The 54,869-nt window shown below is 38.6% G+C and overlaps 2 protein-coding genes across 2 annotated transcripts; both read right to left on the reverse strand.

Moving 5' to 3' along the window:
• Positions 1-14,163: 14,163 nt before the first annotated feature.
• On the reverse strand, positions 14,164-34,992 carry lmo4a (LIM domain only 4a). The gene is made up of 5 exons (XM_052104328.1): positions 34,666-34,992; positions 27,756-28,001; positions 21,054-21,150; positions 18,971-19,129; positions 14,164-15,682 (listed from the first exon to the last, which is right to left on the reverse strand). Exons 2-5 carry the CDS (start codon positions 27,992-27,994, stop codon positions 15,674-15,676), a joined length of 504 nt encoding a protein of 167 aa, XP_051960288.1. The 5' UTR covers positions 27,995-28,001; positions 34,666-34,992; the 3' UTR covers positions 14,164-15,673.
• A 7,370-nt stretch (positions 34,993-42,362) lies between these two features.
• On the reverse strand, positions 42,363-47,042 carry ccn1l1 (cellular communication network factor 1, like 1). Its single transcript, XM_052110560.1, has 5 exons — positions 46,687-47,042; positions 45,917-46,130; positions 44,561-44,908; positions 43,225-43,427; positions 42,363-43,020 (listed from the first exon to the last, which is right to left on the reverse strand). The coding sequence occupies exons 1-5, from the start codon at positions 46,759-46,761 to the stop codon at positions 42,787-42,789; spliced, it is 1,074 nt and encodes a 357-aa protein (XP_051966520.1). The 5' UTR covers positions 46,762-47,042; the 3' UTR covers positions 42,363-42,786.
• Positions 47,043-54,869: the final 7,827 nt, after the last annotated feature.

Genomic DNA, 54,869 nt, shown 5'->3' on the forward strand with positions numbered 1-54,869 from the left:
CGTTAGTAGCACTTAAATTGTACTTACTACAGCGTTTCCCAAAAACACCATTATCTAGCATCGTTTAGAAGCACGTAATAATGCTCGTAAATTAACTAGAGCTAGCTATATGAACTGCTCCATAAATTACCACACGTATTGCTCTCGCATCTTTCACAGATTATCAGATACAAAGGGACATTTGATAAATTATATTAATAAAGTTTGATGATTGGAAAGCCATTGTACACTGTTTCAGAGAAGAAAAAGGGTTGATAAAATCGCATTGAAATCAACAGGCAGTCTCCGCAGTCTGTGCATGCGACGTGAAAGGTGTAAATTAGGTCTATAGATAGATCTACATTTTCATGACACATAATACAGTATTACGTTTTATTGGGCTTCTTTGATCAGCATAATTGTAATGGCAACAGAAAGATATGTTCTTATTGAAACTATTTGCTTCGGAGACACATGTGAGTAATGTGACCCTGCAGTTTAAAACTTAAATAGGCCAAAATAAATCATTAAAATATTGTTAACAAAGGAGCCTTAACCTGCAGTTCGTTCACCCTCCGCCTATGGTGATGCATATGTATCTGCTTTAGAGACATAAACAGACTGAGAAATGGAAAGAATAAGCATGAAAAACCTGACATGATGTATAAAAATCATGCTAAATGTCTTTGAACTAAAAGTCTAAAAGGAAACAGAAAGCTTGGGGACAGAAAATGATTTGGTAGGCAGAGAGGAGAAGCAGAAAACATGGAGGGAGGAAGAGAGAGGAGTGCTGCTTGGTGTGGGGCCCCGTGCTGTAAATTGCATCTGTTCCTAATTAGGGAGTGCTAATGAAGGCCCGTGTTCGTCCTGGTCCCACTGAGAGACGGGCTGGCTCACAGCCTTCATCACACAGAGACTGACTAGAGATAGAGACTGAGTTTAATAGCATTAGTTGCTTAACACATTACCAACTTTATTCCAAATAAAAGACTGAATCTGACTGTTGCTGTAACTACAAACTAGTGATTAATATTCAGCTATTAGAAGTTATCAGAATTCCATGTAGCTACACAGGTTACTATATCTTGTGTCTTTTGTAGTGCAGGCTTGCAATGTAAGGCTTACACTTGGCTTTACTGTGTAAGTGTGTGTGTGCCCGTTTGTAAGCAGCAGGCATAATTAGCAGGGATTTCTCAGATAACACGTTTTTCCTCCAGCAGCAGGGGACATGGTAAGGTCAGGCTGAGTTGGACATTCCCACACCCTGCAGTGAATACAGGTGGCCTTCCTTTCCACCACACCCTCCACAGTGCATACATACTCATGCCCAGACTTAGGCTACTCATTATTGTTGACCACAAGCTCTTCACTTATATAAATTCAATGTACTGCACATTATATGAAATGTTCTCCCCTTTTAGGGTCTGAAATTAGTATCTCTGTGATTAGTTCTCTGTGAAACACAAAAAAGAGATGTTAAGCAAAATGACCACTTACCACTTACACTTGTATGTAAAAGAGATGCAATGGAATTAATTGTGATAGGCTAAAATTTCACCTAACTTCTCCTTTTTTTGGAAAACATTAGATGAGTAAATTATGGCAGAATTATAATATTTGGGTCAACTATCCCTTTAAGGTGCGATATTTGCTCTTTGGAATTGATTTTCAGGGCATTGTTTACAACGCATCTTTATTAAGGCTTTTTTCTTTTTTCCTATACAGTACAGTACACATTGCGATTCAACGTAAAAAACTTCAATTTAATTAATTGAAATGGTCACTACAGTGCCTGCACTCATAAGCCTTAAGTAGATTATTATGTGTATCAAATGTTAGATTACATTTGCCCTGGTTCCTTTCTGACTCTGCCATCTAAGTCTTTTAGGTCTTTCAAAAAAAAAGGTGAAAAGTACAAGAAATTGTCTTGTGTTGATGAAGACTTGAAAGGTCACTTCTTCATGACTGTAAACACCATTTCACTAGAGAATGGAATGTAACAATGTATGAAGCTATTGGTGGGGCTCACTCACAGTCTGGAGTAAAGATATTCAGCTCATACAAAAGGAACAGCCTGTGCTCCTCCTCTCCCAATTACTGACCCTGACAGGGGTAAACATAGCTCCCCCCCAGTCTTGCCTACATCTCCCACCACCCAGGCCAAGCTATGGCCCTTTGATCAGCCTGGAGCTCATTAATGCTCTTATCAGCTTTAATTAGCTCCCAGGGTCACAGCGGCCCCTCTAAAGCCGACCCCAGACCAGCTGTTCAAGAACTCAGATCAGCACGCCATGGAGGGCATATCTAGGTGGGGGTGCTCTCCAAAAACTGATTCAGGAGCAGTTTTACTGACTAACATTATTAAGATGAGATGGGTCCCTCATTACATACTGTATGCATACTGTATATGAATGTGAAATGTCGCAATGCCAAATATGGCGGCTGTACTAATGGAAGTTTTTTGATAGAGATATCACCTGTCAGTTTGCTCGAGGTTGTGCATGCAAGCAGAACCAGATAGCGATTTTTGTGTGATTTGAGCTAAAGAAGCAAAATTAATGATACAATTATTGTCAGATTTTATTGCTTTATTGAAAAATAAGTTATTTGACACCCATTTAAGTAGACCTTTCCTTGCTGACTGAAAATAGCTGCCTGGAGGTTCTACCAATATGGCCACAGATTGACTTGACTTGCCTTCAAGGATTAGTAAATACAAAAAAGAAAATGCTGTAATTATGTACTCACTGTCATGTTGTTCCAAACCCGCCCCCAGCAAGATGCCGCCCCGGGCAGCTGCTCATGTTGCCCGTGCCTAAATGAACCCCTGGTATCCTTCAGTGATGGCTAGAGTAAATAATCTTTGTCCTTTGATAATGATTTACGTCAAATTTAAAGAAAAACTATGCATAATAAGCTCCATAGCACTGTAGAATTTTAAGTAGCCTCCTGAAGACAGTGAGCGGCAGTGGTGGTGTGTGTGTTTACCTTTGTAGAAAATAATTATTTAGAATTTTAGAACACACCATGCCGTCTGCCAGACAAGTGCGGTGTGCGACCCACTTAATTTACCTTGCCGCTCACACTTTACCAAAGTTTGAGAAATATGTTGAAGAGACAAAGACTATTGTGCAACGAGCAGCCCTATTTAGATGAACTGCCAAAAGCTTCCAACCCGAGCATCTTCAATTGTGCTCCACAGAAAAAAATAATACAATTTTGGAACAACATGGGGGTAAGTCATGATGACAGAATTTGCCTTTGATTTTAACTGCAGAAGTGAAACAGGCTCTCAGTAAAGTGGCTTGGCTGTCAGTGTAGCACAATCTGTGTTTTTTTTTACTAGTCTATGCTATAGATCTCTCTGACAGGGTCAAAAATGATTCCATAGACTCCATTTATCCTTTTAAGATGACTGTTCTAGTGAAATGGATGACAAAATACTCACCGAAGCCGAATACCCTATTCAGAAAGGTATACGAATAATGACTTCAAAATGAATAATGGATTCATCCGAATTATAAAAAATATATTTGTATGACTGATTATCCAAAAAGTACAAGGATAAAGTGGCATTTTAAATAAACATATCCAAAATTACAATGAATTTATAAATCTGTGCAGCCAATATTTCTAAAGCGTAAATCTTATGAATGACAAAGCACACATTGTGATTTCAGATCGGATGGGCGCAGTCTCGACTCCGTTTGTGGTGACTGTTAATTGTGCATGTCTGAAGCTTATCAAGTGTATAATTAAGATATGACATCATATAAACTTTCCACTTCTTGAAATGTCTATGTTGATGTATCACACAAATCACATGTGATTCTCAAGTTTTTATTTATAGCCTAAACCTGAGCACGATGTTAAATTGTGATTTAACAATTGTGCCCTGAAGTGATTTCCATTTTTCCATCTCTTAAAGTTGACCACATTTATATCCACATCAGTGATTAAGGTAACTAACTGGTTAAGTCTTTATTCTGAAAAAAAGTTAAAATACTCTTAAATAAATGCTCCATATAGTATTCATCTATTAGGAATATTCCTCCTTATGTAAAATTAAGGATTCATTACTTTTTTCTTCTTCTTTAAACCGTGCAAAATTTGAAATATGTTAAATATGTGTTCTTGAACTCTGGTGCTATATAAATTGAACATTAATATTATTATTATTATTATTTATTTAACTATATAATGGTGTCCTATTATAAACTGTTTTGTAGGCTATATTGATTTTATTTTTATTTATTTTAAAGTTTGAAATTGTATTTATTATTCACTGCAAATGTGTGCTTGACATTTCACATTTTGCTTGACTCCTGCCTCCAGAATAATGTTGTTATACATGCACAGACAAAGGAAAATTCTGTTTCATGCTGATATTAATATCTGAAATACCAGGAGAAACCACAACATATTCCACAGTCAATGTAGCCTACAAATTCAGCTTCTTTTAAAATAATTGTATAACAATACTACTATTAGAATATTATTATAAAAAAAAAAAAAAAAAAAAATTATAAAAATTATATTTTATTAATAGAAGCTATAAATGCAAGTGTAATACTTAAAAATGAGCGTTTCATTTAGTTTTGACGCATTTCAGGTGCAAGCCCCGCCCATACCTGGTTCTATCCGAATACAGAGACAGCTACAGATAATTGTGTCATATGAACATTTACAGATACAAATACAAATAATGGCTCTGCTGCACACACCTACTATCAAGTTACATAAGATATCTTAAAATCAGGTCCATTGGCTATAAAAGTTTAAAAGGTTAATCAAGCATTCAGCTGCGCACATTTGTGTTACTCTTAATGTTGTGTTCATCCATACATGTATACAAGCAGTTGTCTGTCCATTGTTGTAAACTAGCACACATCATCTCCCCACTGTACTCACAAGAGAGGGGAATAGTGTATCAAAACCAAAGCAATTAATCCACAGCATGGTATCCTGCTGCTATGTAGGACAAACTGCCTTTGAGGTAATTGAAGGCTAGCCCACACAATTAACAAGAGGGATCAGGTTTGTACAGGGCCCCTAGATGCAATGACACAGGGAACTGGGAAGACACTACATGGACTGTTCTGGAAGTTTCTAAAATAATTAAACATTGAATTGAAGCAAACCCTTTACTACATGCTACAAAGTCATGTCACCTATATGCTTCAGCATGAATCCGCAGTTTACTGGATCCCTGGTACTACTCGACCTCAGTGCTGCATTTGACACTGTCGATCACAACATACTTCTTGACAGGCTGGAAAACTGGGTGGGGCTTTCTGGGATGGTCCTAAAATGGTTCAAGTCATACTTAGAAGGGAGAGGTTATTATGTGAGTATAGGAGACCATAAGTCTGAGTGGACGTCCATGACATGCGGAGTCCCTCAAGGCTCAATTCTTGCGCCACTCCTGTTCAACCTGTATATGCTCCCAATGAGCCAAATAATGAGAAAGAACCAAATTGCTTACCACAGCTATGCAGAAGACACACAGATCTACTGAGCCCAGATCTAACAGTTGGATGTGCCAAAACTTTCTTCAGTTAAACAAAGACAAAACTGAAGTCATTGTGTTTGGAAAAAAAGATGAAGTTCTCAAGGTGAATGCATACCTTGACGATAGGGGTCAAACAACTAAAAATCAAGTCAGGAATCTTGGTGTGTCTCTACAGTCAGACCTTAGTTTCAGTAGTCATGTCAAAACAATAACTAAATCAGCATACTATCATCTGAAAAATATTGCAAGAATCAGATGCTTTGTTTCCAGTCAAGACCTAGAGAAACTTGTGCATGCTTTCATCACCAGCAGGGTGGATTATTGTAATGGACTCCTCACTGGCCTTCCCAAAAAGACCATAAGACAGTTGCAGCTCATACAGAACGCTGCTGCCAGGATTCTGAGCAGAACCAGAAAATATGAACATATCACACCAGTCCTCAGGTCTTTACACTGGCTCCCAGTTACATTTTGGATTGATTTTAAAGTATTATTACTGGTATATAAATCACTCAATGGGCTAGGACCTCAATATATTGCAGATATGCTCACTGAATATAAACCCAACAGATCACCCAGATCATTAGGATCACATCAGCTAGAAATACCAAGGGTTAACTCTAAGCAAGGAGAGTCTGCTTTTAGCTATTATGCCAGCCGCAGCTGGAACCAGCTTCCAGAAGAGATCAGATGTGCTCCTACAGTAGTCACATTCAAATCCAGACTTAAAACACATCTGTTTAGCTGTGCATTTACTGAATGAGCACTGTGCCACTGTGTGTCCGACTGTTTGTACTGTATTTTATTTTATATTCTAAACTGTTTCAATTATTCTTATTTTTTTATTCTTATTTTAATCTCTTCTATGTAAAGCACTTTGAATTACCATTGTGTATGAAATGTGCTATATAAATAAACTTGCCTTGCCTTGCCTTGGAATTTACAAGTTGTGTCTGCTTAAAGGAATAGTTCACCCAAAAATGAAAATGTTGTCAGCATTTATTCACACTCATGTTGTTCCAAACCTGTATGACTTTCTTTCTTAGGTGGGACACATGTTAGTCTCAGTCACCTTTCACTTGAATTGTATAGTTTTGCATACAATGAAACTGACTTAGGGTAACGTTCTGCCTAACATCATATTTTGTGTTTGATGGAAGTGAGAACATCATAAAGATTTGCATAAAGTTTTGGGGAGTAACTGAGAAAAAGTAACGACACTAATAACTTCACTACATTTTTAGGAGTGTGATGATCACAACAGTGTAACTTTTCCAGTAACAAGCTAAATTTTTCAACAAGTAGTGCTGTAGCATCAAAAACGCTACATTTGTCAGTTTATATTGCAAATGCAGCAATTGAGCTGAGTCAGTGCAAGTCTAAGAAATGATTCCATAAGATTCATGATTGTTATGAAACATACAATAAGGTTTGGTGAGAGAGAAAAAAAACAAAACCAAAAAGGAGAAGCTATCTACAGGAGTCTGCAGCTGCTTGTGTGTTTTGATAAAAAAAAAAATCATTTTGTTTTATAGTATTCATCGCTAGACTGGTGCTGTTTGTTTACTGTGTTCAGTTGCGGCTTTAACACAAACCACGCAACTGCGTCGGGCCCCAGACGTCGGGGGGGCAAAAAAATGCTTGAGGGGTGAAATTATGTTCTGGGTACATGCACAAATAGCGCTCTTAGAGAGCGCTCTTAGAGAGGTTCATGTTAGAAGCTGCCGGGGTTGGGACATGTGAGTTTTTAATGTAGGGTTGGGGTTTGTAATTTATGAAGAAAAAAATGTATAAATAAATATATATATATATATATATATATATATATATATATATATATATATATATATATATATATATATATATAAGTCTGTATACAATAATGTATATTTTACATTAAATATATTGGTGAATTAAAGTTTCCTTCCAAAAAAGCTAAACATGTACATTATTCCAAACGTATTTGGCCTTGTTTTAATCGTGAGCATTTGCGTTAAGTAATCACGTGTAACAGTTTTTCATATTCTGTTTATGTTTCCTGAAAATAACATGACAAATAAGCCACATTTGTTCATTACATAACTCTATGCTGTATTCTAATAACAGTTTTCAATCTGTGAGTTAAACAGAATGCCAGTTATATTCAATTCTATTCATTCATTAACGTTGGCAACTGTCTAGCAATTTCTGATATTAGCAACCCTCTTTGATCTGCACTGAATATCCGGTTCACTGAATGAACGTTTTTACTAGTAGTGTGATGAAATACCATTTTTATTTAAACTGAATAAAAAATGCTTCTACCACTTCTCTCTATGACTGTTTGTCCGTTTGTCTGTATGTGTTTTAGTGTGCAGTTTGTATGACCGGCTGACATTAATTATGTATACATTTTAATAATGTAAATAATAATGTAAATATGTTGGTTCGGACAATAAGTCGCAAGAACTTTCAGATGATTAAAAAAACAACTTATATATGGTACTTTAAGTTATGTGTAGACTGTATCTTGGGAAAGTACAGTTTCAAAAGTAGCTTCCCTAACACTGTATGCAAAAACGTGAGGGTGAGTAATGATAACATCATTTTCATTTTGGGGTGAACTGTCCCTTTAACATTTCATAATGCTCTTTAGTCTCTTTCCACCTCTTTTGTGTAGATAACTACAATTATTGCTCTGAAATTCACATAGGCTATAATCTACCATTTCAGATACATGGTAAAGTAAGAATAGTGAAAGAAGTAAAAACTGGCAAGAAAGAGAGAGGAATAATCACACAAATGTACTAATATGCACACGCAAGCATACGCTACCACTGAGGTGAGTCTACACATTGCTTGCTGTATCTGTAATCACCTGTCACAACTTTGTGACAGTGTATCAATAATGAGTAATCTCATTAACAGCAGACAGGTACTTGAATGTGTACATGTAGCATGTGCAGAGAGTTATTCGGGAAGTGAAGGTGGGAGCTGGGTTGTTAAAAAAAAAAATTAAGCGAAGACCCACAATGTTTCTAATTCATTTACAGATTTAATTGGATGGAGCCCCTTGCAGTTATTAAAACAGAGGGGAGAAAATGTTGCCAGCACCACAGCACTTTTTAATTATGACTCCAGATCCCTGCTTGCTGACGTCTGGGAACTGCTTAATTAAAATCCTCATTATTTTACTTTTAATTAGTTCCCCCCTCTTTTGTTTTCTCTCACCATATGGCCATGTTCCATGGTCAGATCAACTTAATTGAGCTAATTAAGCTGATCAGTTTAATTATTCAAAGTCCTCTGATTGGTTGGACCCCCACCCCCCATCAACCCCTCATAAATAAAGGATTTTTTTTTTCATCCTCTTCTCTTTTACAATTGGCTTCACTCTCTGTCAGCTATACTATATGCTCATATATTCATCAGTGACGTACACGCTTTGTCCTGTGACCTCACACATCCATGCTGCTGGGATGACGGACCCCACATAGCATATTTTTGTTTCAGTGTCCCTGAGGTGCAATACTGCCGTATAAATCCCTAGGTACTAAGCTTCAAAACTACAAAAAGACTACAAAAAATTATCTCTGATCCTCAGTAAATTAGACCCTCACAATATTTATCTGTGAATGGAAACAGACACTTGCCATATGATGAGCGTGTTTGCTGACTCAAACTTAAATGCAGGATGGCCTGTATGAGTAAGGTGGTTACCCATGGTCATTATAATCTAGAACTGTTCTGCTAAATCTATTAATGAGAGCCACTAATGAGGACTGCCTGATGTCTCGTTTTTGCCAGTAGCACCTCAACCCTTTCCCTTTTTTCAGTTTTTTTATTTTGTTCTTTAAATATAGAAAGGACAATAGATTATTTCTGGATCAGTTGCTGTGTGGTGATTTCCATGTAATACCAAGGAGACACTGGCCATGTACACACTGCAAAGTTCTGGGAATGACACCCACATTTAAAGGAATAGTTCACCCAAAAATTTTAAATTTCTAATAATTTACTCACCTTTATTTCATCTGAACTCCTATGACTTGTGTGAAACACAAGCAAAGATTCTGTATGTTGATTGAGATATAATGTGTTTATTTCCATATAATGCAAGTCAATGGTGTCCAACACTTACAAGCTTCAAAAAGGACATAAAGACAGCATAAAGTTAACCATACAACTCGAATGGTTTAATCTATGTCTTCTGAAGCAATATAATTGGTTTTAGCTGAGAAGCAGACTAAAATATAACTCCTTTCACAATAAATCTTGACATATGTGGTCTCCTTGGTACGATCATAATTTGAACCTTGATTACACTTCCTCGTGCTTAACGCATGCGCAGAGCGCATATACAGAGTAAATATGCATTTTGGTCTGTATCTCACCCAAAGTGATCGTATTGCTTCAGAAGAGGTGAAATAAACCACTCGAGTTGTATAGATTACCACACTATACCCCATTGATTTTTATTGTATGGCTATAAACACCTCATATTGCCCACACTTGTCACAGCCAACGAGCCAGCACACACGCCTGCCATGGCCAACGAGCCAGCACCCACATCTGCCATAGCCAATGAGCCAGTACCCATGCCTGCCATGGCCGATGAGCCAGTGCCCATGCCTGCCACAATCAACGAGCCAGTGGCCACACTTGTCTTGGCCAAGCGCCCATGCCCGCCACAGCTAATGAGCCAGTGCCCATGCCTGCCACAACCAACGAGCCAGTGGCCACACTTGTCATGGCTAAGCGTCCATGCCTGCCATGGTCAATGAGCCAGCGCCCACACCTGCCATGGCCAATGAGCCAGCGCCCATGCCTGTCATAGCCAACGAGCCAGTAGCCATGCCTGCCACGGTCAACAAGCCAGTTCCTGAAGCCTCCCAGAGCTGGAGTCTGAAGCCTTGTCCTTCCCAGGGCTTGCGTCTGAAGCCTCGGCCATACTAAAGCTAGTGCCTGAAGCCTCGGCTGTCTCAGTGCCAGTGCTCCAGGCCACCAGCTGCCATCGCTCCCGGCCACTGAGATTGTTCCCCTGTCCCTGCCAGTGATCACGACCAAGGAAGTCGTTCCCCTGTCATTGCCAGTGCCTATGGAGGCCGTTCCATAGTCGCTGCCAGTGCTCCCAGCCACTGAGATTATTCCCCTATCCCTGCCAGTGATCACGACCAAGGATAACTGCCAGTGCCCACGACCACGGAGGCCGTTCCCCTGTCACTGCCAGTGCCCATGGAGGTCGTTTCCCTGTCACTGCCTGTGCTCACAGCCACAAAGGCTGTTCCCCTGTCACTGCCAGTGCCCCTGGCCATGGATGCCGGTCCCCTGTCACTGCATGTGCTCACAGCCATGAAAGCTGTTCCCCTGCCACTACCAGTGCCCAAGACCACTGAGGTAATTACCCTGTCACTGCCTGTGCTCACAGCCACTGAGACTGTTCCCCTGTCCCTTCCAGTGCTCACGACCTAGGAGGTCATTCCCGTGTTACTGCCAGTGCTCACAACCAAGGAGACAGTTCCCCAGTCTCTGCTGGTTTTCACAGCAGAAGAGTTAGCGAAGAGTTAACATTTTTCTCAGAAGGAGAGTGTGACTCCGATGAACGTTTGTATTTTGAAGAGAGATTTGATCCAGCCGAGGAAACAATTTTGGATGAGTAAGTCATTTAGTTTTACTTACATATTAGTTGACATGCTATTTTAAATAAACATATTTTACTAGTGGGACTGTTTACAGACTTGCCAGCCAGGATTCAGAGTATTGAAATTTGAAATATGTCCTATGACATTTAAATGCTGTTTCGGCTAAAGCAGGCATTTAAATTGTATGCTGTATGATATATATATGATATGTGATATGATATAAAAATAATATGAATGTTTAGATTATATTTTAACTAGTGTTTATGCTGCCTCATTATCATTAACAAAGCTTGTGCTTGCAAATATGTGTTCAGGTTACATGAGTAAAATGCACTTTAAACATGCCCATATTAGAAAATCTGCATATTATATTGATTTCTGAATGATCATGTAACACTGAAGACTGCAGTAATGATGCTAAAAATTCAGATTTGATCACAAATTGCATTTTACAATATATTCAAATAGAAAACTGTTCTTTTCAATTGTAAAAAGAGTTCACAATATCACAGTTTTTACTGTATTTTTGGATCAAATAAATGCAGCCATGGTGAGCAGAAGAGACTTCTTTTAAACGGTAGTGTAGGTCTAAAATTAAGTAGTCTTTATGTAAAGAAAATGTATAGTCAGATTACTTTTAACTTAAAACTTGATTTTGATCATTAAGTCTCCTCACATTCATTCTCTCTGTCACATTCCTCATTGATAGGCCCAGGGGAGGGGTCTTTTGTCTCCTCAGGAGTGAATTTCAATCAATATTCATGATAATTCACGCCTCCTCGCATATGACTTTTCTAACACTAAAAGTGTCTTACAAAAGTTAAATTAATATGTTGTTTTGTATGAAAGAGTGATCAGGATGGTTTTCACATCATTTTGTAGTCTACAAGATTCTCAGAAAGTATTGTGGACAACTGTTTATTATGTGTTATATTGCCTTATTTCAATTACTTAAAATTTGAGTTTTTTCAAAAACCATACATAAACGTTATTTTCTCAAAAATACAAACATGTACACACATGTTGCTCACATATTATTGTATCCCAGTTTGTACTGAATACAGTTTTTAGCCATTAATATGTTTTTAAGCAACTGAAAAAAGCACAAATGTCAAGGCATGTCAAAACTTCTCCAGGGCTCAAAACACCCTCAGACCCCAGAGGGTTAAGTTCTCTCCCTGGTTTCCCTCCCTTCTATCCCTTTCTGTTGTGTTTTCAGTTAGTGCTTGTTTTGTCTGTCCTGTGTATTGTTTGATGTTCCCATAATGGGATGCCTGGAGGCTTCTCTTTGGGGGGAGGGCTGTCACGGTCCTGTCACACTGTCAGTCTTTTGTCTGACAGGACTGTGGCATTATAGTCGCATGTCTGTCTTGTGTTTTCAGTGTATCGTCGCATGTCTTTCTGTCTTACGTCATACCCTGCCTCCTTGTTTACCTACAATTATTTAATTTACCTTACCTGCCCCGTTAAACTGTGTGATTTCCTCGTGTGTGCTGTCCAGTGCCATTTCTTCTTGTTTCCAGTTGGTCTTGTCTGTATGTTGGTTGTGTTTATTCAGTCCTGTTTCATCCCTGTTCCTGTTCTCAATCCGGGTCCCTGTTTCGTACTGGCCCAGCCCCTTTTCTGTTAACTCTGCCATGGACTTAGTGTTTTTTCCCCTACTGTACAATTTATTTATTTGTTTTGTAAATTCCCTTGTTTTTTCAACTCTGCTTTTGGGTCCGGAGTATCTGTTCTTCTCTGCTGATTCGTGATAGAAGGTGTCAAATACCAAATCTCAGACAGCAACAGAATACATTTTTGCCCAATATCCACGTAGTTTTAGGATCAGTATTGAATAAAATGTACAGAGAATGAAATGTAGACTATATTTTTTGGCCTCACTTCCATCCATATAGCCTCACATTTGGTGCTATGTTGTCGGTTACCATGCAGAAGTTCTCAAAGTTTGATTAAAAAATATTTTTTTTAAATCTGCTTTTTCCCCGACGTTCACACAACATGAGGTGAGGAAACAATGTAATTACACCAATTTGCATGTGTTAATTGGATTAATTAGTGAATGGAAGGGGGGAAGGGCGGGGTTGTGCACACACATGTCCTCACAGACAAGGGCTTCTCTAAATCAGTGCACTTAAAAATAAAGTTTCTGTCTGTTACAAGTTGTCAAAGTTGTGTGGTAGAGCTGTTTTGAGAAACCATTGGCTTTTGAATATGTCAAACTAATTAGAAATGCACAACTGAAGCTTGATTGATTTGAATGTAAAGAGCTACTCGAATGGCCAAGGGAGATATTAGTTTATTTTTGAGATTCACTAACCCCTCCTATCACTTATCAAGATTTGGAGATAATTGCAATTATGATCATTTGCAGTTAGTTAACAAATTTCTTTGCTACCTTCCTTAATGATCACAGGCCACAGAATAAATAATGCCACGCCAGCTTTAGTAGATGGGCTCAAGATGTCAGGATTTATGTGATCAGAGGTTAAAAAGATAATAACAGGATGGAAGCAGATCTAAATCTTTTTTTGGGGGCTTTATGAGGCTCTCTGAATAAGTTCAGATTGCTTAAAGAATGATGACATGGATATGACAATATCATTATAAGCATTCACCATACCTGGTCTGTTATCTCACCACTAGTTGGAAGTTCAAAATAGAAATGTTCTCAATTTGTGTGGTCTCTGAATTAAATCTTGGTGGAACCCTGTAGCACTATACATACACACAGTTTTCTCAGAGATCTACATTCCAGACTTTTGAGATCCTACAAACACACAGAATCCTTTAAATTGAAAAGCTACAGCAGGCTTTACACCCCCTGCCCACCCACATATACCCATGCACACACACCAAAACAGCCATAATGAGGTATGCTTGGCTTACATTTTTCTAAGAAGAAACACAAGGGGAAATATACACATATATATTTATTAATCGTAAAAGTAAATTGAAAATGAACACCTTGTGGTTGCAGGCCAGATGTAGTTAAAAAAAAAAAAAAAGGTATGGGTTTAATTAGCTAATTAAATAAACAAGATATGGGGGGTTAAATCCCAAAAAGCAATTACTGAAAGGCCATGATGAGAAAACTTCTCAAAGCTCAGCAAATCAGATCCGAAGATATGAAATCTTGAGAGAAGGGACCAGGCAAAAAAAAAAAAAAAGGTTGGAATACATCATTAGTTTTTGCTATGCAATTAAGAATGATGCAGGAGACCTCCCCTTAGCAAGAACCACAGATTGAAATAAAGACAGGAGAAATAGAAATCCCAGCCCAAATGCCTCTAAATACTTTGTAATGATGCAGGTGCAAGAGTTTGTGTTGAAATCTGGAGGGTAATGAACCTTGTTTGGCCTTGGAGTATTTGTAAGCTGCTAGCTGCCAGTGAGTGTCCAACACACAAAAACATGACAAGCCAAAACCATAAAATGTTGATGTACACTGCTGTATAGATATTGAGAATGTATTTGTGATGGTTATAGTTATTTAATTACTTTTACAGATTTCTTATATCATTTTGAATGTTCCTCGATTTAAACAATGGGTGCAAGGAAACAGATCAACCATTTAACACGATACAACAACACATTTAAGAAATATATACAATTTTACTCTCCTCCTCCCCCTCTCTTCCATCTTATATGCCAAAGTCTTGACAGACACTGAATACCAGTCTCTATAATAGAATATGCATACAGATATATAATTTAATCTACCAAATAATTGAGGAAAACAAAAATACATGCTGTTTCTTCTACAGACTATGGCTCTTTCAATAAGAGCACTTCATACGTCATGACCTTGAGTAGACAAAACAATACATGTTCACATATCTGTATGGTTCATGTGTATAATTATATGCTAATAGGAAGTATCTGACAAAGGAGGGAAAACTGGGCATAAAATGATTTAGGCACCAAAGACACCACAACTTTAAAAACAAAAAGAGAATAAACTTACACTTAAAGCAAAAATTGGCCTGTAAACAAAAGAAAACCACCACTTGTACAAACCCTGAACAATCATATGCTCAATGTGGGGGTTGTTTTAACAGTCACTTGAACTATGGTTTTCCTTTATGTGTGAAAGAAATAATATTTATCATCATCCTAACATACAAAAAACATCCATAGACCTCCAGTCAATAGTGTTAGGTAACGTCCATAACTTTCTTGAGTAATTTCTCAAAGGGGGAATAAAAAACAATGAGCATCACCCCAGCTTTAAAGAACTGATCATTAATGAGTCTTAGGCTTTCAGGCCAGGCAGTCCCAGCCATAACCAGACAGGCCACAAATGTGTGCATATGGTCATTTTCAACTTCTGTGTCATTCGTCAACTTAATTATGTTTCCCATGTTAGGGGTGATTGTCTCGCAAGTGACTCGTAGTACTTGCGTAGCTCTGTGGTGACTTGATGCACAAAGTGGAGTGGAAGATCTTGGGTGTGGGTGAACTTTCACAATAAGAGAATGGAGGGAAGGTGAGAGGCAGGGTTCCATGAGAGGACAAAGACAAAAAGAAGGCACGCTGCAAATTAAAAATCCATGTTTCCTCAGCAAACCTGTGTAGAAAGAAACAAACATATGAGTTTGATTTCTTACTAGGAAGTAGCGGTGGGTGATATAGTGGTAGACATGATCAGAGGTGGGTAGTAACGCATTACATTTACTCAGTCACATTTACTTGAGTAACTTTTTGGGGAAAAATGTACTTTTAGAAAAATTTTAAAAGTATATATACAGGTGCTGGTCATATAATTAGAATATCGTCAAAAAGTTGATTTATTTCAGTAATTCCATTCAAAAAGTGAAACTTGGATAATGTATACATTAATTCCACACAGACTGATATATTTCAAGTCTTCATTCCTTTTAATTTTGATGATTATAACTGACAACTAATGAAAAACCCCAAAATCAGTATCTCAGAAAATTTGAATATTGTGAAAAGGTTCAATATTGAAGACACCGGGTGCCACACTCTAATCAGCTAATTAACTCAAAACACCTGTAAAGGCCTTTAAATGGTCACTCAGTCTAGTTCTGTAGGCTACACAATCATGGGGAAGACTGCTGACTTGACAGTTGTCCAAAAGACGACCATTGACACCTTGCACAAGGAGGGCAAGACACAAACGGTCATTGCTAAAGAGGCTGGCTGTTCACAGAGCTCTGTGTCCAAGCACATTAATAGAGAGGCGAAGGGAAGGAAAAGATGTGGTAGAAAAACTTGTACAAGCAATAGGGATAACCGCACCCTGGAGAGGATTGTGAAACAAAACCCATTCAAAAATGTGGGGGAGATTCACAAAGAGTGGACTGCAGCTGGAGTCAGTGCTTCAAGAACCACCACGCACAGACGTATGCAAGACATGGGTTTCAGCTGTCACATTCCTTGTGTCAAGCCACTCTTGAACAAGACACAGCGTCAGATGTGTCTCGACTGGACTGCTGCTGAGTGGTCCAAAGTTATGTTCTCTGATGAAAGTAAATTTTGCATTTCCTTTGGAAATCAAGGTCCCAGAGTCTGGAGGAAGAGAGGAGAGGCACAGAATCCACGTTGCTTGAAGTCCAGTGTAAAGTTTCCACAGTCAGTGATGGTTTGGGGTGCCATGTCATCTCCTGGTGTTGGTCCACTGTCGTCTACCAGGAAGTTTTAGAGCACTTCATGCTTCCTGCTGCTGACCAACTTTATGGAGATGCAGATTTTATTTTCCAACAGGACTTGGCACCTGTACACAGTGCCAAAGCTACCAGTACCTGGTTTAAGGACCACGGTATCCCTGTCCTTAATTGGCCAGCAAACTCGTCTGACCTCAACCCTATAGAAAATCTATGAGGTATTGTGAAGAGGAAGATGCGATACGCCAGACCCAACAATGCAGAAGAGCTGAAGGCCACTATCAGAGCAACCTGGGATCTCATAACACCCGAGCAGTGCCACAGACTGATCGACTCCACGCCGCATTGCTGCAGTAATTCAGGCAAAAGGAGCCCCAACTAAGTATTGAGTGCTGTACATGCTCATACTTTTCATGTTCATACTTGTCAGTTGGCCAACATTTCTAAAAATCCTTTTTTTGTATTGGCCTTAAGTAATATTCTGAAATATGGAATTACTGAAATAAATCAACTTTTTGATGATATTCTAATTATATGACCAGCACCTGTATATACACACTAGGGCTGTCGATTTAACGCGTTAATTCAGTGCGATTAATTTGACTAAAAATAACGCGTTAAAAACATTTACGCCATTAATCACAATGCCCCGGACCATCATATGCAAGATTCCTGAGAAATGCAAGCTTGTAGTACCACCTGTTTACTCCAGAGGGCAGTAAGTGAATATTCAGCTGTGTGGCAATGCGCAGTTTATACAGTGAAGAAAAACACCCTTGAGCAGCAGAACAACACAGACATGTGTTACGTTCTTGCGTTCAAAACACTTGATGGAGTGCAAATTCGAACTAAGAGATCTCAAGATGTGTTCTAAGAAATAAACTATATTTAACTTGACACAGTGACCTAAAAATTTTATGTTTATGACACAACGCACCCGAGACGCTACACAAGCATGTCTGATGCAGGTGTAAATTGACAGGCCCTTAAACAAGCCCTCATAATAAATCTCCAACTGACTGACAAAGTCACTTGTGAAATGGATTGCTGTGAACTGTATGCCAATGATTGACTTATGTTCAATAATATGTTAGTAAACAATACTAACAATAGTATTCTAAAACTGCTTTTTGTATTGTCTTATCAATGTTTAACTCTTCTGCCACAAGAATGTAAAGCATTTTAATTATCAGAATATTTTTAATTTTATATATATATATATATATATATATATATATATATATATAGTGACAAACATTCTGTCTAATATCTCCTTATTGTGCTGCATGGAAGAAAGAAAGTCATACAGGTTTGGAACAACATGATGGTGAATGATGACAGAATTTACATGAATAATAATAATAATAATTCTGTAGTACATGTGTAATGTGTATTATGTAATAGAATAAAGGGGAGTAAATGTCTATTATGTCATTTGAGAAAGTATTGAGTAACTCACTACTCGAGTACTCTTTTAATAGGATACTTTCTTACTCTTATTCAAGTAATTATTTATGTTAGTACTTTTACTTCTACTTGAGTAATTATTATTTTAAAGTAATTATACTTTTACTTGAGTACAGTTTTTGGCTACTCTACCCACCTCTAGACTATCGGTACAAATTTTTGATTATTGTCTCTAATGCGGTAATGCAAACTTGCCACACGAGAAATGTGTACAGCACATAACATCTCAATTCGTTTTTCATAATCTGGTATCTTTTTCTACCAATAATTTTATTTTTTTTAAAAACAACTGAGAAAAGATTTTAGCTAGTTTTCATTTAAGTTGCTGATTTAACCCTATGCTGCATGAATTATTACACAACGAAGGGAAAACAATATCTTAAATGTTTATTTTATACTTTAGAACCAGAACGTAATCATTCCCAATAGTTAATTTTCCAAAAATATTTATTTTGAGGGAGTTACACATCTCATATCACATTTCAACAGAGGACAATGTAAACATTTCTTGGTTTATCACCACTTTTGTCACCATGCTAAATATATGTTGTCATAAATAATTAGACAAATATATGAAATATTGGAAAGGGTCAAAGATTACCAATGGTGGTTTAGATGTAAATCCACACTCTGAATTGTTAAAACAGGCTTTTAAAGATCTGTGCACTGCATTAAATGTAATAATATTTGTCAGCAGGTTTCCATATGTCTTTGTAAGTTTTCTTTATTGATTTATGTGTGTTAATGTTGCCCTGTTGTACCTTCTGGTCAGGTAGGAGGGTGTTGCCCTGCAGCGGGGTCAGGTGACTACTGAGCAATCCTCCTCCTGGTCGGTCATGCTCACAGAAGATGGTGCCATTGACATAGTGAAATCGGTCACCGGGCACCAAGCGATTTCGACATGTGGCACAAGTGAAACACTGTGGAGAAGAGCAGGACCATTCATTAAACTAAGAGAGCTGAAGTTATTTAGCTGAAATTCTGGAGTCATATTTAATACAAAGAAGTAAATGTTTCTGCCTACAACTAAATATTATTAGCCTATTAAATAGACTGAAATTGCAGAGCAAATGTACATATAACTACTTAAAACCACCAATATGCAAAAACATTTTTTACATAACAGCATTATGTAAAGACGACTCTTCAAACTGCTGTAAATGATGAGCTTTCCCTATTTTGAGAAAAAGAGGAAAGACAGAGGCAAAGAAACTTACATGTATGGTAAATCTGCATTGTTTGAAAAGCCTATTACACTCCAAGCTCACATTTCTTCAGATACTCACAAATTAGACATTTTTGTCAGGATGCAGTTACCCAATTTTGAAAACTTATGCAAGCATGGACCACTTGGGAAACTGAATAGATCCACTCAGCTTAATCAGTGAATGGTTTCCTTTTTCAATCAAATACTATTAAGGCTGGATGACACCTACACCACTATAATTAAGGAGGAATGGGTGGAGCAGTTGGGAAAACAGTTAGTTGATGAGTTTTGGTTCAGGCTGCTCTTGAGAATATCCTGCTACCCATGTTCAAGCAAATGCAAAACATTAACTGAAACAATTCAAAATTAAACAAATTTCCCCAAAAAGAGGTTCAGGGCTTCACAGATGTTGCCATTTGAACAAAAAAGTGAACACAAATACACTTGAGTAAAAACTTACATTGACTTAAATAATCTTTGACTTCTCTTCTAAAGCATTTTAGTGAAATAGTGTCTCTAATTCTCATGTTGGAGTTATGGGTGTAATGTTGCCAACGGGTCATTGTTTTAAGAACTTTCCGGTCTTAAGAGACTTTTAATATAATACATCTCTGGGATCTGTCATTCAGGCACAAGGCTTATCCTATCATTGCTATGAAAAATTTACAACATTAGGAAGATCAGAACTTTCCAACCCAAGCATGCTACACAAATTCTTGTCCAAGCTCTTTTCATATCTAGACTGACTACTGCAGTGCTCTTCTGACAGAACTTCCTGCATGTAAAATGAAACCTCTGCAATTGATCCAGAACGCGGTGGCCCATTTGGTTTTTAACTTGCATAAAGTTCAAGGCATTGATGCTCGCATACAGAACAGCCACTGGTTTAACATCCCCCTATCAACACTTATTACTTCAAGTCTATGTGCCCTCCAGACTTGCAATCGGCATATGAGCAGCACCGTGTGGCACAAAATCACTTTCTCTGTTTTTCACTTCCACTGTCCTCGCATGTAATTAAAACCTTCTGAACTCCACCCAAGCAGTTGATTCTCTAACTACTTAAAGAAACATCTAAAGATGCATTTCTTTCTTGAGCACCCAATCCTACTAATGCACTACTAATGTAATATCTTCACCCTAAAAAAAAAGCAATTCCTACCAGCCTTTTGCTAGACACATAGTAACAACTATTCTATTCTTGCCAGATAATCTATTGCAAAACAAAAAGTGACGAGGACGCAGTTTAATCTGTTCAGAAATGTCTGAATTTAGTCACAAGTATTCCAATATTTACATTTACAAAATTGCAACTTGAGACTGAGATTCTGAGTGTATGATAAATTAGTGTTAGTCAAATACAATAAACAGGGTGCATCACTGAATTGCATAAAATTAAATTGTGTTGAAATTTTTGGTTAATATTTTATTATTGTTGTGTATTCTTGTTTTGGTATTACAGATTTCTGCACACATTTATTATGGTAATTTCTTTATTTTGCTTGTTTTCCCAGATTTAGTTGTTTGTTAACACTGAATATATAAAACCCATGTAATTAAAAAGTGTGAATATCCCCATTTTCTTTGAAAAATAATGAAAATGTATGAACATTTTCTGAGAACAGACTATGGTTCACCTTTAAATGGTAGACATTACCCTGGGCCCTCATCACCATCTCACTGGCAGGGATCGACTGTCCACATGCACTGCAGGCACCACTGTGACCAAACAATCTGCACAAAGGGGAGAAAAATTAATGGTAAAATATGTTCAACAATGGTACAATACAAATATTAAAAAAATGGTTAGTCATCAGTAAGGCAACATTCAATATTAAACAAGTTAAAATTAAACAAGTCCACAAGAAATTAAAGGATCAAAATATTTTGCATTCCATGATTATCATGTACACTCACTGAGCACATTTTAGGAACACCTGTACATCTACTTATGTATGTGATTATTTAATCAACCAATCATGTGGCTGCAGTGCAATGCATAAAGTCATGCGGGTCATGAGCTTCTGTTAATCTTCATATAAACCATCAGAATGTGAAAAAAAATGTGAGCTCCGTGATTTCAAGAAGAAGAAGAGAGAACGCATGAGTGTTGGTGCCAGATGGGCTGGTTTGAGTATTTCTGTAACTGCTGATCTACTGGGATTTTCACACAAAACAGTCTCTAGAGTTTACACAGAAGGATGACAAAAACCTCCAGTGATGGGCAGTTCTGTGGACGGAAATGCCTTGTTGATTAGAGAAGTCAACGGAGAATGGCCAGATTGGACTGAGCTGACAGAAAGGCTACGGTATCTCAGATAACCACTCTGTACAATTGTAGTGAGCAGAATCGCATATTATAATGAAAGAACACTTTCAACACTTCGAAACTTGAGGCATATGGGCTACAACAGCAGAAGACCACATCAGGCACTTTATTAGGATCATAGTGTTCCTAATAAAGTGCACAGTGGCTATATATTTATATATATACAGGTGAAACTCGAAAAATTAGAATATCGTGCAAAAGTTCATTAATTTCAGTAATTCAACTTAAAAGGTGAAACTAATATATTATATAGACTCATTACAAGCAAAGTAAGATATTTCAAGCCTTTATTTGATATAATTTTAATGATTATGGCTTACAGCTTATGAAAACCCCAAATTCAGAATCTCAGAAAATTAGAATATTGTGAAAAGGTTCAGTATTGTAGGCTCAAAGTGTCACACTCTAATCAGCTAAACACCTGCAAAGGGTTCCTGAGCCTTTAAATGGTCTCTCAGTCTGGTTCAGTTGAATTCACAATCATGGGGAAGACTGCTGACCTGACAGCTGGGCAGAAAACCATCATTGACACCCTCCACAAGGAGGGAAAGCCTCAAAAGGTAATTGCAAAAGAAGTTGGATGTTCTCAAAGTGCTGTATCAAAGCACATTAATAGAAAGTTAAGTGGAAGGGAAAAGTGTGGAAGAAAAAGGTGCACAAGCAGCAGGGATGACCGTAGCCTGGAGAGGATTGTCAGGAAAAGGCCATTCAAATGTGTGGGGGAGCTTCACAAGGAGTGGACTGAGGCTGGAGTTACTGCATCAAGAGCCACCACACACAGACGGGTCCTGGACATGGGCTTCAAATGTCAAACGTCTTACCTGGGCTAAAGAAAAAAAGAACTGGTCTGTTGCTCAGTGGTCCAAAGTCCTCTTTTCTGATGAGAGCAAATTTTGCATCTCATTTGGAAACCAAGGTCCCAGAGTCTGGAGGAAGAATGGAGAGGCACACAATCCAAGATGCTTGAAGTCCGAAGTTTCCACAGTCTGTGTTGGTTTGGGGAGCCATGTCATCGGCTGGTGTTGGTCCACTGTGCTTTATTAAGTCCAGAGTCAATGCAGCCATCTACCGGGACATTTTAGAGCACTTCATGCTTCCTTCAGCAGACAAGCTTTATGGAGATGCTGACTTCATTTTCCAGCAGGACTTGGCACCTGCCCACACTGCCAAAAGTACCAAAACCTGGTTCAATGACCATGGTATTACTGTGCTTGATTGGCCAGCAAACTCGCCTGACCTGAACCCCATAGAGAATCTATGGGGCATTACTAAGAGAAAGATGAGAGACATGAGACCAAACAATGCAGAAGAGCTGAAGGCCGCTATTGAAGCATCTTGGTCTTCCATAACACCTCAGCAGTGCCACAGGCTGATAGCATCCATGCCACGCCACATTGAGGCAGTAATTAATGCAAAAGGGGCCCAAACCAAGTACTGAGTACATATGCATGATTATACTTTTCAGAGGGCCGACATTTCTGTATTTAAAATCCTTTTTTTTTAATTGAATATTCTAATTTTCTGAGATTCTGAATTTGGGGTTTTTATAAGCTGTAAGCCATAATCATCAAAATTATATCAAATAAAGGCTTGAAATATCTTACTTTGCTTGTAATGAGTCTATATAATATATTAGTTTCACCTTTTAAGTTGAATTACTGAAATTAATGAACTTTTGCACGATATTCAAATTTTTCGAGTTTCACCTGTATTTATATATATATATATATATATATATATATATATATATATATATTACTGGACATTGTATTTTGTATATAGTTCGCTAGTCTTACTGTTCAGTGTTTTAAATGTTTTGCTGGCCTTTTTGCACTGCTTACCTTGTTTGCACCTTTTAAAGGCTTCCCTGTTTGTATTATGTACTAATAAAGATGTTTTTATTTTACCTCAAGACTAGAAGTGAACTTTATGTTCGTCACGTGTACATAGTACTATCCTACGAATCACAGCGTTGATTGAATTGCTAGTTTAAATTAGTTTTAGAAAATTCCATACATAATAGTTTCAAATGGCATTGTTTATTGGAAGCACATGTATGATCATGCAAAGGTATCAACAAGCAAAATGCTGATGACTACAGATGAAGGTAGCGTTTAAGACGGGTGCCCACACTTTTTTGTGTAATGATCTACTTTTAAATGACCAACTCAATAAGATCTACCAACTAAAAAAAACACAGTTTCATTTAAAATAAGAAAATGCTTGTTGGGACTATTGCATGTATCCCTACATGGAATTCATCTTCTAATTAATAAAAAAATATATATAATAATGTTCAATATTGATATCATTCAGTTTTAACACAAAACCCAAAACACCTAGGCCTACAGCACAATAGATTACAATAGCCAGGACATTTACCTTATTCTGATGACGAGTAACTATTGACCAGGAGGTTTTGTTTATTCAGTTGTCATGACAACTAGGTTTGAGCATACGCGCCTTCCAAGGACTTCTGAAACAGAGCGCGAAATTGTGACGCTACTGCCCGGATTAGGCAAAACTGTCTGATTCCATTCAGTTTTGCCAAATAGGCAGTAGCATCGCAATTTCGCACTCTGTTCTCAGAAGTCCTTGGAAGGCGCGTATGCGCAAACCTAGTTGTCATGGCAACTGAATAAACAAAACCTCGCCTGGTCAATATTTACTCGTCAAGTGCAAGTCAGACAGAAACTAAAAAAAGGAAAGACATTATATTTATTTTTATTAAAATTGAACGAAAGTACATTAAAATTTTGTGTGATCTACCAGCATTGCCTTTGCGATCGACTGGTAGATCGTGAACGACTGGTAGATCGCGATCGACGTATTGGGCACCCCTGGTTTAAGACATCTCTTCTCTGCTCTTGCTCTCCTGCTGTTTTCCATCTCTTACAAATCTGACTGCATCTTACAGGCATTGCTTACAGACATTTCTTTTTACAATTCGAAAGTCACGTGAACAAATGATACTGCTATTGCTGTAGCTAACTTTAAAACTAGCGGGTTGATGTACCGTGTCAAAAATCCAGTGATGCTGGTAGTGACGATTCTCTCTGACCAATCAGTGATCTGTAGTATCAGGTACTATCCACAGTGGGAAAACCCCCAAAAAGCTGAGTCAAGTTGTACTGTGTAGTGGAAAAACCCATTAGAAAGATGACTAACCCCGCTGTAGCTCTACTGTAAAAACCATACATTCTATACACAAATAAATTCATTTATGTCCATAGCCCTTAGCCTGAAGTTAAAGCTCTAGTTTATTGCAGTGTATGCATAGACTCAACATGGCCAAAGCCCTGCCATTCGGTACTTTGACTGCAGTCCTAGTACCTTGACTGCAGTCTATCAGCTAATCTGGAGTGGCAGTGTAATTGGTGGCAATGGGTGGGGGGTGGCTTTAGGAGCCTCTGATCCATCCTTGGCTCCTAATTAGGGAGCACTTGATTGCTCTGCTGCTTGAGCTCGAGGTTGTTATGGGCAATTTTTGGAGAACACTCAAATGAGTTCAAGTCCTGCTCTTGATGAGATGGAAGAAAAAAAATGCATCTACATGCACACAATGGCACTCGGTTGTATAGAGATAAAACCCAGATGCAAAACAGAACACACATACACACAATGTGAATTAACAAAATGCAACAAACATACATGCCACTCACACACTAATACACACAAAAAACTTGTTTTCATTCAGAACACCTAGGGCCACCTTATCACAGTCATGTTTAAGTAGGAAACCTTTCTTCTGCTCCCTCTCTGGGGTCTTTATTGTGACAGTAACCAGACCAGTTTGGCAGCTAATTCTCACCACCTCACTTTCTTCTCATTCCACTTCTCTCGCTCTTTCCCAACCACTTCTCCTCCACTATCACTGTCCCAGCTCTAAATGCTCACAGTAATGAATTTTTGATCTTAATCCAAACAGTAATTTAATAAGAGACAGCAGAAAGGAGCCCTGTTCTCCCTATTTAATTCAACTTGCTTTTATCAGACCTCAGGCTCCATGCTGAGTCTTTTCGTACTGCCCTTTTGATTAGCTGTATTATACATATTTAATACACTGCAGATTGAATACACCTTAGATGCACTCTTAAAGAAAATGTCCATAAGACCACCCTTTATATTTGATACATTTGCTGAATTACAGACTTAAAGAGTTATTCATTTTATCTCATTATACACTTGATAAAATTACACACATTATATAAGCTGGCAAGGACAGCAAAGGTGTTTCATTGCAATTCTAAATCACTGTATTAATGTGCAAAAATGTATGTGTGCCAATCAAATTTTGCTTGACCTTTCCCAGATAGAAAAAACATTTAAAGCATTTACACAAACGTAAAAGTAAAAACAAATAAACAATACACTGTTATAATCTTGTCAGCTGGCATAAACTCACCACTGTACATTATCTTGTATTAGTGCTTTGTTAACTATGATAATATTTCAGTAACAATAATGGGTGTTTAAAATACAATAGCAGGACTGCACAGTTTCTCCATGATTTAGGGGTGTGTTTGGGTCTGTTTAAATTGTTTGTTTTGTGAACGGTTGGTTATTCCTGGCACTTTCACAGCAATCACGGCGAGAAAAAAAAACTACTGCGTGGTGATGCCAAAAAGTCAGACATTCTTGGTTGAGGTCCAAACAGACCAGTGTGGATCTAACAGGCAACAATGCCATGCTGGCACGGACTGAAACACCACAGCACATATCCAAAAACGCTGAGGTCAATTTCAAAACCTTTGCGATTATAAACAAATCTAATCTCTTCACCTCTGGAGCAGTCAGCTCAAAATATACAAGAGAATAGAGGCCAAATTCAATCAAACAGGCATATAAGCAATCATAGATCCCAGTAAAAACCGCAATACAAATAAACTTTTGAAGATTTTTGGGTTTGCAAAATAAGGAGGTTATGGTTTATTTGCAGACTGGTCAAAATTTAAGACAAAATGACATTTCTGAACAGAGTTCTATTTTGATCACCAGCTATGTGGTTAAACAGTACTTGTAACAGCCTGATTGAAATAGCCCTCAAATACAGGGCTTGAGTCTCCAGCAGTGTACAACACATGAAAGAATTGTGGGGAGTCTTTGAGGAATATGGCTGCACCAGATGCCATGTTACATGCACCCACACACTTTCTGTCATGATCAGTGTACTTTTCTTGTTCTCTAACTGTTCACATAGCAACATGAATTTGAATGTGTTTCATTGGAATGTCTAATGTTAGTATGACATATGACATTCTACAGAACATGTCAAATAAGCTATTTCAGCCCAGTAACTATTCTATCATCTAATTTCATGCGAAAATATTTACACAAATGGAGGAATGAACGCATTTGGTTCATTTATGATTTATGAAATAACTTCGGCCAAATAAAGACAAACACAAATTATTTTAAAACAAGGCAATGGCAGTTATTCTAAATATCTAAAGATAAAAATTTTCATAATTTACTCACTTTCATTGTACAAAAAAAAAAAAAGATGCATTAAAAGTGAATGGTGACTAAAGCTACCATTCTGCCTTTCCATCTGTTTTTGTCTTCCACAGAATAAATAAAGTCAAACAGGTTTGGAAATAAATTAAGGGTGAGTAAATTATGACAGAAATTTCCCTTTTGGGTGAATTATCCCTTTAACCTTAATTGAAACCACAATTTAATGCAATACTACATTTGGAAAAGAAAAAGGATTTGTCAAATTATATGAAACTTGGTAAAAATCACTTAATTTAGCCAATTATCTAGTTCAGGAAACAATAACAATGTATCAATTTGTTTCCAGTCAAATACAGATATTATTGTGTCCTTTGTTTAACGCACAATGACTGGTACTGTGACTAAGACCACCATTATTAACTTTTGATGCATAATGCATAACATATTGCTGTATTTGTTTTAAAAAAATATCTGTTAAAAATAAAATGTTGCTCTAATTCATGATCTCTGCCTTAGTCCCTCTACATCCTCGACCATCCCTCTTTTTATGTACCTGATGTAATCGTTCCTGCAGAGGATCATGCCTCCTTTGCTGAAGCAGGTGCTGCCGATCTCTCCCAGCTGGGCCTGGCAGCAGGAGCACTTGAGGCAGTGCGTGTGCCAGTATCGTTCCATAGAGAAGAGCAGGAAGCGGTCCATGATCCGACATCTGCAGCCTGCACAGGAGCGCACCACTCCGCCACTACCTCCCGTTACCGCAACAGAGGTGGATTCCACACGGCTGTTCACCATCGCCTGGCTGCGGGGAAGATCGGAGAAGCTCGTAAATCAGTATATCAGGACGTTGTTATCCAGGGGCATAGTTCTACGAATCAGCCATTACAAATGTTCCTCAACACTACTTCAAACAAATCACCTAGATACATTACATTCTTATAGTCCTAGGAAAATACAGCAATATAATAGGACAGAAATATTTTACATTGTAAGCAACTGTGGAGGTTTAAGAGACATTTTCCCCTATTATAGGATTTTTTTCAGTGGAGGAAAAGGAGAAGAAACAGACATGTCAAATACACTTAATATATTTTGGGCTCAATTTTCATGACCAAGCTAGGTAAGCGACCATGAACTACATCTTATCCAATTTTTGTGGGAACGCTAATTCTAAGCGCAATTTTCCTGCCAGCGCAAATGGGTGGTAGTGATTGCACTATCAGTGTGTGTATGGCCACAAACTGTGGGTGTATTTTACATGTTTGTTAATAAAGTGGGCTAAAGTGCAATTTGCTATTTCCCTGAGAAATAGGTCATCATGCTAAGATGTTTGAGAACCACGTCTAATATCGGTGCAAAGTCTAAAATGAGTTCCTGCATTTGCAGCTTGTGGATTCCACCAGCAGATGATATCAAAGAGCTATCAATCACTTTTAATAGGCTATTCATTTACTGATTAGTAATAATAATACAGTAATAATCATTATTATAATAATAGGTTTATTTTCTATAGTGCCTTTCCAAAGCTCAAAGATGCTGTACGTAAATGAAACATAAAACATTAAACAGAGAAACGAATAACAAATACACATTACTAAAAACAGGATGAGAGCCAACAGACCCAGAGAGGCCAAGAGCAGCACAGGTGACAAACAGAGCAGGAGATATTGCATACAGCCCATTACACTACCACATTCTTATGAATGGGCTGTCTCCATTTATATCAACATTGCATGACAGGGAACTAATTATGTAATAGGTCGCAGACAGTGCAATAACCGGAGAAGAACCTCTGAATTAAATTACACTGGACCAAACCCATTAATGCTGTAATGTGCACCCACTTGTGCCTAGACTTAGCGTATGCTTGCCCGAAAATATCAAAACCTTATGGTCATGCCCACTGACTTTGCGCATATGATGTATCGCATAGCATTGTGCTTAAGGCATAGCGCTCTTAAAATAGGACCCTCCATGTTGTTTCATTATGTCATCAAGAAACCTAATTTAGGCCATATAGATTATGACCTGAGATTACTAAAAAAGGTAATATTATTTAATTTCATTCTTATTAAATGCACTTTAATCTGGAGTACCTCCAGAAAATAGTTTAAAAAAAGTTCAACATGCAAACAAAATAATTATTTTTTCACTTTGTTATGTCATGGAACTACAATAAAACACATGCTGTAGGCAATATGGAAATTATGCTGTCTACTTTATATTTTTGTATCTGTCTTAATTTAATCAGTTTATATCTACAGCTCATTACCAGAACTTTCATTGCAAATATGAGTGTAGATCAAGCCCAGCTAGAGGCACTACAGCTCTTAAATGGCTGCAACTGGAACCATAAAGACAAAAACTATGGTCGGTTCCCTTACGTGTGTTATTTCAAAGTGGGAATGCTGATCCAAGAACAGGGGTTATATCTATATGGCATCTCCAAATACATGCACTAATCAATAATCAGCTAACCTTATCTGTGTGAGATTTTACATGACCTTGGTTTACCCCAGCTCATGCTGATACCGGTCTCACTGTACCATGTAAACAAAAATAACTCAAAAGTGGCACTCCAATTACTTTTCCAAGATTGTTTTCTTTTATTATATTTCCTAGATTGTAGGTAGTATGATTTGCAGTATGCAGCTTTCAACCTACACAAGAACCCAATCACAATACAAACCACTTTTAAAGATGTATTCCAAATCAAAGTGCAACATTGAATTTTCATTCCCTGTGTGATGTTTTAGTTCAACAATGCTTTCTCTGTTGAATGTATTCGCTTGGTGCATTACTGTTCACCAGCCATTTCCCTGCAAGCAAGTGGGACATTTCCAGTCTCAATAAACAGCCTTATACAGTTCCAGAAGAATGAATTCAGTCTAGCCATCGAACATCCTCACCACACAAACACTTCTACAGTTTTAGTCTGACTAATTTAAAATGAGCAAAAATAAGCACAAGGACAGTAGTTTGAGAAAGTCAGACCATCCAACAAAGCAAATATCCTTCAGACTCAAGGCATAGGCTAATACTTATGTTCAAAGCACTGTATATTTGCACATTGGGAAAAGCTTGCACATCTTATTTCTAAAAATAATTTTGTATCTCTGCATTGTTTTCTGAAAAGACACAAGACTAGCTTCTCTGCTGCATTTAGAGACCTCAGCTAAATCCTGTGAGGACCAGACGGGGCAGTTTTCTCCTTCTGGAGAGGCAGCAGCATGAGGAAGAGGGGAGCATGGCTTTGGACATCTGGCTGAGGCCATATCACTTGTTATTTCCTCTCTATGTTGTTCTGAAGCAGAGGTCAGTCAGCAGCAGCCTGGAGACAGAGGCTAGGTTAAAGGTCACAACTGAGCCTTGTTGATTGGTAGGGTTGATCAGGGGTCAGTGGAGGGGCAGAAAGCAACAGGAAGGCTTTTTGTGCCATGCTCCAAATTCCCAAAGTGGGAATGCTTTCCTCATGCTGTCTTATCTGCCTTGTACCAGACATAAGATTCCAGCCAGCCATGTGCTTTCCCCACAAACAGGAGCATGAATGGTGCAATCAGATATATAGACAGATTAACACAACTACAAACTGTTAAAATTTGCATGACACAGAGAACAAAAAATGCTGAATTAGTGAAGAACCCTTCACACAAATTCTGCAGTACACAATTGCCTCTATAAATATATATATATATATAACACCTTTTAACATGCATCTCCTCAGTATGTTTTCTTTGTTAAATGGGAACAAATTCTAAAGATAAGTATTAGCAATCTGCAATAATCTGGTCAAGATGAATTATGGCCTCTCGGTTTGGAAAAAAAAATGAAGAAACACATTTCCTTTAGCAAGAGATCTTTCACATGCATGTGGTTTGCACTCCCTCACCTTACCTGACAAAACTGGCCAAACAGGTCTAAAACAACGCACTGAGAGCTGCGCAAACATTTCCTCCATAACCAGGTGACACTTTGAGGATCCCAAAACTGACATGAACCTACATGCCTGAATTCTTATTAGAGATTTTGCCAGCCACCACTTTAAACCAATTTTCTACACCCCTTCTTTTCATTGTTGTGTCAGAGTTGGGCATATTTTATGTCTTTTACAAACTATGAGCCTGATATCTTATTAAATGCACAGGGACCAGCTGTACAAGATTATAAACCAGAGTAAAAAAAATAAAATTATTCAGTGCTCCTACACAAACAGATTTTGCCTCAGGACCTTTCCCTCCATAACTGACACCGGTAACAAGCACCATACATTGTCATTCGCGCACAACTGCAGAAGCACCATTCTAAAGCAGGTTGCCAAATAACTTTACTACAGTTAATTTTATGAAAATGCAAATCCCCCATTTTTTAATCATCCTTTGCTGCAGACCCGAGAGTGAGAAAGACAATGCTTCGGAATGGGACCCTGGGGGAATATCACACGCTTAGAGGCTTGGCTGTTTCAATACAGAACAATTACATTATCCCTCTAATAACTTAGGTAAGTTAATCCTTTGCTGAAAACGTCAGGCAAATCTTTTTAAAGCTATGAGGCCTAGCGTAGTGTCTTATCATAAGGAAGCAGAAGTTTGTGAAGCTATAGGACTATATCTTTGGCAGTTTGCATTGTATTTGGCAAATTCCTGATTTAGGAGGCAAGCAGAATATGGCATTCATACTGTAAGGGGAGTGCAAAGTTTGTTTAAATGTTGCTATTAATTTAAAACAGGCAAACCTGTGAAAATAGTTTATTTATATGTAAATTTGTGCAGATTTATGGGATGATATATCAAAGATCTTGGTACATGTTAACATTCTTGTAGATGCACTTTCTGGCAGTGCGGTAAATGAGTGGAGAATACCATAATAGCTCTACAGACTCATTTGTTTTGACAGATTTCAAGAAATAGTTCACCCAAAAAAGAAAATTCTCTCATCATTTACTCAACCACATGCCATCTCAGATGTGTATGACTTTCTTTCTTCTTCTGAACACACAAAAAAAAACATTTTAGAAGAATATCTCAGCTCTTTAGGTCCATACAATGCAAGTGAATAGTGACCAGAACTTTGAAGGTCAGAAATGCACATTATGGCAGCATAAAAGTAATCCATATGACTCCAGTGTTTAAATCCATATCTTGTAAAGTGATATGATAGCTGTGGATTGAGAAACAGACATCTTTCATGGTATTCTTTTTGTTTTTGGCAATTCACATTCTTTGTGCATATTGACACATACTGGACAGGAAGGACAATTTAAAGTAAAAAAAGACTTAAATATTGATCTAATTCTCACCCACACTTATTACATCGTTTCTGAAGATATGGATTTAACCACTGGACTCTTATGGATTAATTTTATGCCTTTCTGTGCTTTTTGAAACTTCAAAGTTCTGGCCACAATTCACTTGCATTGCATGGACCTTAAAAGCTGAAATATTCTTCTAAAATCCTTTGTGTTCAGCAGAAGAAAGTCATACACATCTGGGAAGGCATGAGGAGAGTAAATGATGAGAGAATTTTCATTTCGGGTTAACTTTCCTAGAGGTCTGCAAGTTATACCCCAAACTTATTTAGTAAATATTTTGTAAATAAGTTTACATTTGTATTTAGTTTTATTTAGTAAAAACGTTTTTAAGATTAATAGGACTGCATTAGATTACTAAAACATAAATTAATCTAGAAAGCTGGTGTTTTGTAAGTCTTTAAATCACAAATTAAAGCCACTTCCCCTAACTTTAATAATACACAGAAAACTATTCCACCAAGTACTGTTGTTTGAGGTGAGAATCAACTCTGGAAACAGACCAAATTCTTCTCTTCTCTGTCTCGTTATTTAAATGCTGTCATCAGAAAGGTCAGATAGGGGGTTCGTTCAGTTCCACTCGACTAAAGGACTGATTGATTAAATAAGAGGCAAAAACAGAAGCTAATGAAGAGAAACACAATACCGTCGCTGTCCGAGCGCAGACTGATGGATTGGTGTCGGCTTGACGGAGAAAATGATGGCTTTACACCGAGAGACAAATCACATATCATCAACTAAGGCTAAAGTTGTAGACTTAAGTACACACTATTCTGTTTTATGATTGTGTGCTTCAACTTTTCCTTTTGTAGGTCGTCTGGAGAGGGATCTAACCTCGTGGGCATCACTCATCATATAAACTTCGTCTCTGACACTAAAGTGAGAACGATGTAGCCTATATCATTTCAATGTATTATTATAAATTAACTCATAATGGAAGTGTTAATTCTTAATCTCATAAAACGTCGGTTAAAGGAACCAATAAATAGAGTGAGTCACTGGTAATTAAAATAAATGAGCATAACATCATGGTTCACAGCGTCTAAAAATAGTAGCAAGTCCAGTGAGCAAATGACCAAGCCCTGGTTGTCACCACCGCAGATTAGCAGTACATCCTTCTCTTTTAATAATACGCGCAGGGGCCATATTACACGCTTCGCAGTTTTATTAAAACGGGTCTCTTTTTAATTAACACTCCGCGCACAACTCCCCATTGTGCACGATTCTCAGCTCCAATGGCAACACACTGCAAGGCTGTCTCAGAAAATAAAGTTCTGCCTACCTAGCATTTGGGGGAATCGTGGGCGCGTGCTGCATTTTTTGGGCATAATGGGTGCATTCCAATCAGAGCAACAGTCTAAGGGGGCGTTCACACAGAACGCGTATTTGCGTCCGTCTGCGCTGTTGTTTTTTACATTACATCTACATAAACGCGCAAGACGGACGTCTTTGACCGTAGCGCCCCGTATCGCGCTGGAGCGCCGCGTTTTTTTAAACGTCGCGTCATATTAAATAAAAAAAAATTCAACAGTTACAAAACGTGTCTCGAGACACGGTCTATTCGTTACGATGCGTCTAGCTTCTTTTATCGCAAGTGCAACCGGTCCCTTATAGACAGCTCTAGGTTTTGAGGTAGCCTACATACATCAAGTCAGAGTTACTATAGTGGTTGCCAAGACACACAAATGCAAAGTTTGTCTCTGGTATAATACTTTCGTAAAAGACGAAATTGTGGGGTAGCCGTGTAGTGTTTCTGACTGGACTGGAAAACAAAAACTAAAAACACCAGGCACAAAGGGCGATTGGCATGAACTATCACCCTTGTGCCCGCCGCTGATGCACCTACCAAATCTCTGGTTTCTCCGTGGTACTGTTGGTAAGTGAACTGTAATAGCATACTAAAACGTCTGCTAATTCACAAATAACTAAGGAGGGGTGATAAAGGGCAACGAAATGGCATGTTATAGGAGCTAACGTTGTGAGATGCGTGTTTAAACATGCAAGAGGCCAATTAAATCTGTTAAAATGAGCAGGCAAGAATTTAATACTGACTTGACGGAGGGGCAAAGTATCATAATAACAGAACACTCCAACCGTACTGTAAAATAATTAACAATGATGTTAGCTATTTAAAGTTTAATAGATTTTTTTTTTTACTCACCGTTATTTGTATGGAGTATGAACACAGGTCAAAACGTTGTGAAAGCACTCTCAAAGTTATTGCGCGGTATTAAAAAGAGAGAGGTGGTCTGTCTTTATTCGTCCACCCAAAATCTTTGCAGAAACTCCGTTTTTAATAATCCGAGTGTCGCGTGTTCCAAGAAACTTCAAAATTGTTCCACTTGTTAGCGTTCCGTCACTACTGACAAATTCATGTTAGTGTGTTAGCTATTGCACATGATCTTCCTTACGTAATAGTGGTTATAGTTATATCACTTATTGCCTAAAACCTCTTATGAGCAACTTCTGGGATCAGTTTACGCTCGAAGTACACATGAACGAACTGGGAGAAATGTATTAAGTCACTCTTCTGGTGACGTAGCATAGGTGCAGCCCCGTACAGCCAATGGACGGCGAGGGGCGTGGTATTTGACAGGATGACGGATGGCTGTTTGGGCAATTTTAAACTATTTTAAACTAATTTGAATTTGCCCTTAATCACCACGGCTGAGTTACGTTGAAAGGGCTGAATAGCACTTATAGCAGTTTGACAGTATTCTATATCGCATCAATCTATAAATAAACCTTTGATAGATACAAGAACAACAGAACAAATAACAGATGTGCTCACGCGAGAGGAAAAGAGGCAGCTGTTTAATTGAACACTGTCACGTGCTCTCACCTTGTATTTGCTGCATCTCTCGGCACGAACGGAGCTGCGAACATCTGGCTAAAATGGAAAGCCAATTAGCCCTGGCGCCGTAAATCTTTATTTAACCAATGCAATACTGTCCAATTTGCATTGATTTACCATAACGGGTTTAAATGAACTGGCCTTGTGGCCTCTCTCTTACACCAATTGCTACCACAAGGAAATGTTGTGGCTTATGCCAACTACTAAACACACCTGCGATATGCCGTTTCTTAATTCTAAGAATGAAGAGAACAAGTTTGTGTTGTTAAGACCAGTCTTGCCAAGCTACTTTGAAAGAACGTACACGGAAGGGTGGGAGGACGTAGAACGCATTCACGCTAGCGCCATCTTTGATTTTTTATGGGAATTACAACGAGACATTACTGTCTCTTCAGTGGGATTTACTGCATTTTAAAGTGTTTTAGATTGTCCCGCGTACAAAACATTGATAAAATATCTGTCCACAAACATTCAGTATACAAAGAACTCCAGACAACATGAGTTGTGAAAAATCATGTGAGATCTAGGTGCTTAATACAGCTTTATACCCCACCATTGAATAAATGGCAATCTATCCCTCAGAGCCTCGTTGTAATTCCCATTAAAAATCAAAGATTTTGCGAGCTTTGAGATGTGCTGTGATCTTCCTGTTGCAATGAACCGTCACAGCAAATTTTAATCCAGTGAGAGAACTACTGGCATTATCACACCAGTGACAGCATTAATATCATCACACCAGTGAGCTATTGCAGGACTTGTGACATGTTAAAAGAATAAAGTCTGTAAACACGTGTTTTCTCCATGTTTAAGACTGTATTCAAATGATGCCAAAAGTTGACTAAGTATAACAACTCTCACAAGCCATCAGACTTTCTTGAGCTTACTGTGGGAAACTCTTAAGGAAAAAACAAAATGATAAATGCCCTTCATCTGCCACCATAGTATGGAGTTATTGCCCACAAGTCACCATCCGATGCATCCTCGATTTCAATTACATATCGGGGTAATTTCCTGCATTCTGTACTTGCATTCTTGAGGATTGGAATTGATCTTCGGCAGTGGATGATGACTTAAAACCAGGGGAGCTTTATGGTACCTCTGGGCCCATTGTCTGTGCATTGAACAAGCACTACATGGAAGCCTTTAATGGTTGTGCACTGTCAAATCAAATCAAATTTTTATATAGTACATTTAAAAACAACCATGGTTGACCAAAGTGCTGTACAGTGGCATCACAGGCAAGACAGAATAACAGAAATAAAACATAGGTAATAGGGCAATTTCACAGCTTAACCCTGATTTTAATGTAAATTAAAAGCCAATGAAAATAAGAAAGTTTTAAGCAACGATTTAAAAACAGATAGAGAGGAGGCGGCCCTGAGGTAATCCGGTAAGCTGTTCCACAGTTTGAGGCCAGTGATACAAAAAGCATGATTACCTCTATGCTTCATCTTGGATCTAGAAACAGACAGAAGTCCATGACCCCCAGATCTGAGTGATCTGGTTGGGTTATGCAGACAGACCAACTCACAGAGATAATGAGGTGCCAGATTGTTTAAGGTTTTAATGAAATAATTTTTAAATCTTTAATAAATTAGAAATCTGATCAACCAGTGCAAGGAGATCAGGATCGGAGTGATTTTCATATTTACGACTGCCAGTTAAAAGTCGTGCCGCAGTATTTTGGACCATCTGCAGGCGGGATAGAGCTGATTGGTGCAGCCCAGAGTACAGAGAATTACAGTAATCCAAGCGTGAAGAAATAAAGGCATGGATAACAATTTCAAATGTTTTCCTAGATAGGAAAGGTTTTGTTTTAGCTAAGCGACATAGGTGGAAAAAACTCGATCTAACCACTTCGTTAATTTGTTTGTCGAACTTAAGGCTACTATCAAAGAAAAAGCCTAGGTTCTTAGCGTGAGAAGTGAGATGAGGAGTGAGAATACCTAAGTCAATGTTGTTCACTTTTTTAAGCACATTTGGTCCAAACAGGATAATTTCTGTTTTATTCTGATTTAGGTGTAGGAAATTATCTGTCAGACAGGTTTTTTTTCCCTCCAGACAAGCTAAGAGATGTTCTAGAGCTTGTTTGTCATGACATTTTATAGGTACATAGATCTGTGTGTCGTCAGAGTAACAATGAAATGACACCCCATATTTGTTAAAAATAGCGCACATAGGAAGCATTTATAAAGAAAATAGGGTAGGAGCGAGGATTGAGCCCTGCGGAACACCATGTCAACAACCACATCTCTCGCTGAAAGTGTTTAAACCAACTCCTCCCGCTAACATGGCTTGGGGAAAATGGACCCCATGGCCACAAGCTGGGCCCCATGGGAGTTGTAGCCTCCTGGGCTTCAGCTCATTTAAGCCTGTGCGTTCAGGTACCCCTGCATAGAACGAGTCCACAAGAACGAAGAAACAGTGAATGCCACAAATGTTAATGTTAAAGGAATATCCCAGTTCCATACAAGTGAAACTCAATCGACAGCATTTGTAACCTAATATTTATTACCAGAAAATTTTAGTTCGACTCATCCCTCCTTTTCTTTAAAAAAGCAAAAATCGAGGTTACAGAGATGCACTTACAATGGAAGTGAATGGGGCCAATTTTTGGAGGGTTTAAAGGTAGAAATGTGAAGCTTATTATTTTATAAAATCACTTTAATTTATTCTTCTGTTAAAACTTGTATTATTTGAGCAGTAAAAATGGTCAATTTTACAATTGTTTTAGGATTTATTAACACTGCATCATAACTTAACTGCCATTTTTTGCTTCTTTTTTTAAGAAAAGGAGGAAAAAGTCTAAATGAGTTTTTCCTGTAATCATCATTGTATCACACATGCTGTTGAATTAGCTAAACTTGTGTTGAACCTGGAATATTCCTTTAATAACATAATTTGGCTATTTTATCAGTCTCAATATAAATAGCTGCAGAACAGTGAATTCTTTAAATATATTTATTTGGACTAAGTAAACAAAACACCATATTAGAGTAATCAAGCTATGCAGTGCCGGTCCTACACCATTTGGCACCCTAGACGAGACCCTCCAGTCAACCTTCCACCTGATAAAAATGCCAAATCAGTGTGGCCTATATAACAGAAGAGCTAGCAATGTGGTTATTAATACTGCTCAGAAAATGAGGTTATTGTCCGCCATCTAGTGGATGAGTACATAGACTGTGTAATATTATTAAAGTTTGGTCAACAATTATATTTTCCTCTCTAGAACGAATATATAGGCCTACTGTGAAATCATTCCCTAGTCTGTTCAACCTGCTTGTTTGGAATTTATTTTTGTATCTATTTTATGTATTTTCAAGATGAACTGTATGCTATTTATTTTAGCTCATTTAAATCATGCATGCAAAGAATGCTTGCTAATATTAACTTACCAGGGACAGTATTTTTAACTGACTTTAATTTCCCCATATATCTCTCAGCAAACCTGTTTGTTTGGATGCAATTACTGTATAGTGGTGGGGTCAAAGATGGGTCATAAAAGGATTTGCAGTGTTCTATTCTGATGTAAAGACAGTGTCATTTGTTTCAAAATAAGGGGAGTAAAAAGTGGTGTGATTATATTTAAATTCAGGCTCTGCATACAATGACTTCAAAGCAAGAAACCCCTAGACACACACACTGCCTTGGGGATCACCTGAGCAGACTGGTCTTTGATGAGACACTGTGGAGTCCCTACCACTTTTACAAAGGTAAATGCATCCACCCCCCTTTCCCCCAACCCCCTGGTACCCGACTCCCTGGTGTCCCTATTGTTTCATAGAAACTCAAACCTTTGCATGATATAGAGAAAGGAAATAGATGGAGAGAAGACAATGAAAGATGAACAGAGCATTGCAGCAAGGGTGAGAAAATATCTAAGTCAGAGAGGGAAAGAGATAACAAAGAGGATGTGCAGAAGAAAAGAAAAAACTGGGGATACTGGGAAAATCAGAGTATTCTAGGGAATAGGCCAGTTTGCATTATGTCGAGTAAGGAAATTGCTTTGATGCCCCTGTGTCCCCTTTAATTAGAAAACTATCTTAATTGAAAACTAGAAATAAAATATATAATACTATTACATTTTATATAGTTAATTACTTCTGTCAGCTGTGATTTATCTACAAGGGGAAATTATTCTTCATACATTTCAAAGTCTACTTGACATCTCACAAGAGTTCTTAGCAACTCATGTTCTTGTCTACAAAAAGTATTTTGATTCCAGATTTAAACAAGTATGCAAAACCATGATGTAAAAGTGATCACTAGCAATTTGCAAGTTTTGTTTGTCTCTCGCTTTCTCTTTTATAAAAGAAAGATGCTAAACATACAATGATTTTGGTACACATTTTAAACTGGTGTGGAAAATGTTATAAATAATAGTTCAAAGCTAAGATGTTTTAAGGTGGTAAAGTGTATAATATGTAAACAATGCAATGATTGCAATACTATCTAAGACGTATCAAGTGTTTGACAGCATTTACTAAAGAGAGCTTAATTCATCCATGTTTTATACAATGCAAGGATGAAATCTCCACATGTGATAATGGAGGGATTCAAGGCAAACACAAAAGATTTCACTGTAAGATATCCTTTTATGTTTCATGTTGCCTGATGTGTTCTTTAAACAATAGAGAGAGCTAATGTTCACAACTAATCTGAAACTATATGATAGTTACTCAATCAGCATCTTAAACTAACCAATGATTTACTTCACAGTCCAAATTTCTTAGTCCAAAATAATAATTGATGGTTGTTAGAAAAATTTTGAATTATCTTTATAGTCATGTGTTCAAGAGTACATTTCTTAAAAGGAATAGTTCACCCAAAAATTTAAATTCTTGCATCATTTACTCGCCCTCATGCCATCCCAGATCTGTATGACTTTCTTTCTTCTGCTGAACACAAATCTTTTTTTTAGAATAATATCTCAGATCTGTAGGTCCATACAATGCAAGTGAATGGGTACCAACATGTTGAAGAGCCAAAAGGACATAAAGGCAGCATAAAAGTAATCTTTTTGTTTACTATAAATCTCCACTTTCACTTCCACATCCTTCTTCTTTTGTTTTTGGTGATTTGCATTCTTTGTGCATATTGCCACCTACTGGGCAGGGAGGATAACTGATAGAAAAAAGGACTTAAATATTGACATGTTTCTCACCCACACCATATCACTTCTGAAGACACTTATTAAACCACTGTGGATTACTTTTATGCTGCCTTTAAGTGCTTTTTGGAGCTTCAAAATTTTGGTATCCATTTGCTTGCATTGTGAGGACATAAAGAGCTGAAATATTCTTCTAAAAATCTTAGTTTTTGTTCAGCAGAAGAAAGAATGTCATACACATATGGGATGGCATAAAAGTGAGTAAATGATGAGAGAATTAAAATGTTTGTGTGAACTATCCCTTTAAGTTTGTAGAGGGCATCACTGTTAAATGTTTTTAAATCAATCTGTATTATGTTTATAATAATACAGAAATATTTTTAATGATCTCTGAGTACTTAACATGACATATCAATGCTAGACTATGCAATGTAACGTTATTCAACATTCAAAACATTAACCAACGGATAAAGTGACAAATGTTATCAGTGTGCGCTGCTCAAATGTTCTGTGTGTTTGTATGTGGGATTGTACAATCATCACATATCTCTACCTGCCATCCTGCACATTCTCAACACATTTACACATTTCCGTTTCCTCTGTCAAGGCAGTGCTGAAAGTCTCAGCTCTCTGTGAGAGAATAAGAGACAAGAAGTGAGCGAGATAAAGCTAGATTTATTGAGAGAAAATTAGAGCACAAGATAGCAAGAAAAAGACATCCTTCCTTAGGAGTGTCAAGCAATTGGTCTTGAGTGTAGCTGCTTAATATTAATTTCCAGCTGACAGAACTTGCAGAAAACCTTACATTGATATATATAAATGATTTAGCTATTTACATGTATTTTACATATATCCTGAGTTTTTTGATGAAGTTTGTTCTTCAAAATGGAGGTCTTACTCAAAACTGATATGGAAACAGTAGAGGGATAGAGATGCAGTGTGTGTGGTATTTGAGAGGCCTTTGTGATGTTTGTAATACTGATCAAGCCACATATTAAAAGTGCTGGCTAACCGAGACAGGAACTTGGGCCTTCGTCTGAAGCTTGTCACTGGGCAGACAAAATATAAAATCCCAGCCATAGTGTGCCAGTACTCTCACCACACACAAGCTATTTGTGGAGAAGAGAGAGTAGAGTTATAGAGCCAATGAATGGATGGAGATTATTAAGAGACCATGATTGAGAAGGGCCAATTGGGGGGAATTTGGCCAGGACACTGGGATTACACCCCTACTCTTTACGAGAAGTGCCCTGGGATTTTTAATGACCACAGAGAGTCAGGAACTCGGTTTAACGTCTCATCTGAAAGACAAAGTAAAACTTATAGACTATTACGTATTCAGCGTTAGACATATTGACCTAGCCAGTGCATATAATGTTTGTATTTTACAGTAATTCTTTAAGGGGAACATATCTGTAAACACACTATCATACAACTAAGAGAAATGCTTCTTATGATTTAGAACACTGTCAATAAAACAACATTTTCCCAATGTGCGCTTCTTGCATTAAGTCAGGAAAGCTATGCACATATTTTACAAGTAGACAAACCCAGCAAAGTTAGTAATTTTTCATTTCATTGAATCATAGAAGGTTTTTGCACCTTGAAAGTTTTTTTTATCTCTGCCGGCAAAAATTATTAGTTGCCAGTATGATTCACTTTTGAAAATTTTGGATTTTAAATTTGGATTTACCACTGATGTCCATAATTAATATTATTTTATACAGACACAAAAAAACCACAAAGACAAAACTATTATGGGTATACATTTTATTTACCAAATGAAACAAAGTATAATATGCATAAAGAATGATTTGCTATTCACCTAAAAAAAAAAAATAATAATAAATGAAGTTATGTATAAATATTAAATAAGGAAAATTCAGTCAAATCAGATATGTACAGTTGGATTTATACATATTTACAGTATAAACTGTGAATCAGGCTTTATGAATACAATTGTGATGTCAGTGCATCCAGTAATGAATAATGGTGTGAAATGGTGAAAACAAATTTTTTTTTAAATTATTGTATAAAACCAAACAAGATTTTACTTATATATAATGTCCTTTGATCATACATCCTCTGTCACTTCCACATACAAGATAAAATAATGTATTTGTTATTGTTATTGTTATACAAAGCCTATATTGATGGGTGCAGAAGTAAAAAGTGTCCAGACTGTGCACAGCAGATCCATAGAAAAGTCTGAATATGTGTAAGTTCTTTAAATAATATCAGTGTGTGAATGTGTGTATATCATTTGGCAGATTGATCAACTCTGCTTGTGATGACAGGCCTTCTCTGTTGTTTCTTTAACTGCAGTGACATCGCTGTATCCACATGATATTGTGGGTAATGTCCTGTTGTTGTAGCCCAGGACAGTAAAAGTGTAGACGAACTGTATGTGTCACAGAGGGAATGCAGAGACGGCCGTCTGAGCAGGAGCCACATGAACGAAGCCGGTAACGGCGAGCAGTGAAGCATCCTGCAAATGTGATGTGCATAGATTTCTGCGGTCGAGTGGTCCTTTGACACTTCTTTCCATTCTGAGTAAGAGGAACAGAAAGGATGTTAAATGTATAATTCACCATAAAATTCACCCTCATGTTGTTCCAAACCTGTATGACTTAGGTATAGGCAGAATGAATGCCTCAATTACCATTCACTTTCATTGTATGGAAAAATTATGTGATAAAAGTAAATGGAGTTTTATTCAAACTACCCATACACATCCAAATGCAGCTGCTTACCTTTAGTGATGGTGCAAAGTTGACGTCACACTCTCGGATCTGACAGAGCCTAGTTTCTCTGATGAGCAGACACTCAACATTACTATTGGTTACACGGCTGGATACGCCCATTCCACAGGTGGCTGAGCATGGGGACCAATCAGTGACCTGAAGGAAGCAGGTAGATGGAAGGACCGTGTGGGACTTTGAGGATGAAATCCACTCTGAAGATACAGTAAGAATATGTTTGTTGAGCTAGTTATTCTTGACTGATGGGCATGCTGGTTTTAAAAAGCATGCCGTTTTCTACCACCCTGATAAACAGTATGATCCCTTGAAAACAATAACTACACTGTGGAAAACCACAAACTGACAGCAGTGAAAACTAAATATAGTCATGCAATGCGACATAATGTAAGTTTATTAGTTGTATTAAAGGGATAGTTTATCCAAAAAGGAAATTTCTCTCATCATTTACTCATTATGCCATCCCAGATGTGTATGACTTTCTTTCTTCTGCAGAACACAAACTAAGATTTTTAGCTGAATATCTCAGCTCTGTAGAGCCATACAATGCAAGTGAATGGTGATCAGGCCTTTGAAGCTGAAAAAAAGAGTAAAAGGTCAGCATAAAATTAATCCATAAGACTCAAGTAGTTTAATAAATCTTCTGAAGTCTTCTGAAGGTAACCAGTTGGCTCTGGGTGAGAGCAGACCAAATTTTAACTCCTTATTAACTGTACATTTTGCTGTTTCTCTGGGCACAATGATGATTTCAAGCTCAATCACACTGACGCATGCACAGATTGCTTGATGGCTCTATTGGAAGTGTAATCGAGCTTGAAATCATGATCACCAATGAGACTGCTGTAAAGATGTACAGTGAAAAAAGGAGTTATATTTTGGTCTGTTCGCACACAAAACCAAGTGGATCGCTTCAGAAGACATTGATTAAACCACTGGAGTCTGATGGTTTATGTTGATGTTGACTTTAGCTGCTTTTTGGAGCTTCAAAGTTTTTGCCAACATTCACTTGCATTGTATGGACATACAGAGTTGAAATATTCTTCTAAAAATCTTTGTTTGTGTTCAGCAGAAGTTAGAAAGTCATACACATCTTGGATTGCATGAGAAGAGTAATTGATGAGTGAATTTTCATTTTTGAGTGAACTATCCCTTTAAAGTCTTCAAGATATGCGGTCATAGAGCCTGCTTCTCATTAATGATGCACAGCTACAAACTGTTTAGGATATTAGTTATTTGTTTTGTTTTTAAAGTCATTTGAGTTCACTTATACAGACAGACAGCATCAAAACATATACTTTAATTGCAATTCTTGCCTAGGTTATTGTGCTACCTTGATATGGGGCTGCTGCACTGCTATCCCAAGACGTAGACGGAGCTACAAGCAACTCGTTGCCTTTAAGGTCAGTGTGTTCTTGTGGATGCGAGTCAGGCATCAGATTTTCTTCAGCGATGCGATTGTCATCATCACACACCCACTCCTGGCAGCAGTGGCCAGAAAGCTTTGTGAGTCGGTGGCGGGAACAGGGTCCGTCTGGCAGAGAGACAGTGTGTAGACAGAGCAGAATGCAGCCCACCACTCCATCAACACAAGTGCACTGATGCTCGCAGTTTGGTTGAAAGTCCTCACCGTGCTGATACATCCTTCCATCCAGCTCGCACGGACGACCGTGAGCTTCCGCTAGACGGCAGACAGTAGTGATAGTTAATCAGCCCTGAGGGATAGTTCTGCCAACGAAACATTGAAATACATCTATCCAAAAAAAATTCAGAAAATAAAAAAACTTCTGAAAACACGAGTTTTGAAAATTAGATGTGACCTAGGACCACACCATTGAGGAGACTAATCTATCCCCACACAGCCTCATTTTCATTCACATAAAAAATGAAATATGGCGCAACTCGAAATAAAGCCAATGGAGCTGTTTAGGTTGTAGTCCAAATACACATAAGCGAATTAGTATTTTGAAACCATGGGTTCCCACAGGGTTTTCCAATTAGTTTTTATAATGGCTGTTTTGGATTTATGTGTGGTAATCATTACTTGAGCTATTTGACTGTTATGTTAACATAATTTACTCACAGTACCTAATGCAAAAGGAACATCTTCGGTTCTTGAGTACGATTTTCCATTTAGATCGTGTGTGTTATAATAAGTGTCGATCTTGCACAGGAGTTTTTATGTTTTATGTTATGTTATGAGTGTTGTTTCAGCTGTTATCAGTGGTGTTGATTGACAGCAGGCGGCGATGTTCTCCTGTGCATCCAGATGCGTGCTCTACTCGCGCCACACCTCGTGCTCCACAGTTAAATCGCAAAGCAAATTGCAAATATACGTGTCCCTGCTCATGATATACAGCCACTGACGTTCAGATGCAGTCTTTGTTTCACCTACCCAACCCCTCAAAATCCTCACCACTTCTAAAAACAAAGTGACACCCATGCAAAGTCATATCCCAAACCCTTATGCACACACAATTCTCCTGCGGAATCTCTACTAAACATTCACAGAATAATTTGTATATTTTAATGAGTTGTAAGACAAGAATAAGATGTTAAGCTCAACTATAGACTATATTATTTTAGAATTTAAATAGTGGTTACTGTGGCTGAGATGCATAGTGTATGATTTTTGTCCCTCAACTCTTAATCTACATGTAAATGCTAAATATACTGTAAATTTCCTTACCTCTACACAAGCCTCTCTCAGGTTTTCCTTCGGCCCCTAGGTGGCACCGCAGTCCTTTTATGTGGTCGCAGGGCTCAGTAAGGCTACAGTCTTGGTTAAACTGTCTGGCACAAACCCGACAGCACCCACATGCGTCCTGAACCGAACTGACACCAGGAGGACACGAGGGGGATGAGGATGGACAAGAGCACTTCAGTGGACAACCACCCAGTACCTGAGAAAAGACAGAATGAGGAAATGACTACTGTTAGAACTTAAGAATTTAGGGAAGAGTTTAAAATGCCATATTTTTGCAATAAAGTGGATGATTTAATAGGGAATTGCAGTAAACCCCTTCGCCACTTAAAAATCATTATAAATTCATGCTGTTTCAATATTAGACCACATGCTCTGTGAGCCACAGCCTGACACAAATCAGGCCGAAAAGCAAATCTATTGCCTTTTATTTGTAAGCGAAACGGCTGTGATCTGTAACAGAAGCTTATCTTTAAAAATGACCTAATGATTAAGTTATTTTATCCCAATCCATATCACAACAAAGTGCAAAACTATGGTTAATTAATATAAGATTAGATGTCATTCTCATAAAATTTCGATCAATGATGGTCTACAGTATAGTTTATATAATTTAATAGATTATATAAATTCAGTTTCTAAAAGAACAGTGACACTGCTTTGAATAATATTATCATATAGTTTATATAGAGAACATAGTGAGCAGGAATGACATAAACATATTCAAGCCATCAAATAAAACACTCAGCACTCACCTCCACATTGACACATGACAGCAGCACCAGTGTAAAAACATGTCCTTGCCTCTGTATAGTCCACAAAGGTGACATAGTTTTATCCAAGATGGAAGGCAGTTCGGTGTGATCCGTTCAGTTGAGTTATAAAGTTACTTTTAAAAGCACCACTGTAATGTTTTAGAAATTTCAATTTTTTGCTTTCTATTGTAGAGCTCCTTTGCATCTGTCAGTTGAAAAGGGATTGGTTGGTTTATGTGTTGTCCTGCAATCCACACTCAACCCTTTCTATTGAAGTATATGTATACGTTTGTGAATACATAAAACTGTAAAGCTCTCCTCCACTTGATTCTCTTAGTGACTGCCACTTTTATAGACAGCTGTGCATAGCCCCCTGTGACATCATATGCGACGTACACACACACACACACACACACACACACACAAGATTTGCCAGGGCAATTTAGGCATACATCTAAAACTTTTCAGGGACAAAGAAAACAAAATAAAGTTGTCGTTTTATAATTCACAGCCTTTGTCCCTTAAACAGTAGTTAAATCATTAAAAAAAAGATTGATAGATAGAAAGAGAATGCAATGTGTTTGTGCCTGATTTCAGGAAACAGGTTATAAAATACAGGAATGTTGGAAAGGTACTCTAGCACATTTTTGTCAGAGGAGAGTCCATTCCACACAAATACACACACTCACACTGAGAACTCCCTCTCACCTCCCCTGCAGACTGCACAGACAGTATGTCCGACTGCACTCAGTGAGACATCACACACACATGGCACATAGCTACACGGCCTCTCAATAACATATAACATCCACTCACGAAATCTGAGCAAGAAAGAGAAAAAAATAATTTATACGTAAAAGCTTTTCTTAAATGTATTTTCATTCTTTGTAATGTATTTTCATTCTGGAGCTTTTCATTCATGTATGAATGCAAAGTGATAGTTTTAGCTAATGTGTGAACTGAACGCTAGAGCAGCTGGAATGACAGTGATGATGCTCTCTGTGCCATATAAAGAGTTGAAGTCTGATGGAGATTAGTCACAGCATATGCAGCAAATGGTTGTAATTACTGATAATATCGTCATATAACATGATGGAAATCTGCAAGTGCAAGGAGACACTGAAATGGCGAGTCATGTACATAGTTAGAATGACTTGTGCATTTGTGGCACCATGACACTGCTCGGTGGAACTCGATAAACAATTATGAGACCAAAAATGGTTAAAAAACAGTTATAGTCAAGTCAAGTCAATTTTATTCATATAGCGCCTTTCGCAACACACATAGTTTTAAAGCAGCTTTACAGAAGATCAGGCATTAACAGATGATACAACTGTAATGGCTATAATGTTGATGAATCATCATTTTTGATGAAATACGATTGTTAATCATGTTTAAAAATAAGTAATTAAATAATAATTTAAACAGAGTTTTACTTGACTCTTTTGTCTAACAAATGTTCAAACCCATCCTTTTTAATACTGTGTTGTACATTTCCTTTATTTTTGTTGTCCTTTATGATGGGTCATTTAAATAAAGTTCAGGCCATTGATGATTTCTTCTCTTAATACTTTTGCTGTTTCTCTCTAATTTTGGTTCACCATAAGTCACAAAAATAATAGCACTTCCCTCAATATACAATAATATTAAAGTTAGCAATATTCACTGAGAATAAAACATAAACATATATTTACTTATGGTGAATAAGGGTCAATTTGTTGTTATTCATTTCAAACCAACAGACTGCTAACCAGTGTTGGGTGTAATCCAATTACAGTACAAAGTCATTATTAATCTTATTACTTTTTTGTAAAAAAAAAAAAAAGTAGTTTAATGCATTACATTTTAAATTCTTGTAATCACATTACAGTTACTGACTTTCAATTAATTTAATTACTTTATAGCATTAAGTACATTATAGCTTTATGCTTCTAATATATTATTTATGTACAATACATGAATTATGGCTGCGTAAGGAGTCATCTTGAAGAATAAAAGTGAGGGTGCTGAGTGTATAACTTGTGTTTAACAATGAACAAGATATAAATATATTATTTTGAATTTGTTGAGCAGAAAGGTGTTTTAGAAAGTAACTTAAAAGTAAAGTAATTAGTAATGGGATTACTTTCCCAATTAATTAGTTAGTAATGCAATCTGATTACAATTACAATAATAAATAATTTGTAGTGGATTAGTATTTTCAAGTAACTTACACAACACTGCTGCTAACATAGACTTACATGTGATGGAGTTTAATGACCCAGATCACCTTAATTCACCCCATTTGATTCTTACATCAACATCTAACTCCAAAGTTTTTGTTTGACTATTTGTCAGACTAAACAGATGGCCATCCTGAATGCTAAAGGAAGAAAATTTAAATATAATGTTTGTGAGTTGAACCTCTGCCAGCTAATGTCTGGAACATTTGAGAAGCATTGCCATGGAAGCAGTCGAGTGAGGCAACCTCTCTGTTCATTAGCAAGAGAAGTATGTCAAAATTGCACAGTGGGAAATCAGTGTGTGTATATTTGTCTGTCTGCCTGGGGACAGAATAATAAAAGTATTGCCTAAAAATAGAAATAAAAAGCAACAGAGAATGAACAAACTAATAAACTTATATTATGGCAAATCTTAGGCTTTTCAGAAAGAGCTTCGGAAACTACATCTGCTGAAACCAAAACAATCTCAAAACAGTATGAAACCAAAATTATTTTCCAAAATGAATTCTAAGACAAGCTTTTTGAAAGGATTTTACTCTTGGTTTTTAATGTGGAACAAGAACTGATAACTTTTTTATGGATACATATATAATATTTGTGTAATTATGAATGTCAGTGAACTTCCCATCTCTCGGTGACTGAGATGGAGTAAGTAAATGAGTGAAAGAATCAAGTGGGAATCAGAGTGCATAAGTGCCCATGATGCTGTTTAAACTTGCTGTTTGCAAACTACAGCCTTATTTTTGCTTATGTTTACAGTAAGTACAAGTTCAGCATCTCCTTTAAAAACTGTGTTCCTGGAAAGAATTCCCCTGCCCAAACACACATTTGATGGAAAAAAACTAAACCACAAATGCCAAAATTATATCTTTCTTTTACATACATCTGTTTTCAACACAAACTCGTCTTTTATCAATAACATCTCTTTTATGATATTGTTCATGGGGCAGCTGATGTGGAAAATATGCCACTCCTAGGCCAAGATAATCAAACAGACCGTTCACCCCTTGATGTGTCAAAAACTGAAAGGGTTGAAGATACCTGCAAAGAATACTATGCATGGTTTGAAACACTGTTAGTGGATACCAAGGATACCTCAGGGATATTCATGATAGTGTTTACAAGTTTGACGATTCACTTAAGAATGCTCAGTCATAAATCATTGGGGGGTTATTGTTGCAATTTGTGGTAGGGTTACAGCGGTATGTTCGGTCTAGATCAAGTAGACTCAACAGGAACTCAAACAACACCTGTTGTGTGTATGCGTGCTTGTATGTGTTTGTGAGTGCTCATTCTTGTCTGGATATTTGAAGATTCCTTCAGTTTCCATTTAAAGCTGATGGACTTTATTTGAGGTTAAAATTCTTTCCCAGCTTAATATGCAGTCAACGGAAACACTTGTGTAACACTTTGTCTTTGTTACAAAACACTCTGTTCATTTCAAGTCAAGTCAAGTCAAGTCAAGTGGTTTTTATTGTCGTTTCAACCATATACAGTTAGTACAGTACACAGTAAAACGAGACAACGTTCCTCCAGGACCATGGTGCTACATAAAAACAACAAAGGACCAACATAGGACCACGTGAGACTACACAACGAAATAAAATACCTATATAAACTACCTATATATACCTATATAAAGTGCACGTGCAAACATGTGCAAAAAGTACAGGACAGTACAACAAATTACTGACAATGAACAGGACAATAGACAGTGCAGCGCCGACCAGTACTCAGTAGTGCAAAAAGATGACAGTTTCTAAAATGTAAACATAACATACTATGAGATAGTGTTCTATGCACATAGCAGTTATTGAGGTAGCAGACAGTTATAAAGTGACAGTAATTAAAGTGCAACTCAGGACACGTGTGTGTGTGTGTGTGTGTGTGTGTGTGTGTGTGTGTGTGTGTGTGTGTGTGTGTGTGTGTGTGTGTCAAACCAGTCTCTGAGTATTGAGGAGTCTGATGGCTTGGGGGAAGAAGCTGTTACACAGTCTGGCCGTGAGGGCCCGAATGCTTCGGTACCTCTTGCCAGACGGGAGGAGGGTAAAGAGTTTGTTTGAGGGGTGTGTGGGGTCGTCCACAATGCTGGTTGCTTTGCGGATACAGTGTTTTTTGTAAATGTCTTTGATGGAGGGAAGAGAGACCCCAATGATCTTCTCAGCTGTCCTCACTATACTCTGCAGGGCTTTGCGGTCCGAAACGGTGCAAGTCCCAAACCAGGCAGTGATGCAGCTGCTCAGGATGCTCTCAATAGTCCCTCTATAGAATGTAGTGAGGATGGGGGTTGGGAGATGTGCTTTCCTCAGCCTTCGAAGAAAGTAGAGACGCTGCTGGGCTTTCTTGGTGATAGAGCTGGTGTTGAGGGACCAGGTGAGGTTCTCCGCCAAGTGAACACCAAGGAATTTGGTGCTTTTGACAATCTCCACAGAGGAGCCGTCGATGTTCAGTGGAGTGTGTTCACCTTGTACTCTCCTAAAGTCAACAACCATCTCTTTTGTTTTGTCGACATTCAGGGACAGGTTGTTGGCTCTACACCAGTTCGTCAGCCGCTGCACCTCCTCTCTGTATGCTGACTCGTTGTTCTTGCTGATGAGACCCACCACGGTCGTGTCATCGGCGAACTTGATGATGTGATTCGAGCTGTGCATTGCTGCACAGTCGTGAGTCAGCAGAGTGAACAGCAGTGGACTGAGCACACAGCCCTGGGGGGCCCCAGTGCTCAGTGTGGTGGTGGTGGAGATGCTGTTCCCGATCCGGACTGACTGAAGTCTCCCAGTCAGGAAGTCCAGGATCCAGTTGCAGAGGGAGGTGTCCAGGCCCAGCAGGTTCAGCTTTCCAATCAGGAGCTGGAGAATGATTGTGTTGAATGCTGAGCTGAAATCTATGAACAGCATTCGAACGTATGAGTCCTTATTGTCTAGGTGGGTGAGGGCCAGATGGAGGGTTGTGGTGATGGCATCGTCCGCTGAACGGTTTGAACGATACACAAACTGCAGTGGGTCTAGTGAGGGGGCAGCTGGGTCTTAATCTGCCTCATGACGAGCCTCTCGAAGCACTTCATGATGATGGGTGTAAGTGCGACGGGACGGTAGTCGCTGAGGCAGGACACTGAAGACTTCTTTGGCATGGGGATGATGGTGGTGACCTTGAAGCACGTTGGAACAACGGCGCTGCTCAGAGAGATGTTGAAGATGTCGGTAAGAACATCTGCTAGCTGGTCTGCACATCCTCTGAGCACTCTGCCAGGAATGTTGTCTGGTCCAGCAGCCTTCCGTGGGTTGACTCTACGTAGAGTTTTCCTCACATCTGCCGTGGTAAGACAGAGCACCTGGTCGCTGGGAGGAGGGGTGGATTTCCTCGCCATCACGTCGTTCTGCACTTCAAACCGAGCGTAGAAGTCGTTCAGCGCATCTGGAAGGGAGGCATCTTTGTCACAGGCAACTGATGTTGTCCTGTAGTTGGTGATGGCCTGGATGCCCTGCCACATGCACCGTGTGTCACCGCTGTCCTGGAAGTGACTGTGGATTCTCTGGGCGTGTCGCGCTTTGCCTCTCTGATTGCCCGTGACAGTTTGGCCCTAGCTGTTCTTAGGGCTGCCTTATCGCCTGCTCTGAAGGCGGAGTCTCGGACCTCAGCAGCGTGCGCACCTCCGCAGTCATCCACGGCTTCTGGTTGGAGCGTGTGGTGATGGTCTTGGAGAAAGTGACATCATCAATGCACTTGCTGATGTAGCTGGTCACTGATGCTGTGTATTCCTCCAAGTTGGTAGAATTGCCATATGTTGCAGCCTCCCTGAACATGTGCCAGTCAGTACACTCAAAACAGTCCTGAAGAGCAGAGATGGCTCCTGCTGGCCAGGTTTTCACCTGCTTCTGAAGCGGTTTTGTGCGCCTGACGAGCGGTCTGTATGCTGGAATTAACATAACAGAGATGTGGTCTGAGAAGCCGAGGTGGGGGCGGGGCTCCGCCCGTGCACGCCTGGGATGTTTGTGTAAACAAGATCAAGCGCGTTCAGCCCTCTCGTTGCAAAGTCCACATACTGATGGAATTTAGGGAGCACTGTCTTGAGATTTGCATGGTTGAAATCTCCGGCGACAATAAACAGTCCGTCGGGGTGAGCGTTCTGCAGTTCGCTCATAGCCCCATACAGTTCACGGAGCGCTTCCTTAGCGTTAGCGCTGGGGAATGTAAACTCCGGTTATGCAAACAGTGGTGAATTCCCGTGGTAGATAAAAAGGTCTGCATCTAACAGTCACAAGCTCCAACAGCGATGAACAGTAACTAGAGACTAGCATAGAGTTCTTGCACCATTCCGTGTTGATGTAAACACACAAGCCACCACCGCGAGTCTTATCGCAGAGAGCTGTATTTCTGTCGGCACGAAACGAGGCGAGCCCGTCTAGCTGAATGGCGGCATCCGGAACTCTGTCGCTGAGCCACATCTCCGTGAAAACAAAGATGCAGCAGTCTCTAAACTCACGCTGCGTAGCCTGCTGGAGTCGGATATAGTCCAGTTTATTGTCCAGGGAGCAAACATTTGAGAGCAGGATAGACGGGAGAGCCGGCCGGCTAGGGTTTGTTTTTAGCCTAGCATGGACCCCCACCCTCTTTCCGCTTCCGCTCTCGCACACCGCTACGACGTCCTCTCCCCAGGCCACCGGCATCAGGCGACGCCGAGGGCTGGATGCCTGGTCTCCGCAGCAAGCCGAGTACGCGTAGCGCCTCCTGCAGGTCATCATGCAGCTTGGTTTTTGCATGAGTCTTATATTTCAGTAGTGTCTGGCGATGGTAGACACGAACACCGGTTGCTCCGATGTCCATGTGTTGCAAAAGTCGGGCTTTTTTAACAAAAATAGCACCATTGTGGATCCGGAGTGGCCGCTGCGTGCTACCGCGCCGCCATCTTGGAATCAGGAATCATTTGAATGACTTGTACAGCCCCTCACATCAGCATTGCCACAACCCAATGGAGTTTGTACAAACAATGGAAGACGGAGGAGTTTTCTAAAATCTGTTTGAAACAATGATTATTTTTGCAGTTCCATAGCCCACTTGTGTGTGATGGATAGAGAAGTTCAGGTGCTGTCTGACTCTACACTGGTTGGTCTGTATTCAGCGCTATATGCGGTCTGACAGGCTCATGTATCATCACAGAGTCGTATCAGTTTGTTTACCTCTGATTAGCTCTGTTTCCAATGTGTACAGAACATCCCTGCTTTTTCGACAGCCAGTGCTGTGCAAAAAGACGCCTCAAATTACGTCTGCATAGAATGCTTGATGTCCCTTCAAAAGTGCCACATTGATCATAATATATTTGAGCCAATATCCATTTCTGGAGTCTTGCCTCAGAAGATACTCCTTCAGTATGAAAGCATAATACGTATCTGGTCCTTTAATTGTATTGGGTATTTATCAGCGTATTAGTGTGCATCAAAATAAATGCCTTTTCTCTCTCTGTTTCTCGCATAGAGTTAAAGAGGTTGGAGCCTTTTAACGCTATAACACGCATGGGGGAAGGCGTTCTTTTCCATCGCCTATTCTTTCAGGGGAAAAAGACCCTGCGGAGAGCACATCCTGCCCAGGCTGGGGGAGGTTAAATGTGGCAAATACGCCACATGGGTTTTCAGGCCACATGTGGAAGTGGCGCGGTGGTAGATTCTACCTAACAAGGGAGGAGTTGCTACAAGCACAGGAACAGAGGGGACTTCCCTAGGGAGACGCGGGCAGGGGGACCGTACCGTGGAAAATACACACAGGGGGATTCATCCGTGAAGGCCAACCCTGTGGAGCACCTATTCCAGTACAGAGTAGTTAGTACCTGTAGTGGTCTGGTCATGAATTCCTCTGCTGAATAGGGAGGAAAAACATCCAGGGAGTGCGAGTGTAGTGGACTCTCCTGGGAGAAAGAGTACTCGTGATCACCTCAGTTGAGGGGAAGGGCGCTATGTGCAAGTGGAA

Source organism: Xyrauchen texanus, chromosome 3, assembly GCF_025860055.1.
Source record: "Xyrauchen texanus isolate HMW12.3.18 chromosome 3, RBS_HiC_50CHRs, whole genome shotgun sequence".
NCBI classification, from domain to species: domain Eukaryota; kingdom Metazoa; phylum Chordata; class Actinopteri; order Cypriniformes; family Catostomidae; genus Xyrauchen; species Xyrauchen texanus.

Bases quoted from the DNA above. Each gene is read 5' to 3' on its own strand.
- lmo4a (XM_052104328.1), bottom strand. From the start codon at position 27,994: ATGGTGAACAGCCGTGTGGAATCCACCTCTGTTGCGGTAACGGGAGGT. The intron at 21,151-27,755 runs GTACATAAAAAG...CCCTTTGTGCAG, and splicing joins TGCAGGAACGATTACATCAG to ATTGTTTGGTCACAGTGGTG. The intron at 19,130-21,053 runs GTGAACCATAGT...TCTTCTCCACAG, and splicing joins GTAATGTCTACCATTTAAAG to TGTTTCACTTGTGCCACATG.
- ccn1l1 (XM_052110560.1), bottom strand. From the start codon at position 46,761: ATGTCACCTTTGTGGACTATACAGAGGCAAGGACATGTTTTTACACTG. The intron at 43,428-44,560 runs GTAGCACAATAA...CTGTATCTTCAG, and splicing joins TGCAGCAGCCCCATATCAAG to AGTGGATTTCATCCTCAAAG. The intron at 43,021-43,224 runs GTAAGCAGCTGC...CCTCTTACTCAG, and splicing joins ACTTTGCACCATCACTAAAG to AATGGAAAGAAGTGTCAAAG.